The sequence below is a fragment of the Ostrea edulis genome, chromosome 2, assembly GCF_947568905.1.
Source record: "Ostrea edulis chromosome 2, xbOstEdul1.1, whole genome shotgun sequence".
Classification (NCBI taxonomy): domain Eukaryota; kingdom Metazoa; phylum Mollusca; class Bivalvia; order Ostreida; family Ostreidae; genus Ostrea; species Ostrea edulis.
This window is the reverse complement of record NC_079165.1, coordinates 95,595,045-95,653,729: the sequence shown is the minus strand read 5'-3', so window position 1 is coordinate 95,653,729 and position 58,685 is coordinate 95,595,045. Positions and strand designations below refer to the sequence as shown.

At 35.0% G+C, this 58,685-nt stretch overlaps 5 protein-coding genes across 5 annotated transcripts; 1 reads left to right on the top strand and 4 right to left on the bottom strand.

The window, feature by feature from the left end:
• Positions 1-12,892: 12,892 nt before the first annotated feature.
• LOC125680602 (uncharacterized) lies at positions 12,893-18,382 on the bottom strand. The gene is made up of 3 exons (XM_048920282.2): positions 18,092-18,382; positions 17,693-17,851; positions 12,893-13,547 (listed from the first exon to the last, which is right to left on the bottom strand). Exons 1-3 carry the CDS (start codon positions 18,255-18,257, stop codon positions 13,321-13,323), a joined length of 552 nt encoding a protein of 183 aa, XP_048776239.1. The 5' UTR covers positions 18,258-18,382; the 3' UTR covers positions 12,893-13,320.
• A 252-nt stretch (positions 18,383-18,634) lies between these two features.
• Positions 18,635-25,268, bottom strand: LOC125682383 (myb-like protein X). Its single transcript, XM_048922923.2, has 8 exons — positions 24,868-25,268; positions 22,307-22,419; positions 21,416-22,152; positions 20,994-21,071; positions 19,587-20,912; positions 19,134-19,400; positions 18,977-19,049; positions 18,635-18,738 (listed from the first exon to the last, which is right to left on the bottom strand). The coding sequence occupies exons 3-8, from the start codon at positions 21,594-21,596 to the stop codon at positions 18,696-18,698; spliced, it is 1,968 nt and encodes a 655-aa protein (XP_048778880.1). The 5' UTR covers positions 21,597-22,152; positions 22,307-22,419; positions 24,868-25,268; the 3' UTR covers positions 18,635-18,695.
• LOC125680156 (uncharacterized) lies at positions 22,451-28,286 on the bottom strand. The gene is made up of 5 exons (XM_048919599.2): positions 28,220-28,286; positions 27,832-28,012; positions 27,601-27,707; positions 27,378-27,496; positions 22,451-22,546 (listed from the first exon to the last, which is right to left on the bottom strand). Exons 1-5 carry the CDS (start codon positions 28,284-28,286, stop codon positions 22,451-22,453), a joined length of 570 nt encoding a protein of 189 aa, XP_048775556.2.
• Positions 28,287-28,718: 432 nt separating this feature from the next.
• Positions 28,719-33,414, top strand: LOC125681665 (complement C1q-like protein 4). Its single transcript, XM_048921838.2, has 4 exons — positions 28,719-28,970; positions 30,609-30,826; positions 32,677-32,823; positions 33,096-33,414. The coding sequence occupies exons 1-4, from the start codon at positions 28,742-28,744 to the stop codon at positions 33,369-33,371; spliced, it is 870 nt and encodes a 289-aa protein (XP_048777795.1). The 5' UTR covers positions 28,719-28,741; the 3' UTR covers positions 33,372-33,414.
• Positions 33,415-41,659: 8,245 nt separating this feature from the next.
• LOC125680603 (nuclear pore complex protein Nup54-like) lies at positions 41,660-58,160 on the bottom strand. The gene is made up of 11 exons (XM_056155650.1): positions 57,932-58,160; positions 55,378-55,607; positions 53,140-53,212; positions 52,623-52,846; positions 52,228-52,415; positions 49,272-49,465; positions 46,183-46,331; positions 44,266-44,373; positions 43,530-43,649; positions 42,766-42,876; positions 41,660-42,053 (listed from the first exon to the last, which is right to left on the bottom strand). The coding sequence occupies exons 1-11, from the start codon at positions 58,029-58,031 to the stop codon at positions 41,937-41,939; spliced, it is 1,614 nt and encodes a 537-aa protein (XP_056011625.1). The 5' UTR covers positions 58,032-58,160; the 3' UTR covers positions 41,660-41,936.
• Between the last annotated feature and the right edge of the window lie 525 nt (positions 58,161-58,685).

The window sequence follows — 58,685 nt, the reverse complement described above, 5'->3', positions numbered from 1 at the left end:
AGTCAATAAACTTGCAACGAAAATGGCTGTTTTCTATGAGAATCAATTGAATAAATTGAAATGTTACACTATTGCTTACGTAATACCGGCGGAACTGTATGGTTGATTTTTAGTAAGATTCATTTTCTATACTACATAATTCCATTCTCTTTTAGTGACACAAAATTCAAAAGAACAAACGTTAAGTGTTCGTCAAACACACTGGTAAATCATAGATGATATAAGACCTTTTCAAATTTTGATTTAACTATCATTACATATTACTATGTCAAAAGGAAAAAATGTTAATAAATTAATTAAATGAATAAATAAATCATAAACAAAGAGAAAAACACACCTTGGAACCGCATTCATTTTAATAAAATACTAAGTGTTTAAAAAATATCATATTTTGTTACATTTTTCAATCCGACAAGTGAGAAAGGGGACTTGGACAACGCTATTATCGGTGTGTAGTTTGAGTTCAATTAAAGGAGAAAAAGATACTGGACACAAATTCTTACTTGCAAATGTCGTCAAGCCCAACAGAAACACCATTATCCAAACATACGATTGATTCACCATCCTGAATAAGTCGGCGATAAAACAAAGTCGAATTTCTTTTCGTCCTTCTGTATAGGAAATAAAAAGATTGTCATTCACGGCAAGTGGTGTTCAGACGGCTGGATTCGACGACCATCATCAATTCATCCCTTCTGAAAGATTCTCTACTTGTGGGCGAATTGCCTTTAAGTTCACTGTATTTGTATAACTAAACAGCCCTGCGCGCTCGAGTGAAAAGCAATGAAAATATGTAGCCATCAAGTCGGGTGTTATGGGCATATTATGCAGCGAGGAATATAAATATAAATATTGGAAAAACAGGGTTTTGCGTGCTCAATAAAAACATCAGTGTTATTAGTAATGGATTTTGGGAAAACACATTAGAAAGCGGGATGAGGTCAATACAGATTTTAATTCACATACCTAGAAAGTGATCAATCTAATATTTCCTGGACGGATTCTCATATAAGGTTCCAAATAATCTCCCCTTGGGGATTTAAAGTCACGATCCAAAAGTTGACATTACGTGTTGAAACTGAATGAATGATTTGATGTAAATCTTACATTGATGTGTATATGATATTTAATATTATTAGGAACGGTTGTCATCCGCCCATGACCAGCAGCAGTCAAGTCATTGTTACAAAATTACCCCTTTACATGGAATCTTCATAACTTTCATTATCTGAATCGTGCTCTCACCTAAACGAAGAAATAAGCCAACACATCTCTCTCTCTCTTCTTCTTCTTCGTTAAAGTATACTTTATCGGAAGAGTTTGTAATTGAAATTGAACTCATAAATGGAGGAGGGCATTTAATTCTATATTAAATAAGAAGTATGACAAAAGGGCAAGACAATCAATCATGTAAAGGGAAATAATCGAAAAGACATTTATCAAAATCTCAGACAGACGACACAATTCCATGCGCTTATAAATTGATAAACGACACAATTCCATTAGCATTGATCCTTTTAATATTTGATGGTAGCAATTCAAATTGCAGCGCCGAGATTTTGTTCCGTCAATGAGGCACAATATTTGACAGTCTTTTGACAGGTCAAACATGATTTTTTTGCGATTTACAATTTTTTTTATCCATACCGTTTTCTTTACTTCTTTTTTATTCGTATCGCGATTCTGTGTATTCCACACAGCGGTATGAGAGAATTTATGGATTAATTCTAAAACTAAATTTTGAAGTGAGAAGAAAAATACGGATAATGTATCATTTAGATTTCAAAACCATAGAAGTACGTGTTTAAAGACATACTCGTTTAGTCTTGATTGCATATTCACCTCGTCCTGAAAGGTGTATAAGTAAATGCGTGTGTTTCATGACAGTTACACGTATTATTATAAGATTTAAAGCAATTTTTGCATATGGTTAATTACAATGACTATATCTCAATTTAAACATACCATACATATGATTTGATTTACATGTGATAATATCGTACTAATCGGTGATATAAATGTAGATTTCTTAAACGATATATCTAATGTTACTAAACTTTTGAATGTGTTTTAAATGAAATACTTTACGTAGTTTTCTAGTTTGAAAGTGACGAAATTTCACCAAAACAGAATCCAAAACCTCAAGTAACAACATTAAAAATCAAAGTACTGAAACGAAGTGACGAACGATACAAAATGTCACCAAGACACTGAAGCTATGTGCACTGTAGATCTACACGACATATCCTGGGACTAATGTTTAATTCCTTTGTTTCTAGGGGAGGTTTGGTGCCTTGAAGGTGAAAAAAGAAAAAGGAAGCAGATTTAAATCCACATACTGACATCGAAACAGAATTACAGTTTGGGGTAGCATTTAGCTTCAATATCACATGCACGCGAATCGATACAAAGATACAGTAAATATAGCTTCAATATCACATGCACGCGGATCGATACAAAGATACCGTAAATATAGCAGCTGTACTGCCCTTGTAAAATTGCACCCAATCCTTTGATTGGTTTACAAAACAGGGGTTTCAGGTAGAAGCAAGATAAATGAAAGTATCATTGTCTTCAAACCCATCAATCACATCACCCGTGTAAATATTTGATATTGATACATGCGTTAATTTATCTTAAAGGTAGTAATGATCAGGCAAACCATGTGGATGAAGATATGAATGATTACATGAAACTATGACATGTCTGTACAACAAATCACCTTCTTGGAGTAATCCACCCTCCTAGTGATTTCTCGTTAACCTCTTCATGAGTAATACAAACAAGGGAATTTGTTACACAATGTCTACCTCTGTTTACGTCAGAACCCCCAGGTGAATGCTAGTTACACATTCTCTACAGAAATCTTTTTTTTTTTCTTATTCTCTTGGACTTTTGTTGTCCTTTGGTCTCATCATCTTCAGTACAATCAAGTTTTCTTTTCATATCGTTCATTCTTTGTTTTTATTTTAAAATGACATTATTTTAAAACTTTAAAAATAACACCTGAATTTTCAAAGCAAAAAAGAAAACTAGAGATCGAGTTATCGCCATTCCGGTAATGGTATTAATTTGCGAATAAGATTCTGAAAACAGTTTGCTTTTGCAATTGAATCAGATACTTCGGTGGAATTTTTGAAAATCCCTGTGATTTGTTTCATAGCATGATATATCAAACTTGAGGCCCATAGGCCTTATTGGTCACCTGAGTGGTAGGCATAAGTATCATTAACCCCAAGAGCTAAGAAATGTAAAATAATTTTCCTGCCCTGCATATCTAAACTAAATTCTTATATTCAGCAACAGTATAAACAAGATGTGTTCTTTTAAAAAACCACAAAGGCCCCCAAAAGTGTCCTTACTGATGAGAGATTTTACATAGTATACTACATCTTACATTAACACTAAAAGACTATTTTGGATCAGCCCTAAAGTAAGAACTCTGGGGTTGTGAAATTCACAAGTTTGGTACATCCCTTTCTGGTTTTCCTAAATATGCATTTAGTTTTCATACAGTATCAGCAAAATTAAACAAGTCTTTCAATGATAAAGACATTTACTCACTATGACCATCTTGGCCCCATCCTGACACCAAAACCCCGGTCCTACTCCTGGGACAATGAAATTCACAATTTTGATAAATGACTAGCTGTTCTTTCAAAATATTTGGTTAGTTTAAATTAAGTGTCAATGGCATTAAAGAAAATGGCATTTGAATGTTTTACACAAAAACACTATATACCAAGTTTGTCTCCACCTTGGAGTCAGATCCACTACCCCGGGGGTCATGAAATTTACAATTTTGGTAGAGAGAGGCGTTCCTGTTCTACATGATTATGCAGTTAGTTTTTCTTTTTAATGTGAGGTTGTAAAAGGAATTTTTTTAATTGATCAATTGTTTGCGGTTTGTTCCATTCTAAGGCCCCGGAGGTATAGGTATCCTTATTTTTTTAAAAAATTTATATTACCCTTATACCAAGATGCCTCATACTGAAAAGCATCGAAAGGGTAGTTTTCAAGACGGACTGAAATAACTGTGTCCAGTTGTTAACGCCCGACTGACGCAGACCAATACCAACTAGGCCACCTAAACAAGAAACGTTAAAATGTATTATTAAAGTAATTCCACACTCATGCGATGTCAAAAGATTTAGCATAATCATTGATTTATTTATATTTATGCATGATATGAACATACATTTTGTTGGAGTCTTTTCCGACAGTTATTGTAAAAAAAATATTGATTTACATAAGATTTTCAAAAATCTAAGTTATTTATGAATAATCTATGATAGGTTTCAAAATATTGATTCCAAGGGCAATAACTCTGTTTTCATTGATTTATTCATCAAGTCCATTATGCGATAGATTTCCTTTATTTTTCACAGAGGTTTTGCATATTTTTGTAAAGAAACAGTCACATGTTTTGAATACTATATTGTTATAACCAGTTCTTATGAAATTTTGATAACACTAAATTTGCAATTTTCTTACTTTAATACATGATTCTGTTTATTATGTATGTCTTGCATTTCAAAAAGTTCAAAAACATACATATCTTATTTTGATAATTTATTAGTTTTAACTCTAATAAATGAAAATAAATACACTTTCTATACTTTTAAGAGATAATAATGAGAGTATGGAGTTACCTTAACTGCTGCTAGAATCGTTCCTGGTCTTCCAATTTGGCTTTTAGAGGATCGTTTTATTCCGAAACAGGATATGTGTTATTAAAACAATCGAAGTACGTAAAGTACTAGTGGGAGTTGAACTTGTGAAACATTTAAAGGGAGAAAATTAATTATAGATCAAAGGGGAAAATTCCGCTTTTTAAAATTTAATATTGATTTGTTTTCACAAAAGTCATATATTTATTTATTTAGAGACTCGGGTGTGTTATTTAGATAGTACGTCTTAACCTTCAACCCTCTAATCAACAATGGACTCCTCCATAGAGATCCTTGTGTGCAAGTCAGATTAAAGATGGCCGTTTAATAATGCACATGTAATTTTAAGCTGAAGTTTATCTTATTTATAAATACATGATAAATTGGAAGAGAAAAAAGTTCCACATATCTGTTTCTTATCCTACTATTCACATTTAAAAATCTTTCTGTATTTGAATATAGGATTATATATTCCCGTGGACTTTATTATGTTTGTTATGTATCAAAAGTGAAGGAGTGATGCGGCTCACTCAAAAGTCCCTTGGAATATATCCATTCGCTGTGCCCGATAAATAAGCTAAACTTCTAAAAATGACCACTATGTTCAGAATTCACAGCGGTTCGAATCCCGGTCGCGACAAACCTAAGTCGTTAAAACGGGTAGTGACAGTTCCATCGCCAAACACTCGGCATCAGGTGTGAATGTTACGGGTCCTCGGAGATGACCTTAAAAACGGATGACCCGTGTCACAGTAGGTGTGGCAGGCTAAAGAAACCTCACTGCTCAATGGCCGTAAGTGCCGAGCATAGGCCTAAATTTGAATCCCTTCACCGGTCTTGGTGACGTCTCCATATGAGTGAAAAATTCTCGAGCGAGAAGATACAATCAATCAATCAATCATTTTCAATAAAATATCTAAGTACGAAACAGATGTGGAGGACTCTGGTGGTTTTCTATTTCGAGTTCACATGGATATATCGAATCAACATATGGATGAAATTTGTTAATAGATATTAAAACACCGTTGATATATTTAAATGTCGAGTTGAAGGTCACAGCGAGAGATGTGGAAGTCTTTTGTTTCGAGTTCACGGGGATATATCGAATCAACATATGAATGAAAATGAACATTGTTAATCGATAAAACGTCTTCGATATATCTAAATGTTGAGTTGCCTAACCGTTCATTTTGAAAATTAGAAAGAAGCCCCCTTTTCAGGAATTCACTCATGTCACAAGATGCGAGATTATGAAAATACTGTGAATGTTAACAGTCAAATGATAATCTGATGTGTGAGAGATGTCCTACAAGATATTTGATCAAAACCAATCGAAATCATTCTATTACAAAAGCGTATTTGTAAAAGGTACTTTTTGTGCCGTGCATTATATATATTTCCCGGAAGATAATAAAGATTTCCAATGCAAATTTAATTATTCTTCGGGAAGTTTATTTTTATAAATAGAAAAGATTCCCACTTAATTCAGATAAGAGTATGGAGAGCTAAGATTCCTTTTGAGATGTAACAAGACAAATCACTCAGTCAGAATCACAATTACAAATCTTTCTAAACCACGTCTTACTTTGCATTTGACAAATGTTATATCAATATTCTTCTTACCAAATTAAGGCACAACTGCTTACTTTCTCATGATTTATTCAGAAAAATATCATCGAAAATCCTTTCTATTCTTATGGAAAACAGGGAGATACATACCCTTTATTTAGCAGTGAGGGTGCTTTATCGTGTCATGTCTGTCTGGACACTGAACCTTCATTTTAAGGTCATGACCCCAAGACCTCCAACTTACACTTTTAATGCAAGGTGCTAAGCGACAAAATTTCATCCGTCTATTAAGACATGATGTAAACACATTATGCAATTAAGGCTAAGAAAATTTATCTTTGGAGTTGAACTTTACAAGATTTATGGCTGTTGTACACAAATTTATAGATAAATCTTGTAGATGTGATCATTGTGTATCTCTTGTAAAATAGGTATAATATAATTTTACTTTGTCTGATAATTTCTTTGTATGTCAATTATGTATTTGTTATATTAAAGGACAGGAACTAGTAAGTTGTGAAAACCTGTATCCAGATCCGTTATATTATATAACAATAAAATATATTCAAAACAAAACAAGGCTGTTTTACTTCATTCAATGAATTATTGATCTCTCTTAATCAATCAGAGAGCGATGTCTGAATTATAGCATGCTCTAGAGAATTTAGTTAATGTGTATTTCAATTCTATTAATGCGCGATCTAATTCGGTAGAAGAAAACAACAACAATGCATATCAAAGAGTAATCGAATACTTGTCAGAACATCTGGTGAATTTAATGCATTAAGTCGGAGGAAAATACAAACTTTTGGTTGGGATTTCTTTCTTTAGATTTTGATAATGCTGCCTCATTGATTAGCTGATTGGTTGGTTATTTATCTGTTTTACATCCCGTTGAGATTTTTTCACTCATGGAGGCGCCACCAGTTGAAGGTGAAGTACCAAAAATTTAGACATACCCTGTATGCTTAGCCTCAGGGCGGTGACAGTAAGGGTTCTTTAACGTGCCAAAGAATGTCGAGGCATGGGACCTCCGTTTTAATGTCATATCCGAATATGATTCTCACCTCGAAATGCCGATCGGCGTTTTGGCAAAGGAGCAATTACTAACTATGTTTACGTCTTAGGTTTGACACGAGTGGGGTTCGAACTCACGACCATCCGGTTACGAAATGAACGCTCTACCACTGAGCTAATCTATATGTACCATACATTACAGTATGGTATCAAAGCGCATGGTGTTTGCTTATGTGTATATTTGTCATAAGAAGCGACTAAATGGGGGCGGTCCTTCGGATGAGACCATAAAAACCGAGACTCCATGTCACAGCAGGTGTGGCACGATAAAGATCCTCCCTACTGAAAGTCCGTAAGCGCTGAACATAGGCATAAATTTTGCAGCCCCTCACTGCCAATAGTGACTTGACTAACGTCAATATACAATTAATCAATCTCTTGAATTCCATTGTTTTTCGTTTTTTAATGCCGTCTGTCCATGTGTGAATATACACATTCCACGAATTAGAACTCTACTATCTATTTCGCGGCATGGTTGAAATTGTTTGGGATATATGATTTCTGGTTTCTTTTTTTTCTTTTTTTTTACCTTTTATTTGAATTTAGATAAGATGATAAATAACGCTAAGTACCTATGGTATACGAAGGTTTATTTTTTTAGTTTAGAGTTTGCCATTCTTGGACTATTTTTCTTTACCATCGTTCAAATCAAAGACGTAATCTGCGTTATGTAGGCCCTATATGTTCAAATTTAAAAATCATCACCAAATTTGGAGACGAGGCAAGGTCAGGTGACGTTCAATTAACTTCCAGGTCAATAATATCTATCTATAACGTACTTTGAAATATTCATGTTAAAATCAATACAGAAAAAAAGAATAATAAAATGTCTTTCTTTAGTTTGTTAGTTGGGAGGTGAAGTTCGCAAACATTGCGAAATAAAATTGTAGAACGCGGGTTATGTTTGCGACCTTCATATACCATTTAACAAACCAAAGAACTTGAATGCTGCATTTAGGAGATACTGAATTTAGTATTCGTGCTATTTGACTGTCCGGGGCAGTTGATTTTACCTTTATGTGTTTGAAATGATATGTACTAAGCGAAATGCCTGAAATCGAGTTAAAAATGTTAAAGAAGTTCCATATAAGATATACCAATGGTTTCCTTTTATTTCCTTCACCAGAGTTTGGAAATAGATTGATTCATTGTATATTGTTTAACGACCCTCCTGTGAATCTTTCATTCATATCAGGTATTCCAAAAGTCTGTTGGAATTCCCATGGGCACGAATTGTGCCCCTTTGTTAGCTGAACTGTTGTCTATATTCCTATGAAGCAGAATATATCCAAAAAAAACCTTATACGTGAAAAGAAAAAATATCTTGCTGTGATCTTCAATTCAACATTTAGATATATCGACGACGTATCATCGGCAAACTAACAACTCAGCTTTATGTAAAACGGGATGATTTCAGCTTCTCCATCGTCAACTTCCCATATTTATGTAGCAATATTCTATTATCACTTGCATATAGTGTTTATATATCTCAACTGATTCGATACGCCAGAGCTTGTTCTACGTATGATCAGTTTTTAAATTGAGACAAGCTACTGACAAACAAGTTGATGTTACATTGCACAGGGGTTTCAATAGTCTCGTTTAAAATCAGCATTTCCCAAATTCTATGATCGTTATAACGATCTAGTTTGCCAATATAACCTATCATTGGGTCAAATGCTGTCTGAGGTGTTTCATACCGATTGTTAGGCCGTTCGTGGCACACTGGTTTTGACTACGGATACCCCCCTTTACCTGATCAAGATATAGGGCTCACGGCGGATGTGACCGGTCGACAGGGGATGATTACTCCTCCTAGACACCTGATCCCACCTCTGGTGTGTCCAGGGGTCTGTGTTTGCCCAACTATCTATTTTGTATTGCTTGTGGGATTTATGCGCTTGATCACTGTTCGTTATCTTCGCCTTGTTATTAACAATAATATTTTTCATTCATATGTCGATTCGATATATCTCCATCACCAACTTAATTCCCATCTTTATGTAGCAAATTTACATTATCACCTGCATATGGTGTTTATATCTCTCAACTGATTCGATAAGCGAGAGCTTGTACTGTGTATGATCAGTTTTTAAATCGAGACAGGCTACTGACAAACAAGTTGATGTTATAGTGGTTTCAGTAGTCTCGTTTAAAATCAACATTTCCCAAATTCTATGATCGTTATAACGATCTAGTTTGCCAATACAACCTATCATTGGATCAATTGCTGTCTGACGTGTTTCATACCGATTGTTAAGCCGTTCTTGGCACACTGATTTTGACTACCGATTACCCCCTTTACTCGATCAATATGTAGGGCTCACAGAGGGTGTGACAGATCGACAGGGGATGCTTACTCCTCCTAGATACCTGATTCCACCTCTGGTGTGTCCTGGGTCCTTGTTTGCCCAACTCACAATTTTGTATTGCTTATAGGAGTTGTAAGATTGATCACTGTTCGTTATCTTTACCTTTCATGGCGAAAGGCTGCAAAATTTAGGCCTATAGTAATCATTGACACATACTTCTTAATAGTTAGGTGGATATCTGGATTATAATAGATCCTCAGTACCCCTTGCTTATCGTAAGAGGCGATTAAATGGGGAGGTCCTTCGGATGACACCGAAAAAACCGAGGTCCCTGTGTCACAGCAGATGTGGCACGATAAAGATTCCTCCCCGCTCAATGGCCATAAGCACCGATCACTCGCATACTAGAAAATGATACCATTATTTATGCAAAAGTAACTGTATGGTTATGTAACATTTGCTTGTACTGAGGAATCGTTTAGATTCGTGGGGGATAGTCGACATTTTACAACTTCGTTTAGATTCGTGGGGGATAGTCGACATTTTACAACTTCGTTTAGATTCGTGGGGGATAGTCGTTGAGATGTAATTTCGTGGATATGGATTCTGTACATTGATACATTGAATAGATAGTGCAATTTGTTGTGGTTTGAAATCAGTGGGATAGGGAGACCCATGAAAATTAAAACTCCTCGAAATCTATTGATTCTACAGTATATATAACTGATGAGAGAGAGAGAGAGAGAGAGAGAGAGAGAGAGAGAGAGAGAGAGAGAGAGAGAGAGAGAGAGATTTTAAATCGAAATCGTAAAGTACAAACGCATGCACATGATTTTAAAAAATTTCAGATGAGGGGTGGGGATTATGATATCGTAAATTCTACTGTAGAAAATGTTTTCTTTGGGTTAAAGTTTCCTCTAAATAAAACCTTTCGTTGGGGAAATTTTATACTGGGAAAAATTTCTACTGGATTTCTGTTCGACATCGGTATTAAATAATCACTTTAGATGGCTTAACACTAGAATTATTAAAATGCTAAACAGAGAATTCATAAATGATATACTTAGTAGAATGAAAACCGGTTATTGCATGACGCAATCTTTGTGTACTTGTGGGGGAAAATGCTTACCACTTCTTTTTCTCGTGTGCAAAATACACTGCTCCAAGAAATTACCTATTTAATGGTATTTCTAGAATGGATAATTTGCATATAGTAGACACGCATGTTTTATCATGGAGAGATAACGCAATCAGTACCACAGAAAATGAAAAATTATTTCAAGTTCAGTTATTTATGAATAGATCTGGTCGTTTTGGGGTTGATGGAATTTTCATAGCGATTATTTGTACGTATTGCATGCATATATTAATCAAATTATAATTTTGTACATATATGTATCTACAGATATGATCTATTTTATAATTGCTTTATGAAAGCAAATCATTTGACCTTTGATACCTTTGTGTTTCAATTCTTGAACATTTTCATGTGTAATCAATTGTCATATAGGAGAGGGCGTTAACTTGTGCTCAATCCGTTTGTTATAACATTTAGACAAAAAAAATATGTTCAAATCAAATCATCACGCAATCAATTCACTTTATCATTACAACGCTTGAAGTTTAAATAGTGCATTGAAATGAATACAGATTAACCTGCATCAGTGTACACTGGACAGGATAAGTAAGGGGTCCAGAAATTATGTCAGATTACAGATTAATTACTTGTTTCATTTATTTTATTGGGAGTTGAACTTTGGTGTAGGCCTTTTCACATCCTCGTTTTGTTTGAAGTATAATACAATATAATCCTATATTCAAAAGCTAAAACTTTCAACAAAGAGATCTGATTTCAAATCATCAGCATTATATGTTTGTTTTACAAAGTGATAGGAAAAGATGTATTCACAAGAGTTTAATCACTACATGGACGAGTCCATTGCTAATTAGAGGGGTTTGAAGGTTAAAATATACTCCATAACACGCATGCATATAGTAAATAAATGAATAATATATGAATTCATGAAACCAATATTAACTGAGCGAATTCAGTTGAATTAAATCAATATTTTGTTTAATATAAAGGACGCATTCCTTTGACATATACAGTAAAAAAAATTCTTTGAATGTTTGAAAAGGTCAACTCCCCGGAGTACTTTCTGTACTTTGATTGTAATAGATTGGAATCTTGTTATGCAGTATTTCATTTCGTGGTAGACCAGCAGACCTAACAATAGTCTGCTGAAGTGTATTCCCTACTATTTGTGCAGTAATAAAACGGTCTGTTGATCTTTCGAGATCAATAGTATGCCGAAATCGCTGTTCTTATTCTGCATTAGTCAAATGCCGGTCTTTAAAGGATGTTACAACTCCAATCACTGATCATAAAGTTTCTGTCTACTGGAATCAACTAACGGCCAATAGTACTGGTATACAAATCTGCCCCCTACACAATCTGTCCTTTGTTGTAATTACTACCTGACTGAGAAACAGCTGTTTTTCGTGGATCTAGAGGTGGTGACCTTGGGATTTTAACCCCCACCTTCGATTTGTTTAGGTTATGTACGATGAAAGTAATAATATTATGATCAGATGATATCTTTAAAAAATGTACGAAAAGCAATGAGTGAAAGAAGTTAACTTAGAGACATAGGGGTGACAGCATTCAGTATATATTTAAGAAATATTTATGGAAATACATCAGGGTACGCAGGTATAATTTATGAAGCACGTTAAATTTTATTTCTTATATTTACATTACACATTCATGCTAAAATTCCCAACATTCATTACGAAATGGACCATTTCAATTTGAAGAGATATCAAAGGCAAATACATTGATATACATGTATAATATCATTGTAAAATATAATCATTTTTAAATGTACCTCCAGGTTCTGTACATATGGAATCCCTTTTGAAAACCATTATATTGTGTGAAAACAGGATTTTATACTGGGGTCCAGATCTAACCTCCAGTTTTTCTCCTCATTCATTTGCTCTTGGGCGAATGATTCAGTGCGCTTTTAAACGCAGATTGATCGAATTTACACGCAGTACATACGTAAGTTGGCGGATGGTGACTATGGAGTTGTCCCGCATAAAAAAAAGAAACCAAAAAGAAGAAAGAAAAAACCAAAAAAAACAACAACAAAAACCAGTCGACTTGTTGTAATGTCCTAGCTTTCACTATCACTGATAATTCAATACCAAAATACGCCCTGATACTGTATGTCTGTACGTATTATCAAACGACAAATTATACTTATTATATATATTTACTTCTTTGTTACAGTACACAAATTAATAACAAATACACGATTAGGCCTTTAGTTAAAATTCTGCTCGTTTCCTTTCTCCACCAACTTGTTATCCTTTTTTTGTCTCTGTGTGCGTTTTGTGTGAGTTAACTTGGATGTTCTGGAGTATGCTTAAACTGTGTATGAAAAGGTATTCCTCCAAATAAAATATTTTCCCACCGTTCTACCTACAGTCATTTTAGTTGAGGAAAAGGGAAAACAAACAATTGGCCTTATGCAAAAATTGTACATAGCTCTCTGCAAACAATAACATGGTCGTCATTCAATAAAACACTTCAGTATTTCCTGTTTTTCTCCAGGACTCCTGAATATGAACCGGCATAAAGCATTGCCATTGTCGCGATACAAGAAGCACCAAATTTAAAATGCACGCTATATAAATTCATCATCACGAAGGGATAATTTTCGCCTTTCCAAGTCTTGGAGTCGTTTTTCCTCCATCTTTGTTTTTCGATGTGTTCGTATACATACAAAAATGAAACCAATAATCCCCGGGACGAAAATCACTGAACTGTATACAGCGCTGTTGACGGCATTCTCCAGCCCCGTAGTGTCCTCGTGTTTGTCTCCCTTACGGCTTCGGGATAAATTTGTTTTTCCTAAAATGGAAAAAAAACAAAGGTTTTTGGCTGTTTTAGTGATTTGTCCCTGATTCAAGTGTTAGAATGTTTGTTTTTTAAATGTATAGTGGTAGTCAAGGAGGGTTTACCAACCAGACCGTTGTAATGACGTATTATATTCTTGTTTGAAAGAGTTCGAATCCTATTGGCGACGTTTACACTTATTTTATTTTTTCAAATATTTTTCTCTCTCACTCTAAATTCTGCACGAATATCCTATCTTTATCTTGTTATGGGGTTTGTTATATAGTGGGACTTCCCCCATAGTGAGACATCCCGGAAGACAGGCTACATTGTATAGAGTGGGACTTCCCCCATAGTGAGACATCCCGGAAGACAGGCTACATTGTATAGAGTGGGACTTCCCCCATAGTGAGACATCCCGGAAGACAGGCTACATTGTATAGAGTGGGACTTCCGCCATAGTGAGACATCCCGGAAGACAGGCTACATTGTATAGAGTGGGACTTCAAATTTGAACTAAATACTCTTTTGATATGCGAAGAAAAACCTCAGTCTGAAATGTCACTATATAACCAATCTATAAGATCATTAGTTAAAGGAATCTGGTGTTCTATAATGGCGTGCAATCAGGAGTGGATGCAAGGTTTTAGTTTAAAAGGAGTGGGGACTGAAGAGTCCGCCGTTATGCTTCCAGTGTGTCCATGGCTAAGCCCTGGTGGGGACATGGGATGAAGCCCCTGGTGTTAAAGAGTAGACCCCCAACATGCTTTAGTTCAAGTATAGTGCTCATTCATTCAATTATTCATTGGTTAAAATGTGGCACGCAATATTAGAAGATGAATTATTAAGGTTTATTAATTATTAAGGATATCTTCAATTCAGTGTATGGTATAATTATTTCATTAATCATTAATGGTAAGGAAAATTGATTTACTGTGGTTTAAATTCCTTTGAAGATACATCTTATTAAAAAAATGATAAGCTCATTCAATTGAATATAAAAGATAAAAGAAGGTACCCGTTCAATTACTATACCAAAGATATTGATAAAATTGCAACCAATCACTAATGTGTATAGTAGGGGAAGTTTCACTACTAGTGGTTAGGGGATATAGTCACTATAGACAGTCTTCCTGTGGAAATCTAAAAATAAAATCCAGACCAAGTACGTAGGGGGGGGGGGGGCTCTCTACTGATAGATTTTTTTAGGTGAGGGTCTCACTATATAGCCAATATTCCAGGGGAAGTCTCACAATATAACACGCACAAGCCGGTCCATAAGATGAAAGGTGAAGATAACAAACAGTGGTCAATCTCATAACTCTTATTAAACGAGACTGTTGAAACCCCTGTACCGTCAACTTGTTTATCAGTAGCCCACCTCGATTAAAAAACTGATCACATGCAGAACTAGCTTTTACGTATCGAATCAGTTGAGATACATGTATAAACACCATGTGCAGGTGATAATAGAATATTACTACATAAATATGGGAATTTGACGATGGAGAAACTAAAATCATCCTGTTTGTTGAGTTATTAGTTTGCCGTTAATATACACTTTCAATAAAATATCTAAGTACGAAGCAGTTGAGGACTCTGTGATGTCTTTTATCTCGAGTTCACAAGGATATATCCAATCGACATACGAATGAAAGGTGAAGATAACGAACAGTGATCAATCTCATAACTCCTACAAGCGATACAAAATAGAGAGTTGGGCAAACACGGACCCCTGGATACACCAGAGGTGAGAACAGGTGTCTAGGAGTAAGCATCCCCTGTCGATCTGTCACACCCGCCATGAGCCCTATATCTTGATCAGGTAAACGGAGTTATCTGTAGTCAAAATCAGTGTGCCAAGAACGGTCTAACAATCCGTATGAAACACGTCAGACATCATTTGATATAATGAAAATGATTATTGTTATTAGGTAAAACGTCGCCAATATGTTTCAATGTTGATTTGGAGGCTACAGCAAGAGATTTTTTTCTTCTCATGTGGTATTAGAATCAGGTCACCTAACAAAGGAGCACAATTCGTGCCCATGGAAATTCCAACAGACTATTGAAGGACCTGATCACCAAAGACTATGAAGATATTGTCAATAAGGAACGTCAATAAGGAACTCCAGTATATTTTTTATTTTAACTTTATAGTACTTGTGAGTGGTATTTAACAAAGTATCTTATCTATCTATTATCTATCTATCTATCCATCTATCTATGAAATCAGAGTTCCAAACCCCTGGATGCATAACCCGAAACGAAGATTGAGCAGAGGTATAAATGCCTTGGTGTTGCGTGATTGTCTGATATGAAGAGTGAGATTATTTAGAATGGAGTCGGGATGAAAAATTATTGCACAAAATCGAGAAATGACTGAGGAAATTTTCATGGTAGGAGTGTATTTGAAATGAATACTGCAATTCACCGTAGACCGTTAAGTGTTGTAGAAAAGTACAGTTTGCATAAAACCAGACCTCCAGTCGATTTAATCAGACTGAGAAAAGTACAGATATGACCTATAAAAGGGACGGGGCCCTATATTATTTTTGCAATTTTTTTATCAGCACTTGGAATAAAATTTCAAATGTTGGCGCGGTTATTTGTCTAAAATTATTATAGTCATATGAAAGTCTCGTGCGTTTCTACGGTACAAATGATGTGCTTTAATAAAGAATGACGTTTGTTGTCTTTATCTAATTTTTCTTCTTTCTTTTTTTTTTTTTTTTTTTTTTTTTTTTTTTTTTTTTTTGGACAAAGGTTTAGATATATTTTTTGGCCACGAAAAAAATCATGGTATAATACTTAAACAATAAAATGCTTTCTTTGTTATTTCATCGGGTGGTGAAAGTAGCTAGCATTGCAGAAAAAAAATCATAGCCCGCGTTAGCGTGTTATGTAAATTTAATCTGCAATATTTGCTACCCTCATCACCCGATTAAACAACAAAGAAAGCATTTTATTGTTTAAGTATTATACGATCTTTTTTTTCATATTTATATTTTTATGTATTGTTTTAAAATATAAACTATATTTAAGTACTAAAACATCATATGGTTGACCCATTCGTTACGTTAATCAGAACAGCCGATGCACCCTTTGACCTTGATGACGCTCCATATTTTGTAATGATTACAGGCAGGTGGCACTAAAATCCGGATCGAACTAGTTTGCAACAAACATGCATTCATTGTCGCAGATGAAAGCAATGTCAATTTCGATGGAAATATAAGGAAAAAGATTCAGTGAATGTAAATATTTGTATGTAATACTGATTTACCAGTGTGTGTGATCCACATATTGCGAGATTCATCAAGAACCTGTTTAAGTCTATATATAGTCAAGTTAAGAATGTAAAAATTTTTTTTATTAAACTACAAGTTTATCTGAGTATGCTAGCGTCACATCTACTACTTACTATGCAAGCAAAGGTTATGGAAAATATTTTATTATTTAATTGTAAAATTTCTATCATAGTAATTCAAATCATTACTTAGAAATGTTAGATATCTTTTAAATCTTTATTTTCTGCTAATAATCAATTTCTGCATAGAACTTCCATTTGTTGGTTTACATTGCAAAGCATGACAGAAAGGTAAAATATCAAATAGATAAACCATTGTTAGTTTGAGGAGTCGGAATAGTGTATATAATTACATTTTACATATGTAATTCAAAATTAATAAAATAAATCATTTGCCGCATGCATGACATGTTTATGGCTATCTTCATACAATGAAGGGTGTTATAGATAAAATTCAAATAATACAACCTAGTTTGCATCATGTTATTTTGTTTAAAATCGTATAGATATTCTTCATTGCGAAGCAAGAATGTATGTATGACGTATGTTATATTAGGGCGGGGGTGCACTCCTTATTTTTTTCTTCTTGTTTCGTTATTACTTACGTGAAATGTCAGGCATGACATCACCCCCACCTCTGGTATTTTCAGCATCTCGTTTTTGCCCTAATCTCCGTTTTGTATTATGGTATTTACGAGATTGATCACTATTAATATCTTCACTTTCTCATTATTGAAAAAAAAAAATCGGTTAGTGCATCTGGCCTTCTTAAACTTTCATTTTTAAAATCCAAAAGTTTTCAAATATATCTTCAAACCATGATAATAAACATACATAGGTCAAAGCTCACCATTGCAATGACCATTGTGGCAAATTCGGATTTCTGGAATCGATATGGAACAATTGTCATTGAATTCTATGTCAGGGCACGTGCGTGACCTAGTTTGATGACCCTGCCCACAAGAAACATTGCATTTGCTCCAGTTTTCCCATGCGGTCAAATAAACATCTGAAATGTAAATTAACGTCTCTATAAATGGATCGGTCATTGTTTGGAAAAGGAACAATACTTGTATACGTGGAAGTTGTTGAATGTAATGTTTCTTAATCTTTAACCCACTAAAATTCCTTGAATATTACTATAATGATAATTTAGTCAAAATATCACTAAAATGTATTTACATGCACACACGATGGGGTATTTCGATGGCTTAGAACAGACACCCTAAGGAAAGTATTATAGACATACCTGTGGCGTTGATACCTATTACGCTATCGAGATAAAAACAAAGCAAAATCCATGTTAATGGAATGCCTTTCAAGGGAGAAAACATAAAGCCTGGAACAAGGACCAACTTCTTCGTACACGTAGGTGACCGAAACTTAATCTCGAAAATTCTCGCGTGAATTATCATAACAGTTCACATATACCTTATCTAATTAAATAAATTTCGTCACACTTAATGAAGACGTGACACATATACTTTACTTAGAATACATTATTACAATCGCAACAATAGTTGACATTTGAAGTATACCACTGTTTTCATACCATCCAATTGAAATATTACGAAGCTTCCAGGGAAAACTAAAATTTCCAATAAGACTGTGGCATAGCTTATTGTCTCTTTATTACGTATTACTTTCGTAGTACATGATAAATGAAGTATATGTTGTTTATTGGGGGGATCATGTAACGATTTATGAAAACAATAATGACCTTTTCATTTCGTTCATACAATGAATTTTTAATATAATATATACCCTATCATTTACAAAACATTCACCAAAAGAGATTCCTTTTTTTAATCAAGAAGAAATTGACTAAAACATGCATCAAACAACTGTAATTTTCATCGATGGTATCGCTGACCCATTGATCCTGGAGATGCTTGTCTGAAATATTAAAACCATCTGGGTGCATTGTCTCCTTTGTTATACAACAATGATCAAATATCGGCACAATACATCACAGGTAAACACCGTTTTAGATAACATTTAAAGAACACCAAAAAAATCCTCTACATTAACAGATAGTTTCTGTAAATTACAGATAAAGACCGTACGAGAACAGTTTGATACGGTTTATCAGTCTCATTTTGAACATTTATTTCAACTACTAAGTATAATTTACAATTCAAGATCTAAAACTTGCAAAGGAGGCAGCGATTCGTCCACCTTCGTCAAGGAGGAAGCTTCGTCTGATCCTGCAATTAAAAAATATCGATAGAAAGTACAAAATCAAAGAATTCAAACAAACTGTTACTTACTTCAACTTGTGCGTCCCTTACCTCTCAGTGCTGTCATAGTTGGTGAAACATAACCAGTGTTGATTTCAATTTCACGTGGCTTTCGTTCTTTCTGAAAGAGTGACGATGTGGTATCTTCTCTTATCAACGTAGATACTGGCGCAAGGGAGCTCGCGGGTCTTAATTCCAATAATTCCGTGAAGTTCAAGTTGTTCAAATTGTCAATTCTATTTCCAGCAGACTTATCAGGGATACCAGGTATACTTTTTCCATCTTCATGTTGAGTTGAATTGCGATCGGTGTCTATTACTTAGAAGAGAAAGAAAATGGATTATGTATTGAGGGTTTATTTAAAATCTTTTACGTTTAGAATTATTTTCCAAATCTAATTCAGATTTATAGATATGAGATATATTCTTTGTCCACTGTGGAAATGACAAGATTTTCTACATCGGAAATGAAAAGACCTGGATGTACATAGATGCAGTAACTCACATTTGTCAGACGGAGTGCTGGCATCCTTTCCCTTTTCTTCTGAATTACACGCCCATGCTTGAACAGCTGTGGGTTGGTTTTCATTGACTGAATTGATTTCACAAAAATCTTCTGTTGTGCTGAATAGATCACTTTTAGCTATGTCATTTACAACTTGCAATTCTTCACTATCATCAACTTCGGTTTGTTCTTTACATTTTCGTTTCTTTATCACTTTTGTCTCCAAAGAGTCGGCTTTATTTTTGGGCTTCCTTTTTACTTTTGCTCTCTTTACTTTTCTCCCAGCATTATCGTTAATAGATTCAGTGCCATCCTGTGCCTTTTGTTTCTTTTCATTCTTTCTAGAAGGTTTTTTGTTCTTTGTTGCTCCCCCTCCTCTTTCATCTACCGTTGACTGAATACCTGAAGATGAGAGTTCGTTCAGCAGGTACAGATTTGTGTGATCAGGTGATATTCCAGTAATTGGTGTCTCTGAATTTACCAGCGATTCAAGAACTGAATCTTTTCCCGACATAGCATTCTGATTTTCACCGTCTGCTTCCTTCTGTGTTTCTGTATGAGCTTTCTTTTCACCGATTTTGACCTGGTCATTTTCAGTTGACATCTGAGATATTTTGTCGCTATGAACGAAGGAAACTTCCTTCAGTTGTTGATTATTCTTCTTGTTAGAGAGTTTATTCTTCCTTCCCTTTTCAGTCTTCTCTCTCTGTCTCTCATTAGTGTTGACCGTAGATCCATTTTTAATGGCTTCACCTTTTATATTATGTGATGGATTGCGTTTTGAATTCACAACTTCATCCCGTTTAAGATTACTATTACTAGCGCTTTCATCAGAGGACTTTGTACTTACTGATTTGTCATGGGGCAATTCTTCAACCTCTGACGTAATTTTCTTCCCCGTTGAAGAATTGGACTCATACGCTGATTCTGGGTCCTCAGCTGTTTGGTTTTCATGAGACATTTGCATGCAATCGGTCCGTGTTTGTTCATGTTTTTGAACTTCATTTTGGTATCTATACATCTGTAAACTATGATCTCCGAACTGTTCCTTGTCCACAAGAAAATCTACTTTTCCTTTGTTTTTCCTTTTTGTGCCATTTTTCAAAGTTTTTAAGTAATTCTCATAATCAATCGTTAATTTATCTTTGTCCTGGCCATTATCACACTCTTGTGTTTTATCATTCGTAATTGTTTTCGAATCGTCAGTTTCTAAAATCATTTCTAGAAAAGAGTCCTTTGTCTTTTTACACGATTTACTGACTGTCTCCTTTTCAGAAGATGTCAAATCATTGGAGGAATTTAAAGGCTGTATGAAATTTGAAGTTACTGAAAGACAGAAAATATTCAGAAAAGTTCATTTTTTCTCTACAGTACACCAAACATCATTTCTTACTCTAGAACACATACCTTTTTGGGAAGCTAATTTTGATTGGTGGATACCCTTGAACTTTGCACTCGATGCGGTACTATCAGTGGAATATGTCTCTGAAACATCGGGTTGACGATTTATTATAAGATTTGGAGAGATGAATATCTATATACTATCTGGTGCATGATTACGGGGTAGATCAAATTGAATGGCATACAATCACTCTTTAGATATAATGCTGTTATCCCTGATTGTTACATGTAACAGACATCAAGTGTCCTTTTTAAAACTATTCTTGAAATTTCTTACAAATCACGAGCCCTCTAAATGTTGCATGACAATTACATTTGAAGATTTTTGATATTAAGCTTGTAAATTGTGAATGGAAGTTTTTAAAAAAGATTACAACATGTAACATTTCATAATTTTTTTTATATATATGCTGATAATGAAATTGCACCTGGCGTGACGTCACTTGTGGAGACTTTCTCACTATCGATCAATTCGTTCAAAGGCTTTTCATCGTCCTTATTTGTCGACGTCATAGTTTGTAGTGTCAATTTCCCTTTCGATGACTTTTTACAACAGCAGACAATAACTATTAGTATGATTAGTGCTATTACGGCACCAATGATCGCCATTGCTATTATCACGTCATCAGTTCCTGAATCGTTGTTGGACTGAGTGAATGCTATAATATTTAATAATACACGACTTTTTAATTATATATACACAAAAGGTCGACATTACGTGTATGTATGTCGAAGAGTGAGAAATATGCAGGATGTACATAATTACTTTGTAAATAAATGAATAAATTCAAAACACTTACGACACGATTCTGAAAATGAAAATTATAGCTTTGTTTAGTCAAAGTATCATCCTGATGTTTTAAACAGTATGAATCATATTTCTTATTTTCACACAAGCTTGTTTTTCTATTGGGAAATCAGAAAGGAATTTGATTGAAAGTTACCGAATTAAAAGAATTAACCGAATCAATCTATTCTAGAGATCTATCAATAAAAATCGCAATTCTCATTAATTATTTACAAAATGAGAAGACAATTATTAACCGAACGATAGCAACTTCAGAAAAGCAGTGCCATCGCTGTCCTTGGAGAAAGGCGACTGGTCTCTCTTGCAGCTTCCTTTGGTGTCGCTGCTATAAATATAGGAGCCATTCTGTGCCAACACCTAATTTGAATAAAGGGAAAGAAATATTAGAAAGGATGACATTTACAGGTACTGTGAATATTCGAAGCTTTACATAGTGCTTGTCATGATTATGAATATAGAACATCTAATAACCAAACTCGGGTTTTTGTCAACGTAAGTAATATATACATACAAAGCAAGTAAATTTGAACGTAGTGACATAGTCCACAGCTTCTGGGTTTATGGTGACAACATACTGAACATCACCGACTGTTTCCGAGTGGACACAGTAAAACAAACCATTGGCTAGAATGTGCAACATAAAAAGAACATAAGATTAATTTGATCTGCGATCTAGCTTTCTACAGTCACTGCGTACATTGTCAGCACTGTTGGAATTCTTGGGTGTATCATCTGTCATATTTGAGACCACCTAGAAGAAGGTACAAGAAATGATAAAAAAAAATAAAAAAATAAAGAGGTGGCGAATATATTTATATCAATTATTACGTCGCTGTTTAGGCTAACGAGGGCTGTTCGATATGTAATGTGTATTATACCACAGCGAGATAACGTTTTGCACGGTTTCGTGGATGATGATTCTCTTGAATAGCTCTATTTAATACCTTTCCAACGGTATAAACACGAGCCTTCAGCTCCACATACATTGTAGTTTTAAACTTATATTCATTTCAATAGAGCCAGTCGTTGACCACTGTTGTAAAAATGGTTGGGAAACACGTTGAGAATATTGAAGAAATTAGAGCTTATATAAAAGTTCGCACAAAACTCGGTCATTCGGTAATGCAGGTTTTTACTGAATAGGGAAAATTTATGGATCTGATAAGGTATCTTATGAGACAGTTCGTAGGTGGAGAAAGACATTTCTGACTGGCACAGAGTCCGTCAAAGATGCAGCAAAATCTGGCCGACCTGTAACTGTAACAGGCAAGGCAAATGTCTCAAAAGTCAGGGAAATAATTGAAGGTGATGACAGATACACGATTCGTGATATTGCCAAAGCTGTTGGCATATCGCTATCGCGGGTGCATTTCATTTTATAGCGTATTTTGAAAGTACGAAAGATTTATGTCAGATGGATACCGCATATATTGACAGATGACCAAAAACGGGTACGAGTACAAACCGCTAAGCTATTGCTCAAAATGTTTCCCAAATTTAAAGAAAATCTGCAAACATTGTTACCGGTGACTATACATGCGTTCACTATCTCGAACCAGTAAGAAAAATTGGAAACAAAATATGGCTAACTAAACACGGTAGAAGGTCTATAGTTGCCAAAAGAATCTTAAGCACAAAGAAGGTTCTTTATTGCATATTCTTCTCATGGGATGGTATAGCCGTACAAATTCCGGTACCGAAGGGCAAACGTGTTACAGATCGGTATTACCGAGATGTTATATACTAAAAAAGCTCAAGAAGTATTATCATAACCGACGCCTGTGTCAGGATTTATGCTCCATCACATACATCTGAGCTTGTGAAGCAATTTTTGAAGTCGGAGAAGGTTACTGTCTTGCCACACCCACCATACTCTCCAAATCTAGCCCCCATGCGACTTTTTTCCTTTTTCCAAAACTTAAAAAGTTCTTATCTGGTCGTCATTACAAGTTCCGACAAGCCCTTGGCTCAGACATCAAGTCAATGTCTCAGAGGTCTACCTAAATTAGCGTACCGTGACGCATTTCAGAAATGAATTCAGAGATTGAAATCGCGGAGAATACTTTGAAGGGATGTAATGTTCATTTCACTATTTGAGTCGAATGCTTTTGAGATATTGTACAATACACATTACATATCGAACAGTCCTCGTACTGAGAATACCTTTTTTCAAATCATACGATGACAGTAAACAGTACTGTGATCGTATATAAATATACACAGGTACTCTTGTTTTTTCGGACAACGAAGAAAATTGCCAGCAAAAGGTAATATAGCAAAAATAAAAAAACAACATTAAAAACTTGGGTACAAAGTTGGGCACATGCAGATTCTGAACTAAGTTTCGTGTAATCGTGTACTTGTAATGGTTTCTGCTGGGGATAATGTTGAAGCTTCATAAAATTTTCATGCTTACGATACATCGACATTTTATCTCCAGAAATTTCCTAAATATCCTGCAAAAGTCCCAGGTTGAACGTTATGAATTAATGTATAGATCATGAGTGAAGTTAATAGTCTCATTTATTTCAGGTTTGGACTCTTTCTGCAGCTCAGCAGAAGTTTATATTAATTCTTGATTAACTTACATTCCATCCCACTTTCATAGGATTGACCTTAAGATATCACTGGTGCTAAAATAAAAATATCAAAATTTTATCAAGTCATAAGAGATTCCAAGGTGATAAAATTTGTCATAGTAATATCAATGAAATTACACCCCATAGAAACAGTACAACCTTGGCAATCCACGAATATTACCTACCGACCCCCCCCCCCCCCCCCTAAATTCAAAAGACCTCATTCACTTCTCCAGAATTTATTTGTGAAGTTTTGAAATTGGACCAGGGAGTCATCAGAAAAAATCGAGACAAAAAATAAAAGTTTACAAAAGGCAGACGATGGACAAGCTTCCAGCTAAATAGGTTCACGTCAGCTTTCAGCGTTTTCACTTCATATCCAGATACACCCAATACAGCAGATTTATGAAATAATATGAAACGACCGGATATCATCAATTTTACCTGATCATCAACTGAACTAAAAAAAACAATAATTTTATTTGTCACCTACCAGAGAACCCAAATGATGCATTGCATATGGTGAAATCAAACGCTATCTCACTTCTACTGTGACATCCGTCTGCCAAACCAGTGACGGATTCACACGACGTCATCACTCCGTTGTCATGGACATATGTGAAGTTGTGTAAGAGAAGGGAGGGACAGTTTTGTTGTATTGATGATTCAGTTCCTAAAACGATTTATATATTGACGTAATATTTTCTACCGAACGCTGTACAAACATCTTCCTTAATGTTAACCACTAAATAAATGGAAGCTGATTATTCCCGCAATCTTAGATATGATTATTCTTTACAGTGGAAAATGTGGAACTGAGTGAATATAGTGCTAGTTATATATTTAATCTTGAGTCATGCAGAAGGAATATAAAAATACTACTGTTTAGCAACTACCGATTTTATATGCTTTATAAAACTACATCCGATGTGGAATCGGCCATCATCACTTCGAGAACCCCATTGTTACTGTATAGTAGTACCTCCGAAATCTAAAATCTAATTTAGAAAAGGCATCATACTTGCACAGTCATTCTCAGTTTAGATGACCAATAATTTTTACCAAGTGTGTTGTTGCAGTGGGTTTTTTTTCTCTTTTTTATATAATTTGTTTGATTTTAATGGGTTTTTATTTTATTGAGAGTGGGTACTCCCTGTTCCCATCATTCTGAAATTCAATGTTTATTTTTTACATCCTTTCGAGAATTTTCCAATAATTTTGAGACGTCACCAGCTGTAGGTGAAGATCCACAATTTAGACTTATACATGTATAGAGCTGAAGGTTAAGGTCGTAGCAATGAGGTTTTTTTTTTTATCGTGTCAACGTCTGCTGTGCCGCGGGACCTTGGTTTTAAGGAATCGTGCAACAGACCCGCGGCTCTCACTTATGATCGCTGAGCATGTTTGGCGAAGGAGCAGTCACAACCTATTTTTACGTCGGCTTCTAACAACTGATCCACTTCGACTGGTCGTATCGAAATGTACATTTGAGATGGTTGGTTGGGACGAAGATGGTAAAAGTGGGTCTCAGTTGGAGTTTTTGAACATTCAAGTAACAAATTTGTGTTTCAAAACTAGGTCTAACTAATTATGTTCCTACTGGATTTGTTATTGCAAAAATAATGAGCTATCTTTCCTTTCAAAGCTACTATTATATATCGTTGTTAGCCTATACCTGGGTCGTATGCTTCTATCTAGCCAATTGTCTTACTCTAGATCTGAACCAGCGTCTATATAACGTGATGACCTTTAACCTCCCAAAACCTTTATTGGAAATGAATGAAAAATTCTCGAGAGGGACGTTGAACAAGATAAAATCAATCATATTGGAAATGTTTATATAACAACGGAATACCAAAAATGTAACATATCCATCATCACTTGGGATCGCTAAGATCTAACACCCCCTCTACACACCCCTCTGATTATCTCTAAAACATAGAATGTACTTGTTATAGATTAGGTTGTGATATAATTCTCTGTAAATTAAGATATGCATAAATCTGGGTGATAAACCTTTAACGAGAAAGTTGCGATTGGCAAAATGTAACTGTAAACCCAGCGGACAAAATATTCTATTTCATTTATCTGTCTATATAGGAAGGGTAAAGGGTGTTCACAGTCGTTATCAGAGCTGTTGTATCGTGTCTTGTAGATCTATGAAATTTGAGTTGAATAATGATAAAGCAAATTTTTCACAATTGACGAAACACAAGTAGCGAGTGTGAAAACTGTGAAAAAGAAGCGACAATAATTCTCGCACATCTTTTAAAGCGATATGGTTTATAACCATCTTGGAACATCGATAGACATTAAAAGAACAAATACAATAGAACGCACATTACTCATTTTACAAATAACAATTTTATCAGCAGCGACAGAGGAATTTCTTGATACGGACAGCATGATCATATTTTGTGCAACAGTGACATGATATAGAAGATGAGTTTCATTTTATACTGAAATGTCCATTTTACAACGAATTGAGAAAGATATAAGGGTTTTTATTACACAAAATTAAGTGTCTTTAAATTAGTTAAGCTCCTTAGTGTAGACAATACTAAAGAACTCAGGAACTTGGTATAATTCTTAGTACAAGCTGTGAAAATACGAAGTTTAGCATTGTAAGTCAATAATGTAATTATAGTATTTTTCTAATAACATGTGCATCTCATAATGTGATTACATGTATATTATTTTATATTTGTAATTTCTTCTCCTCCTTTCTTCTCCTGTCCACTCACCTGTTGTTTATCTTATACAATTAGATATATTGTGTATATACATATACATGCACTAGATGTATTCCGATGAGTTGTATAACTCAAGGACAATAAAGAATTGAATTGGTGAAATGTAACTAATGCACGATTTCGGTTGTCACATTGATGCTTCAGAAATGAACCACCTTAAACGCAACTAGCATGCGACATACATTTTTTTAATTGGTCATGAAAGAGCCTGACTACTATCTATATTTATACAATACGTGCCTGCTCTAACTAGAATGTGGAATTCTCTTGTGGCCGGTGGGTTTGTTGTCACACACGCTGTGTCCATAGTTACGTTGGTGGTAGAGGGTTCAACATACAACCTCTGATTCGCAATGTTTCTTTGTTCATCTGAAAGTGAAAAAAAAACCCACTGATAGTTATCAGGAGGCATATATTATATATGATATGCAAAGTATTTTTTAAGTTAAAAACGTACGCTTAATTGATTATACCTGCATATACATAATATTGATATACATGGTCCGACAATTTGTTCCATTGAACGCATCGAAACATATACAAATGTTGAAGTCCTAAAGATCCGAAGTTTTTCGTTGATCTGAAAATAATATTCGGATATAAATGTATATTCACTTAAGTGTATGTGTAAGCACAGAACAAGATCTTGAGGGGAAAGTTGCATTATTGAAGGAACGAGTTTAAAACTTCATGAAGTACAGTACTTGAACAACAGTTGTTTGTCTGTTTGCCTGTCCTCTTGACAAACCCAGTTCGTCCCCTCTGTGTTGTATGCTAGGATCTTCCACCCCACCACTGACTGCGTACTGAGGTCAAAAGTCACGTTATTATCCGGGAAGGCGCTGTCATACCATGTACCATCCCATGGCAGGACACAAGTCCCCTCTTAGAAAGTACAATAAAATACGTGTGTTCAGTAAGGTACGTGAAACAAAACTGTACATCGTCTTGTCCTTCTTTCAATGCTAGTCATAGGGAAACACAAGTTGCGAAATATCCTGAGTTCCTTGTGTTATACTTCACATAGAAATATTTATACGAAAATATCTCAAACTGCACATACAGTCAATTAAAAGAATGTACAATATTTACCTGAAAATCTTCCAAAAGCACCAAACAAGGAAAGCGAAATAAATGCAAACAATTCTTTGAAATGCATTTTGTACAAAATCACTGCAATATATTGTAATACGTGTTTTCAAAAGGCACCTGTAGTCTGCATGATTTCACACTTTAATTCCTACATTGTCATTTAAAAGCCTTTGTTTTAATTGTAGTGATAGTACGACTCTTTAAACCCAACTTTCTTTTGATGAGAAGTGCGGTCGATTAATTTTAGATAGTTTGGGGTTCGATTTACAATAGCTGTATACTACTACAAATCGCGTCGGGGGGGAGGGGGGGGGGGTCCATCACAGCATCCTGCATTTTCCTTTGATTTTCCATAAGTAATCAAAATACGAATTTTGAACTGTTTAGTTATAACTGATATTTCAGTCACGAATGGAAATTTACAGGTAGATAATACTGAAATTGAAGCGATAACGTTCATCAACACCTGCAAATTTTCGATATCTTCCACAATACACATTGCGCCAACCCCACCGATTAAAAATGTGGTTCCTTCTATTAAACATTTTTTCTCTTCTTCCTTTATCTCTTTCTGAATTCCGTTTGAATCCAAATTTGGAACTGAATGGCAGCGCGATAGCACTTGGTCCAGAGAGGGAAAAACAGGAAATCAAACCGAATACTACGGACAGACTTTGCACAAAACCGGATGCCATATATCAATCTGCCGGTCCCATTAATATTTATCTTAATGGTGGACTCATTCAACAAGGTAGGCCACTAAACAAGATATTTCAAAAGGGAATTGGTTGTATAGAAATGGCAACAAAATTTAGGAACATAATGAAATAATCGATTTGCTCGTAGTCTTCTGATAATTTTAAAATGCTTCGAAATTTATAGCTATAATCTCTAAACTCTTGGTTAATTACCGAAATCAAGTCCATGTTATAAGGGTGTAGCTAATGGGGACAGCAGGAACAAGGACCCCCCTCCCCATTTGCAGAGGTGGTTAACAGCACAAATATAATTATGCTTCTTCCCACTCAATTCTCTTTTATGTTAAAGTTGACCTTGGCTAAATGAGTAAATTAACGTTATAAAAATAATATCATGTATAGAAGATTCCTTTGAAATGCTATGAATGCAGGATTGTAGCTCAGTGGTAGAGCGTTCGCTTCGTAACCGGACCCCGCACGACGTATAGTATTTGCTCCTTCGTCAAATGCTCGACATTTAGAAGTGAGAATGATACATCACAGGTCTTTCGGATATGACATAAAAAGTCGCGGCAGGCGTTGGCACTTCCGGATTAGAAGCTCAATCCTAATTTGGTGGTTTGTTTGATTTACGTCCCTTCGGGAATTTTCACTCATAGGTGAAGTACCACCTCAGAGACGTAGCAGCGAGGGTTCTTCAACGTGTCAACAAGACACTACCGTTTTAAGATCATATCCGAAAGACCCATGACTCTCACTTCTAAATGCTGAACGTTTACCGAAGGAGCAATCACTATCTTTGTGTCTTGGGTTTGACGCGACCATGATCACGAAGCGAACGCTCCACTGCGACTGGTTGGATATCACTATCCGCACAACTGGTAAAGATAGCGAAAACAAAAACATGGGAAATGTAAATCCTATGAAATATTCAATGTATTACGGGACGTAAGGGCAATCCTATGAAATATCCAATGTATTACGGGACGTAAGGGCAATCCTATGAAATACCCAATGTATTACGGGACGTAAGGGCAATCCTAAGAAATATCCAATGTATTACGGGACGTAAGGGCAATACTATGAAATATCCAATGTATTATGGCACGTAAGGGCAATCCTATGAAATATCCAATGTATTATGGGACGTAAGGGCAATACTATGAAATATCCAATGTATTATGGCACGTAAGGGCAATCCTATGAAATATCCAATGTATTACGGGACGTAACGGACGTAAGGAAAATCCTATGAAATATCCAATGTATCACGGGATGTAAGGACTGTGCTGAATTGGCTCTGTATGAAACCTTTGTAGGTGTGCATTACGTTACAGAAAAAATGCAAGAATTTTTCTAAACGATTCCTTACACACATCCCGTGGGAGGTGGGGGAGGAACCAGAGGTCAAGTCTGAATCCTACCCCCAGAGATTGGTCAAAAATCAATTGCAAAAAAAAAAAAAAAAAAAAAAAAAAAAACAGGAAAAAAACAAAACAAATAGGGATCCGCATATGCTTGAATTTTTGTGTTTTTTTAAATTTTGATTTATTGATGCATCAAGTTTTTGGCTTTTCGTAAATATTTTAGTAGTTTAGCGCCACACCTACCCACACATGCATTGTACGCTTTACACCATGTGAAATGTATGGTGCAGTGTGTACCGGAATAAGTCAAGTTATTTTTCACAGGTAAAAGTAATTTTACAACAGACCAGAATGTATGCAGCTGTCCACGGGGACCTCCCGGTCCAAGGGGTGCCAGAGGACCTCAAGGTGTGAAGGGTGAAAGAGGGGAGCCCGGGCCTCCTGGAGGGGCAATTAATGCAACACGCACGGCAGACGATGTATTCGTGGCTTTCTCCGTGGTTTTGGAGGCAAGACCGTTTGGACCATACAGTTATTACAAGGTAGACAGAATATCGAACCACCTTGTCTAAAGAAAAATCTATCAACGTTTTCATACTGTGTGGACGGGGATGAAACCTCAGCATGTTATCATTATGGTCTGAGACAAAATCTCTACCAGTCATTTCTGTAGTCTGAGACAAAATCTCTACCAGTCATTTCTGTACTCTGAGACAAAATCTCTACCAGTCATTTCTGTACTCTGAGACAAAATCTCTACCAGTCATTTCTGTAATCTCTACCAGTCATTTCTGTACTCCGAGACAAAATCTCTACCAGTCATTTCTGTAGTCTGAGAGAAGATCTTTATAAGTCATTTCTGTAGTCTGAGAGAAGATCTTTATAAGTCATTTCTGTAGTCTGAGAGAAGATCTTTATAAGTCATTTCTGTAGTCTGAGAGATCTTTATAAGTCATTTCTGTTGTCTGAGAAAAGATCTTTAAGTCATTTCTGTAGTCTGAGAAAATCTCTACCAGTCATTTCTGTAGTCTGAGAGAAGATCTTTATAAGTCATTTCTGTAGTCTGAGAGAAGATCTTCAAGTCATTTCTGTAGTCTGAGACAAAATCTCTACCAGTCATTTCTGTACTCTGAGAGAAAATCTCTACCAGTCATTTCTGTAGTCTGAGACAAGATCTCTTCAAGTCATTTCTGTAGTCTGAGACAAGATCTCTATAAGTCATTTCTGTAGTCTGAGATAAGATAAAATCTCTATGTCATTTTTTTAGTCTGAGGTAAGATCTGTAAAATAATTTCTGTAGTTTGAAGCAATATCTCAGAATGTTCATTTCTGTAACCTCAGTATATTGTTATTGTAGCCTGTTACATCACTAATACCATACGGCTTTTGTACCAGAAAACATTTCTATGCGTGATTGAAAATAGGACCTCGTGTATAGATGTATATTTCAGTTAATGACAAAAAGAGTGTTAATGTAGAGTTGCACTAAGATATATTCATCCATCATCATTCACAATAGAGTTGCTACCTCATGATTACCCTAATTAGTGCATCAGTTCTGACTGGGATACGCTTCAAAATCGCTGAAATAAGGAAAGCATGCAGTATGTGTTAGCCAATTTACAATAAACATTATGCAGCTTTCCCAGAAATAGTTAGGTAAGCTAAATTTACTTTACTTGCACAATATAAGTATATACATGTATGTTGTCGACATCTCACTTTTTTCTGATTTACGTCCGTTTCGTGAATTTTAATTAATGTCATATAAAACCATGCCTCAATTTAAACATCGTCATTCCAAGCATTATTCCAGTTTTGATATCAATAAAGTAACTGTTCTTACCATCCACTTTTTATTTTTGATATTCAAACTGACAGGTCACGATCCACCTAAGGTGCAAGTGCATCATTTGAGTTAAAATTGAATTTTAAAAACCAAAACAAAACAGAAATAATGGATTCAGAAGGTATGTGCTGAAACGCTTAAAACTACGACAGTCCGTTGAATTATTGATGGCTTTTAAAAATTAATCTAACTGAAAACGAGACAACACTATAAATGGTCTCCTCATTTCGCTTTAATAATTCAGCAATCAATAAACAATACACAGCAATTACATAAGTCGTCAACTCCTCACCGCGGATTCCATTTCAACTTCGGTGGCAAAAAAAGGACCTTGAAGCAGATAAAGCTACTAGTTAGTAGTTTGCAATATTCAAAATCTCGGTGACTAGAGAGTTGCCCTTATCCAAGGCTAATAAAGTTTAATTGTTTTGGTGTTTCAGATATACATGTAACTATAGATCTTGTACATTTAGTTCACATTCCATTCTGAGGCAAATGAAACAAACATTGAACTCATTAGAAGATGTGGGAATTTTTTCTCAGATAGTACAGTTCGACAACGTGATCACCAACGTCGGATCGGGGTATAACGAGGATAAGGGAGTATTTACAGCACCGGTCCGAGGATACTACCAGTTCCACGTCCACGCCCACACCATAGTAAACAAGCAGGCAGAAGTCAGGGTCATGGTATTTACACTTCAGATAAATGATGATTTAAAATGATGTTAGAAGTCGAGATTTTAATTTCCAATATAAATACAAATAGAATATGATCAAATTCATGACAGGATATGACACGAAGGATTAATTGATTTTATATTGTTGAACGTCCCACTCGAGAAGGAAACCGTTTCAGTCAATTTCGAACAAAGCCATTTCCTTTGCTTATTGTTTTTAACTTTAAACCATTCTTAAAGCTTTCTGCTCGATTTTGTCTTAAACAATACATGTATTTATAGTTCAACAGCGAGAGGGTGGTCACTGTTTGGGCCGATGGTACGGTTGGAAAGGAGGAAGATAATGATGCCCCGAGGAGTCATATGAGCCCGTTCATGCAAACACCGAAACAGAAGTCCTCCCCAAAAGAAGTGCATGAAATGGGGTCTTCAAACAGCTTCATCATTAAAATGAACCAAGGCCAAAAAATTTACTGCCTTCTACCAGCAAACCAAGTATTGGCTGGTCTTGGGTTTTCTTCATTTTCTGGGCATTTGCTTAAAGTTGCAAAACATTGATTCTAAAATCTATACATTAAAATTAAAGAAATAACAAAATCAATTTAGTTGATAAATGATTCCCCTCGCAAACAGTCCTTGGATTTGTAGTACGTTAAACAGCAGTCTCATGTCAACCCCTTCACGCACAAAAGCTTCTCTGTGGTGTTCGAAAAAGTGCAGCCTCATAGCGGGTTACCACAGAGACTCCACAAACGGATTTCACAAAACCAGTTTTGCCAAAACGGCTTAAACACCATCAAATCAATACCAATTCTTCAAATTCTTTTAATTATATATTTAAATCCATTAAGAATTGAGAAAACTGCAATAAATGTTGTTTGAATGGGGACTATTTAATTGAGAGAGCAAAATATTGAACTTCAGTCTGGGCATATTTGCTAATTGTAATCTCTATTTTGTCAATTTTTGTCTTTAAAAGATGGGGACTTTCAATACTTTTTCAGCAATTCCAGCGAGTTAATTCCTCGGCTTTTGAGCAAAACCGCATAGTATGCTATAATTGCATATGTACGGATTCAATATCTACTTCATCGGTCCAGACATTACTTAATTCAATTTTTACTAAGTACGTTGAATTCGTCAATCTGAATTTTTCAAAAAATGAACTGCAGAATTTTAAAGGGGTACAAAAACTTTTAAACTTTGTAAGAATACAACCAATATTCAAAACCCATCGCCAAATCCATTATCATCAAAGTATAATCTTTGTCAATGCTGATCTGAATATAAATGCTTGAACACGTAAATCAGAATATAATCAAACATTAGTCATCAAAATTCATTGTTCTTAAGCTGTACCTCAAGACAGTTTCTACATCCTCAAGTCATTTCTATTTCATGTCAAAGTAAAACATGGAAAGACAGATTAGATGTGTCAGTACGACACAAATCCCCCCACCAAGAAGCCACGAAAAAGGATACATAGACAATAAACTACCACGACAGCAGGAACAAACCCGAAATTTCGATTCGAAAAATCGGGTCAACATATTCTCGTTTCAAATTCTTAAAGTCCATGGGTTTTCACTATGCACGTTTGTTTCCTACATGTTCTGGGATGGAGATTTTTAAACAGTGTATACATTTTCATTGTATGATCCATATAGTGGAAGCTTGGCATGAACAAATCTGCACCGACATAGACTTTCTTGGACCTAAACGATTCAAACTTTCAGTTTATAGTATAATATCCAAACCCCTAACACGTCTAATGAATTCTAGTATATAATCAATGGTATTTTCCCATCTCATTCAAAGATGGCAAAAGTTACTCCTTTTGTAAACAAAAAAGATGATAAGTCAGATTCTGGCAGCTATCGCCAAAACTCAGCTCTACCTACTACATGTATATCGAAAGTTCTAGAGAAATATATAGCGGAGGATATACGCACCTCTATTTATCAATGGAAACCTAATCTGGATTCAGAGAATTTCATTCTTGCCAACCAGGACTCACTGACGGGAGAGGTTTACTAAGTTGTTAGAACTTGTAACTAATCCCTTTGTATATTTATACAATAAGATGTGTTTAAATCACATAAATTCACTGATGAGCGATTGCATGCAATAGATAAATAAAAACAATTTAAGGAAATTTACATTTAGATTTTAGTACATGTATATCTTTTAATTTATTAGATTTTAGTACATGTATATCTTTTAATTTATTAAACCATGACATACTAATAATAATTCAAAACTGGAATGCCACCACTTTAGTCCGATCTAAATCAAATGGTTTCAATTTACAAGATCGAAGTGAAAGTTTGAAAATAGGTGCATACACATTTGAATCAGTCTATCACAGGCGTGCCGCGGGGTTCTAGTTTAGGCCCTTTATTATTTATATACCGATCTGTTGAACATTGGAATTCTTGTACGTTTGCTGATGACACGACAATGTATATTTATGAAAATAATGTTTCATAACCAGAAGCACCACTTCGACAGGACCTGCAAGATATTCAAAACAAACCCAGATGATTGTGAATATTGATAAAACAAAGTGTATGTTAATGGGAAAACAACAATTGAAATGAAAATTAAAAACTGTAAATCTTTAACTTGAACTTTCTAGCCATTCCCTTGGAAATGTAAGGTGGAGAAATTATCAGACATTCACATCGATCTTATACTGCAGTATACCTGTCATGTAGAAGCCGTTTTCAAAACTCTTATATATAAATTATTCACTCTACAATTTCTTTTGAAAATTATACCATTACAAACCACAAAATAAGGAATTTATTTCACCATCTATCCGTACCTCGCCACAATCTTACAACCTCGCATTGGGTCAAATGCTGTCTGACGTGTTTCATACCGATTGTTAAGCCGTTCTTGGCACACTGATTTGACTGCGGATAACTCCGTTTACCTGATCAGGATATGGGGCTCACGGCGGGTGTGACCGGTCAACAGGGGATGCTTACTCCTCCTAGGCACCTGATCCCACCTCTGGTGTGTCCAGGGGTCCGTGTTTGCCCAACTATTTATTTTGTATTGCTTGTAGGAGTTATGAGATTGATCACTGTTCGTTATCTTCACCTTGCATGGGTAGAATTCACAAACGAGCAGCTAGGATTATATTGAGTGAAAAATATGATGCACCTTTAATGCCTTTGACAAATTAGGTTGGTTAATTGTTTATGAATTACTTAATGATTTACAGAAAAGAATTGTATTACTCAATGCTTTTCGTGGTATATCTCCTGACGTTTTAAATTTCAAAGTTCTGAATCATACACTTTACGCTTAGAGGGGAATTCAGAACTTTGTCCTCCAAAATACATAATAAACTTATTTAAAAATTCTTCACAATATCCAGGAGTCACCTAGAATGAGTTGTCCATTAGTAAAAAAGTGCACCGCCACGGCACATGATACGCCCGTCACATATTGTTAACATGAACATATCACCATGAAGAGATAGGTATGCATGGAACCAAATGTCAACCTTCCTTTAAGAATCTTACCTACTTTATGGCCTCATGTGACATTGCTTCAAATATTGATAATGTAAGCTTAATGATTTTTAAAAGGATATAAAAACATTTTCCCAAATGGTTTCAATGAAATGATTAAAGTGCAAGATAGCCCTTTATCCAAGCAAACAACTTACAATAAATGGGAGTACTCAAAAAGGTTGATTTATTCAACATATCAAAAAATACATATATCAGTATCTGCCTTTGTCAAATCTTCAAGTATAAAAGTAAAATATGCATGGTGATGTCAATATAAATAAATATAGATTAAAAACGGTTATTTCAAATACTGGTGCATCTCCTATGGTGTAGTTATTAATTAGAAAAAAATAATACATCATATATTTCTCAACTGGTTGTGTTAGACTTGAGAAATGCACATCTGCAGCTTTGCTCATTGTATTTTAAGGAATGAAGAACAATGCACAGCGTAATAAAACATCAAACATTAGTCATTATGTTTATTCTTAGACTGTAAAACTGTCATCTTAGTGAGACATGACAATCTGCACCTTGTTGTTGAGATATAAAATAAAAATATATTTTACAATATCATATTAATTCTTAAACTTTATACCAAATTAACTTTCAAAGTAATGGCTACCAATACTTATCATTTCCATTAGTGGAACTCTTCAAATTAAAGGCGCGTAAAATCGTGCTACCGGGACAACATACATAAACATTACTTAGGCATACGTAATATAAATTATGGTATCGAATACATATTATAACGGACTGCAAACCACGACACTGATTAAAATTCTAAAGGTAAATTTAGGAATTGATTATTCTTACTAGAAAACAGACGAACTTATTAAACTATGTGAAGGAGTGCAGGTGCTAAATCTGCCAAATCTGACCCATATAAAGCATCAATCGCAAGAAGAACTGTGAAGGGAAAAACCAATATGCACATCCGACACAATAACTTTTCTTGTAATTAATGGGATTCATGTGTTATTAAAATTATTCTGTCAGATTATGAAGACATTCTATTTTATCATACAATTTGGACAGATTCATATGGCATGGAATTTGTAATCGTTCATGTACCCCCCCCCCCCCTCTCTCTCTCTCTCTCTCTCTCATTTTCCAATATTTTAGAATAAGTTATATATTTTCCAAACTGCATTTTTTTTAGACGTTTATAACACTAATTAACACAACAAATGCGTTTCAAACTGCATCTTAGCTATTTTGAAAATTACAAAATATTTATTGACTTTGGACAGAGAACATCGTTGTTTGGAATTTTCAAAATAGGTGTAGTAGAGTTTAAAAAAACAAAACATGTAACATCCTTGATAAACTAGTGTTAGAACATTTTAAAAATGCAGTTTGACCAATGGCTATTTTATTTTAAAATACACCATGTACTTTAATTTAAAAAAAAAAGGGGGGGGGGGGTTGCTATGAACGTTTCATTTATGTCCCAGTAATCTCGCACTTGCTCGCGAGACTTGTGCATTTTCTTACCAATGACGCACAAGAGTCATCAAAGCGCGATAACTCTAATGAGCTGGTAATGAGAAGTATTAGAACTGTTCTAAAATTTGACAGATCAATTAGAAAGCCGGATTCCTCTGCCCAATTCCCGAATGCAAGAGATATAGATAGCACCTCCTTGATCAGATTGCTGTAACAGAAATCTTCTAAACTCATTAATTAATCTGTAATTTGACAGAATGCAATTTTTCTGTTAGCAAAATGCCTCCTGAATTGCTTGATAATTACACCCATGGGACAAGGGAAATTTCTCTTGTTACTGACACAAAAGAAATAATTTGTTTGTTATATACTGCTGTATAGTACAGTGTATATAATGAAGAATGTGTAGTTTCTTGAATTAACATTTTTTAATATGGTTATTGCAATACTATTTCATCTGTTCAGATTTACACAAATGCCCAATCTGCAGCTTTGTTCATTGTATATCTTTTTTCTGAACAATGCCACAGCCATAACAAAACATCAAAATACTAATCATTAAAATAGGCCTTTATACATATTGCAACCATTTGTTGTCTTAGTGAGAAATGATACTCTGCATATAGGTTGCTGAGAAAAAAAATTAAAAATTATATAGTACAATGTCAAATTAATTTTGAAAATAAAGACTAACCACAACAAACAAATTCACTTTCACAAATAATTTCTGGTATATCTGCAATTAAGAGGCTAAGATCTCTCTGCCCAATTCCCTAGAGATAAAGATAACACCTGCTAGATCATGTTGATCAGAGATGCTCTACACAAAACTCATTAATTAGTCTTGTCAAAATGCCCTTTGCATGCTACTCCCATGGGACAAGTGGAATTCCTCATGTTATTGTTAGAAACAAAGGAAACATTACATAGGCTAAAAAAAAACTGTACAGTATATCATAAAAAAAATATGTGTTTTCTTGATGTAACATTTTTGAATGAGGTTTTCTACAAAACTCTTATAGAGTAGGGATTGTACCAATTATAACATACTTTTTTCAAAAAATCACTTCAACTAAATGTCACAGTGACCTTAAAGTACAGTGCGACACACCTTCTACCTAAGATGCATAAGATGACCAAGTTTCATGATTCTAGATCAAATAGTTTTCAAGTTATGAGCCGGACAGGGTTTTACCATATTTGGCCATATCTTCTTAATTAAAAGTCACAGCGACCTGGTTTTAATGTGCGACACACCTTCTACCCAAGATGTATCAACTGACAAAGTTTGATTATTCTAGGCCTTATAGTATTTAAGTTATGAGCCGGACACGAAAAAGGTAACAGACGGACGGACGGACGGACAGACAGACAGACAGACGGACAGACATGAAGGCCATAACATAATACGGCCCGTCTTAAGACGGGCGTATAAAAACAATCACAATTCCTAGCAATATAGTAAATGTAATGTTGAAAACTTTATACTTGTGTACAAAATGTAGCTCTACAAGACTATAAAACTACAATATCCATCGTTATGTATCATTCATATTGTAACATGTTCTATTTACATATTAATGTACTAGGAATGTTAAATAATTATCATAGCCCCATCCTAAAACCTGAACACCTGACCCTAGAGCCATATATTTACAATTTTGGCAGAACTCTCCTCTACGTTAAACATAACCTCCTAGATGATAAATAAATAAAAACATTTAAATATTGAATGTATTTTCACTACATGACCCGTAAAGCACCACTTCTGGGCCTGAACCTGACCCTATAAATTTCATAATTGCTAGAGGCTTTCGAGCTCAGTATAAGTATACATACAGCTGATGTCCAGGAGTAAAGAAGATATTGAGTGATTGTACTAAGTTGGAGGTTTCATCCCTACCCCTAGGGCTCTAAAAGGGAAGATACCATGAAACTAAAACTTTTTGTCCCCCTACCCCATTGTTCAACAGCAATGTTGGTGAAAATTGCATTTCTAGTCAAAAAGTTCCAATGTTAACAACCACGGAGATGTGCAACTCCAAATACCCATGATTAGCAATAGGTCACCTCAAAACAGATTTAGAAAAGTGTGCAGTTTAGAAAATTTTCAAAAGTTCGAATAAATCCACTGAAAGTAGCTCCACAGGAATGCAACTTAAACTTGATCTGTACCGCTACAACATAAACCAAAGCAAGATTCAACATCTGCAGGTATAGCGAAGAAATACTAAAAAAAAACTATGGCTTCTAGGAAATTTTCAAACTCTATGGCCAAAACTCTGTTGAAGATAAATTTTGTTTTTCACGAATTCATTCTGCAACTTATGAATACTGTGACTTATGAATATACAACTACAGAAAAATAAATACAGCTCAATACATGTACATTGATATACAACCATAATGAAATAACGTTTTGAAAATTATTAACTTTTATGAAAGATTTTCAAAGTCAAAGGGCCATAACTACAGAACGGACTGTCAGTAAAACTTCAATCCTGTAAGGGCAAAAAAAATTAATTTTTAGTTTCTCAGACCAAATTTGTCAAGAATGAGAGAGGCAGATTTTTCCCCTTCTTTTGGCTGTAGCACAAGTTGCCTTTCTTTTTCACATGAACATTTATGTACAATTTCCAAATAAAAAATTTGTTTAGTTATTTTAAATAATTCTCTGTAAAGAATAAACAATGTTTTAAACACTTGTTTATAAAAGATGATGTATAAAATAACCATTTAACCTAACTGTACTTTTGTTTTCATAATACACAAATACATTTCAGAATCTATTAAGGTGGTACTCTACATCGTCATAATGGCTGAATTCTTTTCAAAACATGGATGAAAATATAAATATCAACAATATTTGTCTATTCATTTCCAAATTTATCACTTAGTTGAGTAGCTCAGTAGGTTAGCACGTAGATTTCGGAACTGTAGATCGCGGGTTTGAGTCCAGCAGGGGTTTTAATTTTTTTTCAGTTTGCTTTCTATTAAAACTGCATTTTTTGACCAAATAAAGAAAATCTGAAAGTTTTCAATTTCAATATATTGTACATATCCTCCACTTTTCATCCTTATCAAATTTCTCTGGTGTAGCATACCTCCTTAATGGAGGAAAGAGAAAATTGAATTTATTCCCCTCATCAATATGTTGATAAAATTGATCAATGCAGTAGCTTCCAGTCAAATGTGACAGTGCATGAGAAACTAAAGATTAAATGTTTTGGCCTAATTCAGCAACACAACTGTACATCAAACATCAGCTAAATATCTGCTAGGATCTAGGATAGCAAAAAAGAAAAGCCTGAAAACGGAGAATTTCGAGAAGTTTCAATGTCAAAAGTCCTCTGAAAGTAGATCAATCAGCAAAATGAGACTCGGCAATTTCCAACTACACGCCAGTCCGCCTAATCATGGCCTTACTTCGAAGTTTCTGATTCCATGGGGAGCACTAGATGGTTTTCAGAGAGGAATGAGTGGCAATAGGAACCAAAAGCGAGCATTGTAGGTACAAGTTGTAGTGAAAGAGAGGCAGTCTTCATTCTATGAGTGGATAAGATATTGACAAACGTTTCTGAAATTTCTGTTTTACTCCCTTACACAAAAAACACTTTAAAAATTCTATAAATTTACCTATTTTTTATTCTATCACAAAACCCAAACTTGTAGATATCAGAATCTCCCAGAGTCAAAACTTTTTTTCAAAGTAACATAATCATGCATTTAAAAAAAAAAATTTCCTACATAAATTGTATCTTTACAAATTCAATTCCAGGTCAAGGTTTAATCTACCGTAACATCAAAAACCAACATTGCTACAGATATTTATCACTATAGTCTATAATCATTGAAGCAGAAATAAACTTTCAAGAAGTGGTCTTCTGCTTTATTCACTGTATCATCTGTTTACAAATGCGTAAAATGTTTCTAATAACAAACACTTAAAACATGAAATAGGATAGCAAATTGAAAACATCAGAAACTGTGATCAGAAATGTAATTTCATTCATATATGAATGAATGTCATGTGTTCCTGGATTCAACATCAGGGTACTTTAAAACAAGTTTCCTTAATCCTTTGCACTGAGGACCGAGGATAGTCCACACAACACAAAACTGAGATGGAACTCCTCTGTTGGTGTCACCGTCGACTGAATGAGGAGGCATCCAGGTTCTGCTCCATCAGCTGGACGTCCTGGCTGTCATCTTTGATGATGTCCACGAGATGTTTCAGTCCATCCTGTTGTTGCTTTAACAGCTGAAAGAAGAAAACCACTCAATACTTAATCACAGTTTATATTAAACCATCTAAATGTATGCTAGACAAGTATCCAAATAACATGATCTGCTTTTGATCAAAGTGTCCCAGAACTCCTGATCAGTGAAACACAAAACAGAGTCAAACAAAGAATTTCAATCAAACCCCTCCTCTGTGCATGTATTACCTAATCTTTCTGCATGCCCAGATATTTCAGAGAAAATCTATGGTGCATCAAAGTTTATTTCTGTTCAAGTCAAACATCTACTCTGGTCATTCAATCCCATAAAGTTTATTTCTGTTCAAGTCAAACATCTACTCTGGTCATTCAATCCCATAAAGTTTATTTCTGTTCAAGTCAAACATCTACTCTGGTCATTCATTCCCATAAAGCCACATTCTTCCCTTGAAGCATCATGTATGTAAGTCTTGACACAGTGGAGCCTTAGTTCCAAAATCTCTGGTCATTTATCCAGAACACACGTGCCTAGAAGTTTAACTTGGAATGCCAATGTCAACCGACAGTGACAATAAAGACCTTAATGCTCTGGGTACAGCACTGGCTCTCCCAGGCTTGACAAGGGGTCAACTCACACAACAGGCAAGAGATAGTGCTGTCCAATCTAGGTATATATCTAAATCAGGATAATATACTGACATTCTTAAAAAGACCTAAGTCAAACAAATTTAGAGATACAAGTAGTGATCTGACCTGTTTAATTTCCTGTTGCAGACCTGGATCCATCTGATAGCTTATGTCTGCTCTGGTTCCCGCCAAGTGATTCTGCATGCGAATCTGAGACATCAATTCATTCAGCCTTCCCTGTAATGAACAACAATTCAATTGTTGAATTAAGGTGGGTCGATCCTCATGTGACTTATCAATATTAATGGTTAAAAGTGCAAAATCTGTATTAATTTCCCGTCAATATAGTTAAATTTAATCAATAACCAAAGAAAATGTGTATGTTGCCACATTTTTAAAGATGTCAGATAAAAACAAAACGGAAGTATATGTTAACATAAGAAAATCACACTTTTTCGTTCTACAGAATAAAATAGATAAAAACTTGATGAAATGACAAATTTTGAATTTCAACAGTTAAAAAAAAAAAAATGTTAATTCATAAATATGTATAAATTAATTGTGGATATTGGGGAAATCATGTATAATAGACATACAGTAGAAGAAATAGCAGCATAGGAGTTATTGCCCTTGACAACATTTTTAAAATTACAAACAATTGATTGTCTATGGAAAATATCAACTTTTCAAAATCAATAGCTTACCAAATTTTTTATTTTATGCAGTGAATAAAATTTCTCTGAAAGATATATTTCTATCATGTGCAAAGTTTGATTTAATAAAGATTTTTGCAAAAACCTATGACATCACACGAGGATCAATTAACCTTAAAACAGAAAATAACATGTACATATAGTTTACAGGAAAGCATGCTTTAGTAAAAATTCTACCTTAAACTGTGTTGGGTGGTTGAGTTCAAGTTGAGTTTTTTCCAGCTGCACACGTAACTGCTCTTCCTCTGCTTGAATGGAATAGCCCATTTTTCGTGAAATTTCTTGTTTCACTACTACCTGTTAGATAAATAAGAAGTTTTGTCCCAATTAAATATACATCAATACATTATATGGTAAGTATACAACAAAAGCAAATACTTTTTTAAAAATTGTCTCGGAAATTTACATGCTTTATAATATAGAAGTTTCTGAGAGTTATGCAAACTAGTTTCTTCACATGTATTTCTCGTTTTGTAAAGTGTGATGAATTATTGATATACTGTAAAACTATAATTAAGAACATGTTACTATAAATATTGAAAATGGATGGTTGTGAATCCTCTGTTTTACTAAAATCATCAAATACATTATATTTACCATTATTAACACTAAAATAAACAACAAAACTTATTTTTTACAAATATTTCTAACAAAAGCTACATGTAGTTTTATCTTCTCTCTACTTTCTCTTCACGTGTAGGTATATTCTCCCTACTTTCTCTTTCATTTTGGTACATATATTACCAAATACACCAAAATAATTAACCTGTAACAACCTGTGACTGAGCTGAATGTGTTTTCTCTTGTATACTAACCTGTAACAACCTGTGACTGAGCTGAATGTGTTTTCTCTTGTATACTAACCTGTAACAACCTGTGACTGAGCTGAATGTGTTTTCTCTTGTATACTAACCTGTAACAACCTGTGACTGAGCTGAATGTGTTTTCTCTTGTATTCCTCTAACTTTGCCAACATGTTCACCTGCCTCTGTTGCAAGGATTCTAAATCTTCGGCAATCAGCTATGGTAAAAAAGGACATATTCTTATAAACATGTATATTCCAGGAAAATCACACACTTCTGACAAATTCTATCAAGACTGGTTGATTCCTTACATAGTCTTGATTTAAATTGAACTCTCTTACGTCTAGTCTCTGCTGGTTGATTCCTTACATAGTCTTGGTTTAAATTGAACTCTCTTATTACGTCTAGTCTCTGCTGGTTGATTCCTTACTTAGTCTTCATTTAAATTGAACTCTCTTACGTCTAGTCTCTGTTGATTGATTCCTTACATAGTCTTGATTTAAATTGAATTCTCTTACGTCTAGTCTCTGTTGATTGATTCCTTACATAGTCTTGATTTAAATTGAACTCTCTTACATCTAGTCTCTGTTGATTGATTCCTTACATAGTCTTGATTTAAATTGAACTCTCTTACGTCTAGTCTCTGCTGGTTGATTCCTTACTTAGTCTTGGTTTAAATTGAACTCTCTTACGTCTAGTCTCTGCTGATTGAATCCTTACATAGTCTTGATTTAAATTGAACTCTCTTACGTCTAGTCTCTGCTGGTTGATTCCTTACATAGTCTTGATTTAAATTGAACTCTCTTACGTCTAGTCTCTGTTGATTGATTCCTTACATAGTCTTGATTTAAATTGAACTCTCTTACGTCTAGTCTCTGCTGATTGATTCCTTACATAGTCTTGATTTAAATTGAACTCTCTTACGTCTAGTCTTTGTTGATTGATTCCTTACTTAGTCTTGGTTTAAATTGAACTCTCTTACGTCTAGTCTCTGTTGATTGATTCCTTACATAGTCTTGATTTAAATTGAACTCTCTTACGTCTAGTCTCTGTTAATTGATTCCTTACATAGTCTTGATTTAAATTGAACTCTCTTACATCTAGTCTCTGTTGATTGATTCCTTACATAGTCTTGGTTTAAATTGAACTCTCTTACGTCTAGTCTCTGTTAATTGATTCCTTACATAGTCTTGATTTAAATTGAACTCTCTTACGTCTAGTCTCTGTTGATTGATTCCTTACTTAGTCTTGGTTTAAATTGAACTCTCTTACGTCTAGTCTCTGTTGATTGATTCCTTACATAGTCTTGATTAAAATTGAACTCTCTTACGTCTAGTATCTGCTGATTGATTCCTTACATAGTCTTGGTTTAAATTGAACTCTCTTACGTCTAGTCTCTGCTGGTTGGTTCCTAACATAGTCTTGGTTTAAATTGAACTCTCTTACGTCTAGTCTCTGTTAATTGATTCCTTACATAGTCTTGATTTAAATTGAACTCTCTTACGTCTAGTCTCTGTTGATTGATTCCTTACTTAGTCTTGGTTTAAATTGAACTCTCTTACGTCTAGTCTCTGTTGATTGATTCCTTACATAGTCTTGATTAAAATTGAACTCTCTTACGTCTAGTATCTGCTGATTGATTCCTTACATAGTCTTGGTTTAAATTGAACTCTCTTACGTCTAGTCTCTGCTGGTTGGTTCCTAACATAGTCTTGGTTTAAATTGAACTCTCTTACGTCTAGTCTCTGTTGATTGATTCCTTACATAGTCTTGGTTTAAATTGAACTCTCTTACGTCTAGTCTCTGCTGATTGATTCCTTACATAGTCTTGATTTAAATTGAACTCTCTTACGTCTAGTCTTTGTTGATTGATTCCTTACATAGTCTTGGTTTAAATTGAACTCTCTTACGTCTAGTCTCTGCTGGTTGATTCCTTACTTAGTCTTGGTTTAAATTGAACTCTCTTACGTCTAGTCTCTGCTGATTGATTCCTTACTTAGTCTTGATTTAAATTGAACTCTCTTACATCTAGTCTCTGCTGGTGGGCTTGAGTCTGCTGTTCCTGGTGTTTTAACCTCTGGTGTAGGGCTTTAAATCCAATCATTGGAGCTGGAATTAGGCTGTCAGGATCTGGGTTATCTAACTTGGCTTGCTCCCACAGAAAAGGATGGATACCTGTCAGTAATATTGTAATACATGTATTGGTGTCGAGATCTGTTTGAAATCTTACGGCTACTAACATTCCTAATGTTAAAAAAGTACCTAAATTTGGCAAAATCTTAATTCAAAGTCTAATTGTGAGAATGTACAATCACAAGAGCTATATTCTAAAGCACTTAAAAATAAAGAAAATTGGGACTTTCAAAAGTGCAGTCTTCAAATGCTGCAGCATGCAATAATTTCATGTCATTTTGATACTATCACTGATCCTGTTATAGATACAGTGAAATCTGTCTAATCTGACACCTGCGCAATCCGACTCACTAAGCATTCCGACCCTTATTTTCATTCTCAATTTCATATTTTCATTGTTTTTTACACTGTTTACTCTGACACACGGTGTATTAAAAAAACCTTCGTTTCCCAGTACATGTCGGATTAGACAGGTTTCACTGTATATGTTGTCATGACTACTACTTATTCATTTCTGAAAACAGTCAGGATACACTTCTTGACCATGATACATACATGTAGCTTCCCAGTCCCTCCCTGGGGTCTCAACCCTGTAGTCAGGGGAATTTCAATTTTGTTAGAGTGTTTATAACTCATCAAATACCGTATGTGTTTTTATTTTAGCGTATTTCGAATTTACTGAAAATGGATCTTTAGCATTACTTGAGGTAATCATGATCTGGCACATGTTCTGTGTTTGACATAAATATATATTTTCATATTTTAACTCAACCATAAATTAGCACTCTTGCTTCACCACCAAAAGTGCTAAAACGGTAATCTCACTACCAGTGAAAAGTACACATACAGTAAATAAATTCATCATACTGTTTGTCTGCTAGAGCAGTACCTGCAGAGCAGAAGATTCTGAAGATTGGTCAAATACACCTAAGGCACCTTGCAACCCTTCAGGTACCTTACTTTCCTACAGCACCTTGTACCCTTCAGGTACCTTACTTTCCTACAGCACCTTGCACCCTTCAGGTACCTTACTTTCCTACAGCAGCTTGCACCCTTCAGGCACCTTGCTTTCCTAAAGCACCTTAAGTTTTACAATACATATGCATGTAGTTGTTTCTGTACACCCAAAAATATTACATGTACCACGATTTGTGAAGATGGGTTCAAATGTATCATAAAAAAGGTATAATGTTTATGAATGATGAACAATAAATGATGAATAGGCACTGATTGCACCAGATCACCTGATAAAGTGACCAAAGTAAAATTAAAGGAGCAGAGCATGGCACTTGAAACTTTTTATCATACTAACTCTTGAGAGTTAATTAAACAGTATATTTTCTCTCAAATAAGCAATTTTTTCTCAGGAATTTTACTAACCTGCCAGTGGTGTTTATAGACACTGGGGAATTTTACTAACCTGCCAGTGGTGTTTCTAGATACTGGGGAATTTTACTAACCTGTCAGTGGTGTTTCTAGATACTGGGGAATTTTACTAACCTGCTGGTAGCGTTTCTAGATACTGGGGAATTTTACTAACCTGCTGGTAGTGTTTCTAGATTCAGGAGAATTTCACTAACCTGCCAGTGGTGTTTATAGATACTGGGGAATTTTACTAACCTGCCGGTGGTGTTTCTAAATACTCAGGAATTTCACTAACCTGCTGGTGGTGTTTATAGATACTGGGGAATTTTACTAACCTGCTGGTGGTGTTTCTAGATACTCAGAAATTTCACTAACCTGCTGGTGGTGTTTATAGATACTGGGGAATTTTACTAACCTGCTGGTGGTGTTTATAGATACTGGGGAATTTTACTAACCTGCTGGTGGTGTTTATAGATACAGGAGAATTTTACTAAACGCTATTCCAGAAATGAATACATGGGGGGGGTCGGGAGGCACCTTTTGTATATACCAAGCACCCATAAAAAATAAATAAAAAATTACCCCATGACCCATCAAATTAATAAACTCATTTTACAATGACCCATCTAATAAAAAAAAAAAAAATAACCAGACCCACCACAAAAATATTTAAAAAAATGAAAACGGTACAAATCTCGCGAGGTTTTCGGGACAAACATTCTAGTCAATGACGCGGTAATGCCTGTGCAACATTGTATCACAGTAGTTCTGAAGAAACGATGTCACATCAACAATCAAAGGCATCTATGGCGGGAATGTTGGAAGTCCAAACGATGCTATTATCATGAAATGGGTATGGATATGTTTTTCCACGAATCGTTCGTCTTCTAATGGAGCCCGCGCCCGGAGGCCTCTATATCACCATCACACCGACTGATAAATATAACGCATCGGTACCCTCGTATAAATCAACTAAGGTTTGCCTATTTTTATTAGAAAACGGAATACCTATTGGTTTCAAAATATTCCCAAAATCGATGCACTGTAAACTGTAATAATCTACAGAACAGAGTTCGCCGCCATCACGTCTAAAGGGACCCTACTAAACGCGCCTCTAATTTGAAGCCGTAATGGAAAGTTATGCGCTGGACAACTCGAATAGTTCTATGTTACTTCCGATTTCCGATTTCGAAAGCAGCATTTCGAAAGCACGTTTTCAATTTTCCTTCAGACGTTTTGTAACCAACACGACAAGAGCAACAATAAAAATATTCTGAAAACTCAACACCCACGTGGCACAAAATAAAACAATAGAAACTACCCACTACCCATAATAAATATTTTTTAACAGTCCAACCACGGACCAATTAAAATATGAAAAAATACGACCACCCACACAAAAAAATATCGTTTGCCGCCCAACCCCCCCATTTGATCATTTCTGGAACAGCCCTAACCTGCTGGTGGCATTTCTAGATACTCAGGAATTTTACTAACCTGCTGGTAGTGTTTCTAGACACTGGGGAATTTTACTAACCTGTCAGTGGTGTTTCTAGATACTGGGGAATTTTACTAACCTGCCGGTGGTGTTTCTAGATACTGGGGAATTTTACTAACCTGCCGGTGGTGTTTCTAGATACTCCTTCAGGGCCTGTTCAGTGAATCCCATTTTGGGAATAACATTCTCCACCAACAGCTTACTCTTGAGTTGAGTAACTTGACCGTTGAGAAAATTACAGGTTTCATTGGCTGGGATTCTTCTGGCAGGACCTGTTGCAGGCCTCTCTAATATGTAGATCGCAAATTCTGTCCTGTTAATACAAATCCATCAAGATTTCATTTCATCATGTTTTCAATCCCTATAGAGTCTGACCTATACAACTGTACACATAGTAAACTACTTCAGAACAATATATATATATATATATATATATATATATATATATATATATATATATATATATATAACTGTCTTGTTTTCAGTGACCCAACCTACTCATCAGTTCTGCTGCCTATCCAAAACTTTTAAAACATATACAGGCTTTTGTAGCCATGGCCACAACTAGGGTCCTATTTCAGTTACTTAAGGCAGGGAATCTAAGGGCCACCTTAAGGCTCAGTGGGTCCACAATGTGGATGCTCCTAGTGTTTTAGGACAGTAATTCTCTATTTAAATAAACAAACATTTGTGGTGTTTAAAATATGAAAGGCTCTTATTGAGGGATATAAAACAGCAACCTTAACTTTACTCAATATATCTCCTTGCAGCATGAATTTACATTGAACGAATGATGAATTGACACTTTTAGCGGGCACTTTTTGAGTTACGCAAACATTGATTGCAAACCAAGAGGATTCAGTTTCAACGGTTAACAGAACAAATGATAGATCTTAGGGCTATATCGATTGACCGAAATATCGATACTGTTCAATATAAACGCTCGATTCAATGTTCTATTCATTGCTTCGATTTTCGGTTCGATACGTTTATTACAATTTGGTTCAGTAAAACACATCAGGCTCGGCCTGTACTTATATATTTTTTTTTACCTGCATGAGGGAAAAAATAGCGTCACATAATGTTGAGACTGTTGTTTGCCTCGAGTCTTACGAAAACAATAATGAACTTTATCAGTTTAAACTACAGAGTCAACAGGTATCTCACAGTTCGGCAGTTTGGAAACATTCTGCTTTTAAAATTATTGATGTGAATATTGGTTATCAAATTTTTCTTCAATGTTATCATTGGTTTCTTCTGTAAATTGTATTGTATTGGAAGTATTGAATCGTGGCATAAGTATTGCAATATCTATTGTATCGTGAAGGGGGCGTATTGTTTCAGTCCTAATGGATCTACAAAAAAAATGTACCTATCATGCCTATATCTCAAAACAAGTCTTTTTACCAAGACAATTGCCTTGACTGCCCCAGTAGTTACAGCCATGGTACCTAATTTGAAAAAAAATCGTATTCGATTTAAATGTAATTTTGGAACATAATAAGATTAAACTAGAAAACTGACACGGTCAGCAAGGACCCCGCTGAGGGTTATTAGAGGAAAGTGACATCTGTATTTGATATAGCAATGTTTGGGGCTGGTATATACGTTAGAATTAATAATATTCAAAGATACATTGGAATGCAAATTTGTGAAAAAGGAATCATGATGCATATTTATGAGAGACTGATGCAATTTAAATTACTTCTGTTTGACACACATTCTTCCACTCAAACACAACAGAGTGCAAATAAATCCAACTGTAATAGGGGATTCAAAATGGATAACTGGTACAAAATATGGTACATACTATTCCAAAAGGATTATGAATTTGACTTATTGATGTCTTGGAAAAGGAAATTCTGACATCGGGGCTCTAAGCGTTTTCAAACACATTGTCATTTGATAAGCGTTCTACATTTTTAAAAATAGAAATTTATAGAATATGTCTTTACATATATAGGTGAGAAAGTTTCCATTATTCCTAGCCGAGACATACCATGTATGAGCTAACACGCCATTTAGAGATTTTCACCGATGAAAGCTTGGTAACAGTAATCAATAAGGTCCAATCATTTTGTATCTACCGGTATTTTGTGACTTTCTTTATTAAACGGAACAGTTCTCTAAGGTGTAACGTGCAATTACTACATAATTCAATTTCTTGGAGCAGTTTCACTTTGCAACCGGATTTAAGAAATTTTATTTCGTATTCTGATCCCGATCGAAAGTTGTTGACAGGGAATGACGTGTTAATTCAATATACATGTAACATCAAGCATTTTTTACATCACATTAAAAAAATAAATAAATATATATATATATATATATATACATAAACAATGTTGTAGAGTTATTTCTTGTAAATTTTCTATATATCAATACAATGCGTATCAAAATTCAAATTGAATTATCTCCCTTAGACAGTGGTAAATAGATACGGTCATAATAAGAAAGATGATGACATACAAACAGACAAAGTGACATGACTCCAAAATATATAGGTGTCTTCCTCTTATTGTAAAGTATTTCTGTACAAAATTTGAAAACTGTACAATGAAAACTGTTAGAGTTATTGCGTCACAAAGAAAGTGTTCATAATAACAAAGATCATGCCATACAGACACACAAAGTGAAATGACTCCAAAACCTATAGGCTTCTTCTTATTGTTAAGTATTTCTGTACAAAATTTGAAAACTGTACAATAAAAACTGTTTGAGTTATCGTGTCAAAGTCTGACAGTTAATGAGAGAACTGCTGCAAATATTACCCTTAATATAGGAGAAGTAATTTAAATGATGACATCCAAGAACTGTGATATACACAGTAATTAGGGATGTATAACATTTCAATCAAAACTGATTGTGAGGGTGGTTGTAGTTTTCTACAATCTGCAATTTGGTGATTTGTATGAAAAAAATTGTGGGTCATACAAAATGTCTACAATTTATTTTAAGAAACACTGAAACCCAAGGTTAAATTAATTCGGACGCTTTTTTTAACGGTAAGCCATTTAGAGGTTGAAAGATATCAATGCGTAAAATTGAGTCCACATGAACTGAAGATTTCCTTACATGTTATCTGGGAGTTTCTTTATCCCTTCTACACAAACAGATAGTTGAGGTTTGCTGCCAAAGATTCCAAACAGCGTGTCGACAATCTGCTGCTGGTGAGATCTAACATCTGCTTCAGGGTTCCTTATAAACAACGACACCAGTCCATCTTCATTCTTTGTTTTGGGCAGTCTATTATACCCCACAGCCTAGGTAAATACAGTAATGAACTGTATGAAACTAATGCACAATAAGTAAAGACAAGTTTATAGTTTCAACAAATCAATATAGACAAAATTATCATTCCATGTCTCGTTGCTTGCCATATCTTTTACGAATGCAGTCCATGACAGTCAGTGCACACAGACACATTTTGTATATACTGTGACAATTCATCACTATGAAAACAATCCTACTTTGAATCTGCAATAGGGATTTTCTGGGGTAAATTCCACGCTGCCATGTTGACTGTAAATCCCCTTTCCTGTGCCCCATGCAGCCTGTAGCTGATTCCATTTAGCAATAATGGCATCCCTTTCATCGCCATAAATCTGTGGAAGAGTAACCGCTGTGGTGATGTTTTCTAAGTTTGAAGAAACCTGTTGTGTCTGTTGGGGTTGAAGGGGATTGGTCTGCTGTGCTTCAAATTCATAAGAAATTGCATTTGAACCAAAGTTGACAATCATAAAATAATGTGATGTGAACAGGATCAAGATTCAAACAATATAAAGTTTTTCCAAAAAAAAAAAAATACCTCGAACTTTATTTTTGGGTTGTCAAGTTGAATGAGAATTAGAAAACATACATTGTATGAGGAGAAATTCCATTCTTTTTTAAAGAATTTTTTCTACAAAACTAGTCCATTGACCACAATATTCCATGTCATTCCATAATTGTTAGCATTTTCTCATTTATAACAAAAAGAATACCTACTTCCAAGCCCAAAGCCAAATGATGGTTGGCCTGGAATGCTGCTGCTTGTTCCACCAAGGTTTGATCCAAAGCTCTGAATAAAGAGAACAAAAAACATCTATAAAACATATAGATATAATTAATATTCATCACCACTTCCGCTAAAGTCTATGCCACCATGTTTTGTCAGGGACACTTTTCCAGCTACATAAATGTCCCATCATAACATCAAATTCATACATCGCCACCTGCCACCCTGTTTTCAAATTTCATTATCATACAGTGTAGGTCCTGATATACTGTCAAAGGCATGTGATCAGTGAAACTGTTAATTAGTCATCACCTTAACAAAGGAGATATTTGTTTTTTGGGATTAGGGTGTTTTTCTGTTTAAAAGAAATTTTACGTTTCAGTAAAGTGGGTGTATTCAACTTCAGATGAAACAAATGAATGTGTACATACATGTACATTTGATCCTGCATGTCTGAGATTTATTGTACAGAACTAAAATACAATTATTAAAACAGTCACACCAATCACTCTTGGCCATTACCAATGGACCTTCAAGATGATGAAATGTGGTTATATATGCTAAATCCTCATTGTCTTGAAATTTTGGTGTGTCTACCAATTGATATCATCAAAACAAATGTACATCGATGGTCGATTGAATCAGCTGAGGTATTACATACTAGGTGTAAATTTCGCATACCTAGAATTGTTGCACAATTTCCCTACACCAGCATCTTATAATGCATTTTTAAAAAAAATACGAAATCAATATTTTCACAAGTGATTTAATTTTCACAAATTTAATGGTTAATTTCACAAGTTAGTTAATTTTCATTCCCATTAAATTCATGTTATTTAAATATTTATGATTTGTGAAAGATTTAGGTTGAGTAGTAGTACACGTAAATCAAATTTCTTTTACACATATCGACATAACGTAGCCACAGAAAAAAAAAAAGACAACATGATTACATGTACTTTCATTAAGTTTTGTTGATCTTGGTTTTTTTTGGCAATTCAAACATGTCAGAAGAACCTCATATTCTCTCATATCTACGTATGTAAGATACAGATATTCTATGAAAGAAAGGTATGCAAAATATTTCTATCTTTCATATCACGTGACGTTTATCTTACATATCCCGTGACGTCATAATCAATACACAACTAGCTTGCAACTTACCTCGCCTCGATTGACAAACACTAGCGTCTGCAAAGCTCTTGTACAAAAAATGACAGATTGTAATGTCCCTGATAATCTCCAGGTGTATGTGACCGGACACAAAAATACACATTCCTTGAACAATTACTGCACACTCAACAACAGTCACAAATTCCTCATACACCTATGTCATCCGGTGCATTATGCCAGTTCACAGAAACCCAGCCCACACGGTCTATTACTTCTAGGCCTACCTCCACATTCACTCTGTCAACGTCTACTGTCCGTGTCTCAGGTGAAATAAGTGCCTTCAATGTCTATGAGACTCGAGTCCTTGCACGCGTGAAAAACGAAAGTCTAGCCATGCCCATGGACATATTCACCAACAAAAACCACTTGGAATCTCTCTTCACACATTCGTCATTAAATAACTGCTCAATTAATATCAATATCAATGCTCCTCTAAGAAAAAAAACGTGCAGTTGTGGATTCATTTTCTGATTAGGTCTGTCAAAATGTTTCGCGCTGATGGACTGTCGAGTTACGTCACGCATCGATTTATTCAAAGAGAAATAACTCTAATACAATTCACTTATACACTCGTCGGCCGATTTTTTGTCGGTAACGTAGTTGACAAAATAAAGGTCGTAGAATTCGATTCTGGTGTTATTTTTAATGTACAGCGAAAAATTAATTAATTGGAAAATTCTCAAAATGGCGTCGCTAGGCACAAGGAAAATGGAAAACTCTAGAAATATGAGAGAAAAATACTCTCTTATGAGTTGCCATGAAATATTAAGGTGATTCCACCCTCGGGGTTGCAAAAAAGCGGTAAAACCCTCGGCAAAGCCTCGGGTTTCACAGCTTTTTTGCAACCCTCGGGTGGAATCACCTTATATTTCATGGCTACTCATAAGAGAGTCTTATATTCTTCACCTGACTGCTTAGCAGGCAATCCAAAATCTGATGAGTCTAAACACCTATTGTCATTTTGTAGAGTTGCCCCTTTTTTACCAATTTTTCATTATCTTCAGACTTGAATTGTTCATTAGTTTACTTTACAGAGACAATGAAATAATACATACCGGGAAAGCTGTCCCTCCTGCAAATGCAGATGTGCCTGTTCCTGTACTTGTCCCTCCAAATGAGAAGCCAGAAGAGGCAGTTGAAGCAGGTGCTCCACCGAAAGAGAATCCTGTGGAGGCACTTGATGCTGGGGCTCCACCAAATGAGAAACCTGATGTGGTGGAGGCAACTGGAGCACCAAATGTAAAGCCAGTGGAAGCTGTAGTTTTAGGCTGTGTTCCAAAAGCACCTAAAATGGTACAATAATTCAGAATTGCAATTTTGATGATCAAGTGATGTTCTGATTATCGCTGATAATCAATTGTTGCCAAAATATCTTTGATTCTGCCTCTGAAGTACATGTATCTTTATAATGATTGATCATGTTCGATTAGGCCAAAAAAAGTATGTGTGTTTACGGTCACCCAATCGAACCTATATTTTTACTCCGACCCCAAAATTTTTTTTATCAGAAAATATATAATTTTCCGGTAATTTCGTCTCCTTCTGGAACCGAACCTGCTATTACTAAACTTCTTTAAAAATTACGCCTTCCGTCATTAGGGTGTTCGGTGAAAACAGCAAATGTTTTACCTCTGACCTTCAAAGAATGTACCTACCTGCAAGAGTCGATAAATGTTATTGCACTATTCCAAAACTTCACTGCATTTACAGACATTTTCAACCAATATGATGATTTCAATCTAAAGAACCCGTGGGGATCCGGGTTAGAATTGGTCCTCAGTACCCCGTGCTTGTCGTAAGAGCCTGCATAAGAGGCAACTAAATGGGGTGGTCCTTCAGGTGAGACTGCAAAATCTGAGGCCTTATATCACAGCAGGTGTGGCACAATAAAAATCCCTCCCTGCTAAAAAGCCTTAAGTGCTGAGCATAGGTCTAAATTTTGCAGCCCTTCACCAGCAATGGTGATGTCTCCACATGAATGAATTTTTTTTAGGTGAGATGTTTAACATAACCAACCAACTAAAGAACAATGAATATAAAGTTGCACAAGATAACATCATCCCTAGCAGTTGGTGAGGTTGTTTATATGTAACAAGTACACAAATAATAATACATTAAATAGCAACAACAACAAAATCAAGTATGCAAATTCACAACACAAACCATAACTAATCATGTTCTTTTGATTACATTCAAGAAATGAATATTACAAATGTCCACATTTTCTCATTAGATGATGAAAAAGAAAAGCTTCTTCCCCTTGAAGTTCTTATGCTTCATATATGTTAGCTGCAGAACTGTAGCTCTCTGAAAAAATATTTTGACATAACAGAGAGCTACAGAGCCACCCCTTATAAAAACCTTCGATTTACGGCACACAAAAAGTTGCGCACGGTTGAGGCCTTATATCGTTGTATTCTTGAGTTGCTGTTTCATATATTTAATATCAAAAAATTCTTAACATATTTTCCTACTATACTTGTGTCTAAACACACCTTCAAATATTCATTAAAGCCCCATACGACCTGAAAACTCCCAGCTTCAAATGATTTCGTTTATTGACGTAGTCATGTTAGGTAGCCGGGTCAATTCGAATCCTGGTTAATTTCCATACTTGCACAATAACGTCTAGATGTGAACTAATATCCCCACAAATATTTTAGCTAAATATTTTAAATAATATATCATCCCAGTGCCTTTAAATAATAATTATTCAAATAGCTAAACTCACAGCAATGCGGCTTTCATTAGTCTGGTGCGGTCTCCATCCCTGCCACACGAGTGTTAAGGACTTTAGTAGCATTTTCATGAATCAAGAGCTTATTTTACCTTTAGAAAAACTTTATTTTTTTAATTTCTATAGATTATTCGTATTGATAATAAATGAAGAGCGAATACATAACATATAACGAATTTTATGAATATATACTAACAACAACAGGGTACGAACTGACCCGGCTACCTAACATGGCTACGTCAACAAACGAAATCATTTGAAGCTGGGAGTTTTCAGGTCGTGTGGGGCTTTAATGAATATTTGAAGGTATGTTTAGACACAAGTATAGTAGGAAAATATGTTAAGAATTTTTTGATATTAAATTTATGAGACAGTAACTCAAGAATACAACGATATAAGGTCTCAACCGTGCGCAGCTTTTCGTGCGCCGTAAATCGAAGGTTTTTATAAGGGGTGGCTCTGTAGCTCTCTGTTATGTCAAAATATTTTTTCAGAGAGCTACAGTTCTGCAGCTACATATATGTCTACAAATTATTCCAATACATTATAATTATCTGTTGTTATCTCTGAATCAACTTGATTCTGTAAACATTAAAATTCTAATAATTTAACAAAAGGAAATGCAAAAGAATTGGCAAAAGCTTCCACATATCTATTTAGGCACTAAATACTAAATATAGCAAAGGGAAATTCCACTGATCAGCAAGTACCTGCGTAAGACCGAATAACCAGTTAGATCAAGAAAACATGAGACAGAAGAATGTATCAGCTTTTCTTAAGTGAACTGCTTGGTGTTCAGTATGTTTCCCATTAGAAAATGACGAACATCTAAGACTTAGAAGTAGATAACACGTTTTTCTATAATCTATTACCTGATGACTGTATTGGCGTTCCAAAACCAAATGATGGCGTTGATGACGATGTGTTAGTTGCACCAAACGGTGTAGTGCCAGTCCCTAGAGGAAATGCCATTTTCGTTTAACTTTTTCCTATAAAAAATACTTTCATTTCATATTTACAACAACAATCTGGGTCTACAATCGACTGAGAACGCCATTCCCGCTCGTCTCTATATACCTCCTTTATCAAAGAGCTAGTCAAGGGGCACAATCGCTAGATACAGTGTGGGTTAGTAAAAGTGGTGGATTTATGGGGAAGGGAGCTCAATATAAATCACGGTCTCTTTTTAAGAAAAAATAATTGATAAAAGGAGCAACAATTTTTAATTTTACTCTCAAATAAATGACAAGATTTTTTTATTCATTGTTACTTTTACTGGCAGAACTTATATATTCTAACCCCTTCCCCCCGAAAAACTTAAAATTTATGTCATTTTATTAATTTCACCTCATTAAAAGTGACAGAAAATAGTAAAAATGACTACATATCAGACATATCTCAAACCCTATGAAAAGTATAAAATCCAGCATAAGGTCATTCCACCCTTCTAGAATTACAGGTTCAATTAATCTCATATTTGAGTGTTGATTCTTCAAATAATATATCATAGTAAGAAATAAAACTGATAAAACAAATATGTTGCGGTATCAATAAATTTTTTATAAATTAGCACAATATACCTATTATCAACGTCAGAAAATTGCAATTTTCTTTAAACAGCATTAT

Bases quoted from the DNA above. Each gene is read 5' to 3' on its own strand.
- LOC125680602 (XM_048920282.2), bottom strand. From the start codon at position 18,257: ATGATAATTCACGCGAGAATTTTCGAGATTAAGTTTCGGTCACCTACG. The intron at 17,852-18,091 runs GTATGTCTATAA...TTTACATTTCAG, and splicing joins AATAGGTATCAACGCCACAG to ATGTTTATTTGACCGCATGG. The intron at 13,548-17,692 runs GTGAGCTTTGAC...TTTCCATTTTAG, and splicing joins CCACAATGGTCATTGCAATG to GAAAAACAAATTTATCCCGA.
- LOC125682383 (XM_048922923.2), bottom strand. From the start codon at position 21,596: ATGGCGATCATTGGTGCCGTAATAGCACTAATCATACTAATAGTTATT. The intron at 19,401-19,586 runs GTGAGTTACTGC...TTCTCTTCTAAG, and splicing joins CAGCACTCCGTCTGACAAAT to TAATAGACACCGATCGCAAT. The intron at 18,739-18,976 runs GTAAATTATACT...TTAATATTTCAG, and splicing joins CAAGTTTTAGATCTTGAATT to ACAAGCATCTCCAGGATCAA.
- LOC125680156 (XM_048919599.2), bottom strand. From the start codon at position 28,286: ATGCATTTCAAAGAATTGTTTGCATTTATTTCGCTTTCCTTGTTTGGT. The intron at 28,013-28,219 runs GTAAATATTGTA...GTACTTTCTAAG, and splicing joins TGCTTTTGGAAGATTTTCAG to AGGGGACTTGTGTCCTGCCA. The intron at 27,708-27,831 runs GTACTGTACTTC...TATTATTTTCAG, and splicing joins GACAAACAACTGTTGTTCAA to ATCAACGAAAAACTTCGGAT.
- LOC125681665 (XM_048921838.2), top strand. From the start codon at position 28,742: ATGTGGTTCCTTCTATTAAACATTTTTTCTCTTCTTCCTTTATCTCTT. The intron at 28,971-30,608 runs GTAGGCCACTAA...TATTTTTCACAG, and splicing joins TGGTGGACTCATTCAACAAG to GTAAAAGTAATTTTACAACA. The intron at 32,824-33,095 runs GTATTTACACTT...ATGTATTTATAG, and splicing joins AGGCAGAAGTCAGGGTCATG to TTCAACAGCGAGAGGGTGGT.
- LOC125680603 (XM_056155650.1), bottom strand. From the start codon at position 58,031: ATGGCATTTCCTCTAGGGACTGGCACTACACCGTTTGGTGCAACTAAC. The intron at 53,213-55,377 runs GTATGTATTATT...CTCTTTATTCAG, and splicing joins CAGGAGGGACAGCTTTCCCG to AGCTTTGGATCAAACCTTGG. The intron at 43,650-44,265 runs GTTAGTATACAA...TTTATCTAACAG, and splicing joins TCAGTCACAGGTTGTTACAG to GTAGTAGTGAAACAAGAAAT.